Source organism: Miscanthus floridulus, chromosome 17 (assembly GCF_019320115.1).
Source record: "Miscanthus floridulus cultivar M001 chromosome 17, ASM1932011v1, whole genome shotgun sequence".
Taxonomy (NCBI): Eukaryota; Viridiplantae; Streptophyta; class Magnoliopsida; order Poales; family Poaceae; genus Miscanthus; species Miscanthus floridulus.
Window position 1 is genome coordinate 32,663,295 of NC_089596.1, and position 54,093 is coordinate 32,717,387.

General features: G+C 43.4%; 3 protein-coding genes, 1 long non-coding RNA gene and 2 pseudogenes across 6 annotated transcripts; 4 read left to right on the forward strand and 2 right to left on the reverse strand.

Annotated features, from left to right (window-relative positions):
• Window positions 1-8,586: 8,586 nt before the first annotated feature.
• LOC136515507 (uncharacterized) lies at window positions 8,587-9,219 on the forward strand. Its single transcript, XM_066509075.1, has one exon. It carries the CDS (start codon window positions 8,587-8,589, stop codon window positions 9,217-9,219), a length of 633 nt encoding a protein of 210 aa, XP_066365172.1.
• A 3,705-nt stretch (window positions 9,220-12,924) lies between these two features.
• On the reverse strand, window positions 12,925-19,293 carry LOC136516782 (probable cellulose synthase A catalytic subunit 1 [UDP-forming]). Its single transcript, XM_066510266.1, has 14 exons — window positions 18,997-19,293; window positions 18,151-18,346; window positions 17,749-17,921; window positions 17,514-17,598; window positions 17,233-17,422; window positions 16,633-16,899; window positions 16,189-16,534; window positions 15,964-16,101; window positions 15,749-15,874; window positions 15,447-15,659; window positions 15,109-15,367; window positions 14,779-14,975; window positions 14,308-14,658; window positions 12,925-13,933 (listed from the first exon to the last, which is right to left on the reverse strand). Exons 1-14 carry the CDS (start codon window positions 19,081-19,083, stop codon window positions 13,346-13,348), a joined length of 3,216 nt encoding a protein of 1,071 aa, XP_066366363.1. The 5' UTR covers window positions 19,084-19,293; the 3' UTR covers window positions 12,925-13,345.
• Window positions 19,294-24,547: 5,254 nt separating this feature from the next.
• On the forward strand, window positions 24,548-27,057 carry LOC136515508 (uncharacterized; annotated as a pseudogene).
• Window positions 27,058-30,207: 3,150 nt separating this feature from the next.
• LOC136518973 (wall-associated receptor kinase 2-like) lies at window positions 30,208-35,471 on the forward strand. Its single transcript, XM_066512647.1, has 5 exons — window positions 30,208-30,504; window positions 30,608-31,860; window positions 31,989-32,136; window positions 32,238-33,610; window positions 35,114-35,471. Exons 2-4 carry the CDS (start codon window positions 30,933-30,935, stop codon window positions 32,359-32,361), a joined length of 1,200 nt encoding a protein of 399 aa, XP_066368744.1. The 5' UTR covers window positions 30,208-30,504; window positions 30,608-30,932; the 3' UTR covers window positions 32,362-33,610; window positions 35,114-35,471.
• Window positions 35,472-40,357: 4,886 nt separating this feature from the next.
• LOC136518974 (uncharacterized) lies at window positions 40,358-42,893 on the reverse strand. Of its 3 annotated transcripts, none has more exons than XR_010774662.1 (6): window positions 42,312-42,893; window positions 42,034-42,092; window positions 41,868-41,907; window positions 40,899-41,061; window positions 40,612-40,800; window positions 40,358-40,500 (listed from the first exon to the last, which is right to left on the reverse strand). It is a non-coding gene; the product is annotated as an uncharacterized lncRNA (long non-coding RNA). The 3 variants fall into 3 exon arrangements; XR_010774660.1 differs by having other exon boundaries at window positions 42,034-42,187; XR_010774661.1 differs by lacking the exon at window positions 41,868-41,907 and having other exon boundaries at window positions 42,034-42,187.
• A 3,075-nt stretch (window positions 42,894-45,968) lies between these two features.
• LOC136518008 (wall-associated receptor kinase 2-like) lies at window positions 45,969-49,433 on the forward strand (annotated as a pseudogene).
• Window positions 49,434-54,093: the final 4,660 nt, after the last annotated feature.

Consider the following 54,093-nt stretch of genomic DNA (forward strand, 5'->3'; position numbering starts at 1 on the left):
CTGATATGCGCGTATCAAGACCCTAGACGTGCTACCCAAGATCAGCACCTTGATCCGAACAGCATGGAGTAGCTTGATAGCACACCGATGAGACGTAGCAAGATCCGACCACCAAGCGAGCATCGAGGAGTCCCCGGCGTCGCTGGCGATGATCGAGCATCGAGGAGCGAGGAGTCTCTGGCGTCGCTGGTGATGACCGAGCACCGAGTTCCCGGTGAAGCTGGCGAGGTCCGAGCACCGACGTAGCTGGCGACGTCCGTGCACCGGCGTAGCTGGCAAGGTCCGAGCAACGGCGTAGCTGGCGACGTCCGTGCGGTGAAGTGTGCCCACTTAGTCCTCAAGCACGAAGAAACCGAGCGCCGAGGAGTCCTCGATGTAGCTGGCGATGAAGCACGAGCGACGAACAGTCTAGTCAACTGGTCGGTGGTGAAGTGAGCATTGAGTAGAAGCAACCGGCGAACAGTCCGATCAACTGGTCAGCGACGAAGTCCATGAACCTAGCGGTCCAACCCATTGATCGGTGGAGAAGTCCGAGCACCAGGTGATCCGATCACCTGGACGATGACCCTACAATACAAACATGTAGAACGGGTAGTACATGATGTAAAGATATATGAACTCTGGAGAAAAAATAGCGTATGTAGCTTAGCGATAAGTTGGAGCGAAGATGTATTTAATATAAACCGCCTGAACAGTTAGTGTGTAGCTGAGTCTCCAGCCCTAGCTAGCCCGTTAACCATAACGCGGAGCGCAGAGCCCGTGCACGTGTAGGAGGAACAGGCGTGACCAAGGAGCCGCTGCCGACCACCCATAACGCAGAGCGCGGAGCCCGTAGCACGTGTAGGGAGGAGCCGGAGACAGGGCCGTCTCTGGAGGCGTCCGAGCATCAACGCGACTGTTCGGGGGTTCGAAAAATCGTTTGGAGAGCAAATATGGAGAAAACAGTTCGGAGAAACATTGCGACGATATATGGAGACTGGAGAATATTTAGAAAAATATTAAAGCGTGACTTAGCTTTAGACAGAAAGTCTGGTCGGTGGCGTATGGCGCTATCTGGTCGGCGAGAGGATGGACGTCTTCAACCTAGTCGGCGAATCTACCCCTCAGGGCATGTTGGTAAGCGACGGCAGCGTTGGTGAACCCAAAGGGTAGAGCCGCAACTCATGGAGTTTTCCAAGCAACCTCCGATAGATCTGGATCGGAGGGTGGTCGGTGCTGAACCAAAGTATTCAGGGCCGATTCGGTGATAGAGAGGCAATCGGCGAGCTTCAGACCGACCTGATCGATGGATTCGATCAGATCGTCGTTGTTGATCTGCCTCCTCTGGTAGCGAGGAAGCGGGCGACGAGTTGTTGATGCAGGAGGCCTCGGAAGCGGTTCCAAGATTGGATCTGCAGTCGCAGGTGCGGGGATGATCGGAGCAGAATCGATCTGCACTGGCTCAAGGAGCTCTCCGACTCCGTCAGCGTTGATGGTCCATGAGATCGATCCGACCGTAAAGATCTGGCCGGGCTGCGGGAGGGACGAAGAGCCTGTGGAAAAAGTCATCTTGTTCGACAAGGAAACAGCACGCACACCCCTACCTGGCGCGCCAACTGTCGACAGAATATCGTCGGCAGTCCTCCGAGGGGTATCCCACGAAGGTAGATTGATCGGTAGGGGAGCGTGAGATCAAGAACAAGAAGGCAACAGAGACACACGAGTTAGACAAGTTCAGGCCGTCAATATGACGTAATACCCTACTCCTGTGGTCTGTTGGTTTGTATTAGCTATCGTATGATATTGTGTGTCCGCATATGTATGTATCTTGATGTCGCCTGTCCGCTGGGGGACCCCTGCCTCTCCTTATATAATCTGGAGGGGCATGGTTACAAGAAAAGTATCATATTTGGTACTATACAATAGTTTGCGATGCACGCCGAGCAACGTCGTGCATGCCCTGATCTTATGGGTTGGGCCACCTCTGATGGTGCGACCCATGTCTTGTCTCGAGGATACCGGATGCCATACCCCCACAGTCAGTGTGGATGAAGAATTCTCCTTGAAGCAAGTAATGGCGCCAGTGCTCCACTGCAAGGAGGATCGCCAGGTATTCTTTCTCATATGCAGAAAGGCCACGGTTACGAGGACAGAGTGCCTTACTGATAAACGCGATAGGGTGGCCATTCTGACGTAGCATGGTGCCAATGCCCACACCGCTTGCATCAGTGTCAATATGGAGGGGCTGAGAGAAATCAGGCAACACCAAGATCGGGGCTGAACTGAGTGCCTGCTGTAGAGCAGAGAATGCAGACTGTTGGGAAGGAGTCCAGACAAACGGAACATCTTTCTTCAGCAGCTGAGTTAGTGGATGAGCGATGATGCCAAAATTACGCACAAACTTGTGATAGTACCCGGCTAAGCCCAGAAATCCACGAAGTTAACGAGCGGTAATGGGAACTGGCTAGTCTTGAATTGCTTGCACTTTGGTTGGGTTGGTTGAAACGCCATCCGCACTCAGGACATGCCCCAAATAGGCGATTGAACGTTGGGCAAATGAACATTTGGACAGTTTGAGCTTCCACTGGTCTCTGTGCAGCCACAACAAGACTTGCTTCAAATGATCAAGGTGTTCTTCCAAAGAACTACTATACACCAAGATGTCATCGAAGAATACAATCATGAACTTGCGCAGACCTGGAGTCAGAGTACAATTCATAGCGCCTTGGAACGATCCTGGAGCGCCAGTCAGCCCAAACGCCATAACACGGAATTCGTAATGGCCGGTACGAGTCTGGAAAGCTATCTTGTGCTCATCCCCATGTTGCAGCAGTATTTGGTGAAACCCAGCCCGCAAATCCAGCTTGGAGAACCAGCTGGCCTGATGCAATTCATCTTGGAGCTGGTCAATAACAGGGACTGGATATTTAGACTTCACTGTAAGAGAGTTCAGCTTCCGGAAATCGACACAAAATCGATAAGAGTTGTCCTTCTTCTTGACTAGCAGCACAGGTGAGGAGAAAAGGCTTGTACTCGGTTGGATGAGGCCCTGAGTTAACATATCCTCGACCTGACGCTCAATTTCATCTTTTAGTGAGGGCGGGTAATGGTATGGACGGATGTAAAATGGCTGCGCCCCCGGCAAGAGAGGAATAGCATGGTTACACGCTCGTGACAGTGGAAGTGAGTCTGGCTGCTGAAAGAGATCACTGAATTGCTCCAACAATGTTTGCACTTCAACTGGTAAGCTATCAGGGACAGAATCAGGTGGTGGGTGATCCACCGTACAGACTTGCAAGAGGAGGTCTGCTGGTGAGTCAGCCAATTCTCCTTGCAGCACAATAGAACGACCCTCATAAGGTATACTGAGCCACTTATGCTTCCAATGAACATGCATTGGGCTGAAATATTCCAGCCAGTCCATACCAACGATCATATCAAATGCAGCTAGAGGAAGAACACGAAAATCAGAGGTAAAGGTACACCGACCAATTAACCATGGTACACCGAGCAATGTTGAAGGACTGTCCAAAGTGCCGCCACCAGCAACACGGACAGTACAAGGGTTGGCCTGAACAGCGACATTCTGTAGGCGAGCAGCAACTGAGGCGCTGAGGAAGGAAGAAGAGCTCCCAGAATCCAATAATATAGTCAGGGAGTGGCCGTGAACACTGCCGGAGAACTGGACTGTGCGAGGTGCCGGTGTTCCAGTAACTGCACTCAGAGATATGGCCAAGAAAACTTGCTGGTCTGATGTGTTGTTTCAGTTGGCTTAGCACTGTCAGCATCATCAGGCAATAAATCCCAGAGCTCTTGGACGAGATGAAGCTGAACCTGAGGGCTGCATTTGTGGTCTTTGTTCCACTTCTCCCCGCACCTATAGCAGAGGCCCATGGCCCTCCGATAAGCCTTGACTGCGGACAGCTTGGTGTCGAGGGAAGCCGCGCCCGGCGTCTCCGTCGTCGCAGGCACAGCTTGCTGCTTCTCAACGCGCGGAGGTGGAGGAGGCAGAGATCACGCCGTCTTTGGCGTGAATTTGCCTGAAGTGGCCCAATCAGCATTGTAAGGTGCGCGAACTGGCGGAGAAATGCCCACCTCTTCCTGCACCAAAGCCATGGAAATCGCATCATCCAAACTTTGGGGGCGAGAAACTAGAATAATAGCTTTGAGCTCGGCACGAAGGCCATCAACGAAGCGCATGGTGTAAAAGAGTGGGTCAGTGGATGAAGAGTAAGCTTTAAGCTGATCGACGAGCTTGGTGAAACGCTCGACATACTCGGTGACAGTGCTGGTTTGTTTGATTTGGAACAACTGACGGATGAGAGCTTCGTGCTGGTCACGGTCAAAGCGATCATGGAGAGCTTGACAGAATGCTGTCCAAGTGGCTGCGGCTGGGGTGTTGTCGATGGATTCGTACCAGCACGCGGCATTGCCTTCTAGGTTCAAGGAGGCATCAACAGAGTTCATATTGAAGTACTTTTCACAGTTGGAACGCCAAAGGCGCGGGTTCTCACCATTGAATTTGTCGAAGGGAAGCTTAGGTAGGCGACCGGGGTTTTGGTTGTGCTGGTGGAAATTGGGTGATGGGGATTGGAACATTGGCCGGTGGATTGGTGGTCTTGGAGGTATGGTGATTGGTGGTGGTGGTGGTGGTGGGCGATATGGAAGGGGAGGGGTTTGGCGAGGCATGGCGAACGACACAGGGTGAAACTGTGAGGAAGGAGCGGCAGACGACACAGGATGAAACTGTAAGGATGGAGCCGGAGGAGGGTCGGGAAGCTTACCCGTGACCGGGACATTGGTCCAAGTCAGGACTGACCCAAACCCAACATCCCGGTGAGGAGGTACAACGCCGTGCCCACTGGGCAATTCGACGGGCGCGCCGGCAAGAGCACGAGCGGGCGTCCTGGAGGAAGAAGTGCCGACGCTGGGCCACTGCGGCTGGGCGTTGAACACCTTGCGTTCAGGAGCCTGGGATAGCTTCTTCACCTCGATCTTCAGATCATCCACGAGGGCCTCGATCTCCGGGCGCCAGGTACCGAGATTCATGGTGACGACCTCGAGAGCTGTGACGCGGGAGGCGAGGTCGGAGCAGGTGGACTCGAGGGCGTCGAAGCGCTTGTTGACGGCGCGGGCGCGGGCGCGGTCGAGATCGGCGAACCGTCCCTTCCACTGCTCGTCGTGTGCGTCGAATCGGCGATTGAAGTCGTCCTTGGACTTCTGGATCTCGTCGAGGATGACCTTGAGTTGTGGATCCATGGCGCCCAGGGTGCGGCGGAGGCGGGTGAAGTGCTCGTGGTGGATCTCGTGGGGTTCCAGCTGGATGAAGACGAACGCGCCGCCGATGCCGGATCAAGGCGGAGCGAACAGTGGAGGTGAGCAGGATCGAAGGAGGCAAAATCCGATATCAATTGTGAGCAATGGGGAATTCCTTGCTCGGGAAGAAGAAGGCCAGGAATATTCGACTGGAATTTAGATATACTGAATTGTAATATGTGTAAACTTAGCAGATAAGTGCTTAGAAATAGAACTATGGCATATTACGTTCCAGTCTGTCTCTCATACCCATCCTCTGCCTTCCATTCTGGGCCGGTCAGCCTGACGTTGGGCCCGTGCTCGTGGACGGGCCTGGCCTGCTTGCTTGTGGAAGCTTCATGAGAGACTGGAGTCTTAGAGGACGTGCTGACAGACAGGGACCTCACCTGAAGGCTCAAGTTTCCGTCGCATTGGAACAACAAGATACGTCCGGCCCGTTAGCAGGAAAGAAAACAGCAGGACCAGCCGACCAGGGCGTGTATACGAAGGGGAAAAAAAGCATAGGGAAAGAGAGCACGCAAGGATGAGGATCTGTATATATCCAGGCGAGATGAATGCTCACTGCACAGGCTACTACTATAATAATGTGCTCCTAGAATAAGACCAGACGATATTTATAATCTAGAATAAGACCAAAGGAACCGCGCTTCCAGGGACGGACCCACAGGGTATGCAGGGTGGGTCACCGCATACCCTGGGGTCCGCCAGTCATAGAGATAGGTAGAAATTTTCAATGTAAAAAAATAAAAAAAAAGGAAAGTAGGAAACGATCGGCGCTTTGGCTTCCGTCCTGGACTCTCGGTTCCGCGATCTCGGCGATCCGCGGGATTTCCTGGACGCGAGTCCGCGCCTGGCTTCCCTGTGCCCATCGTCCATCGACCCTGGCAGCTTTCTCATCTTCGGTTTGGATCCAACGATTCCGTCACGACGTAGACGCAGCGGGCGATCACGGCGGCGCGCTGCAGAAGCGCGGGCGAGCGCGAGTTGCAGCGGCGCAGGCGAGCACTCGCGGCAGCCGACGAGCTTTCGCGGCGGCGCGGGCGAGCGGCGAGCGCTGTGGCGGCCGGCGAGCGTGCATAGCGGCAGCGGACGAGCACGGTGGCGGCCGGCGAGCACGCGGCCAGTGCAGCGGCGACGCGGGCGAGCGCACGCCGTTGCCCGCGAGGTAGCACTCCGCGACGATCTGCTCCTGCCTGGCTCCTTCAGGGCGACGCCGCGACAGGAAAGGAGAAGCCGCGAGCCCGCGACGATCCGGCGAGGTGGCGACGGCGATCTGCTCGGCTCCTCAGGGCGACGCGCGAGGTCTAGAACTCCAGCAAGTTCATCAGCACCAGTTGGTAAGTTCCAAAGTCCAAACATGAGTCAATAACTCAATATCGCATGTGACTATACTATTTGAGTTTCGCACGTTTGGTAATTATAAACTATTTTCAGAAGAATTGTTGAATGATGAAGAGAAATGGCGACATTCGATCCTTTTTTTGCAAAGCAACAAAGAAGCCGGCTGCAGCTGCTTTGAACCCTACCCCACCTCCGGTTGAAACTGTTGTGGAAGAGCAGAATCGAGAAGATAGAGCAGAAGTTGAAGAAATTGCAGATCCTTCGCCCCCGCTAGCGTCATCGCCACCGCCACCGCCCGCATCAAAGCCACCGGTGTATGACATCAATCTTCTACCATATGATCCAGGTGAAAGGCTGCCCATAAAAGATTATCATGTTAATGATCAAGATGCAATCCGTAGAGCATATATTACTAAAGGTCCTTACAAACCTTATATACATGATTTTCCATATCAAAACATTAGAGACACACCTCGTCGATTCAGTTTGCAGTGGTTGTATAATTATGAGTGGCTTGAATATAGTATCAAGAAGGATTCTGTATTTTGCTTTATATGCTACTTGTTCAAGAAGGGCAGTGGGTCAGATGCATTTGTTGTTGATGGATGGGATAATTGGAATATAGGAAACGCCGCACTCATCAAACATAGTGGTTCTACGGCACACAAAGCAGCTCAGGAGAGGTATATTGGTTTATAAATCCCAAGGTAGCAATTGATTATCACATTGACAAGTGGATTGATGAGGAGCTTCGTCTTTACAAGAAAAGATTGACATATTCACTTAGATGTATCAAGTTTCTTTTGCTTCAAGGATTGGCATTCCGTGGAAATGATGAAAGTGAAGAGTCTAGCAACAAAGGCAACTTCATTGAACTTTTGAAGTTTCTTGTAGGAAATAGTGATGAAGTGAACAAGTATGTCTTGAACAATGCACTAGGTAATTGCACTTTGACTAGCCCAAAGATACAAAAGCAAATTATTCATTGTTGTGCCATAGAAACTAGAAAGAAAATAATTGAGGAACTTGGTGATGAGCCCTTTGCAATTTTAGCCGATGAGTCTAGTGACATATCACATAAAGAACAACTAGCTCTTTGCTTGTGTTTTGTTGACAAACTTGGAAGGCCATGTAGCACTTCATTGGAGTTGTTCATGTAGATGATACTACGTCTTTGTCACTTAAGGAAGCAATCAAAGGTTTACTTGATAGTAATGGATTGAGTATGACTCGAATTAGAGGTCAAGGTTATGACGGGGCTAGCAATATGAAAGGTGATATTAAAGGGCTGAAAACATTAATCATGAAAGAATCACCTTCTGCTTATTATATTCATTGCTTTGCACATCAACTCCAACTAGTTCTTGTAGCTGTTGCCAAGAGAAATACTGATTGCAAGACCTTTTTTGATCAAGTATCTATGTTGTTGAACATTGTTGGGGTTTCTTGCAAGCGTCATGGTATGCTTCGAAATGCTAGGCTAGAGAATGTCAAGAAATCACTACAGTGTGGTGAGCTTGAATCAGGGAGCGGTTTAAATCAAGAGATGGGTTTGCCTAGGCCTGGTGACACTCGGGGGGGGGGGGGGGGGGGGCTCGCATTACAAAACTATATGTAGCATCATCACTATGTATTCCCCAATCCATGATGTGCTCATTGAGCTTGGTGCTGATATTGCATATAAGGATGATTGGACAAAGATTCATTTTGTGCTTGGAGCATTTGAAACATTTGAGTTTGTTTTCTTTGTGCACTTAATGTATGTTATTCTTGGATACACAAATGAGTTATCCGAGTGTTTGCAGAGAAGGGATCAAGATATTCTTAATGCAATCTCACTTGTTAATGTGGCAAAGAGCAGAATGCAACAGTTGAGGTCTGATGGTTGGGATAAATTTCATAAGATGGTCACTTCTTTTTTGTATTACACATGGTGTCGAAGTTCCTGCTATGGATGATGCTTATGTGCCTTATGGAAAATCAGCAAGGTATGCCCGTGCCCGAAACCAAAAAAATGATGACCATTTTAGAAGAGAAGTGTACATTGGTGTCATTGATCAAATTAGTCAAGAGCTTGATAATCAGTTTGATGAGATCAACATGGAGCTACTCTCTTGTATGTCAGCATTTAGTCCTTCCAAGTCCTTTGCTTCATTTGATGCACAGAAGCTGCGTAGATTGGCTGAATTTTATCCTAATGACTTCTCCAACAACAATTTGGTACAGCTAGAATTGCAACTTGATAATTATATTGATGACATGAAACGAACTGAATGCTTCCAAGGTCTAGACAACATTGTTGATCTCTCAGTTAAGCTTGTTGATACAAATAGGCACAAAGTGTATGATATGGTGTACTCGCTTCTCAAATTGGTATTGCTTTTACTGGTGGCAACTGCGAGCGTTGAAAGGGTATTTTCTGCATTGGTTATAGTGAAAACAAAATCAAGGAATAAGCTAGGTGATATTGTTCTGGATGATTGTCTACAAACATTTATTAAGCGGGATATTTTCTTTCAAGTTGATGAAGATGATATAATTGAGACATTCATGTCATTGAGAAAGCGACGGATAAACAAGTAATATTGTAAGTCTCTTATATGGCTATATTTTAAAGTATTTTGTATTTCATTTGAACAATTTATATGGTTTTAGAATATGGTTTTACCGAATGAGAATATGGTTTTACCAAATTATATATGGTTTACCGAATTACATAAAAAAAATTTGCTGCGCATACCCAGAGATAAAAACCTAGGTCCGTCACTGCACGCTTCGATCGCCGTGCTCATTTGGTTCACGAGCGTCTCCGACTCAGTCGGTAAACCCTCTAAGGGCATGTTTGGAATGCGGGATTTTTTCCCCGTTCCTGCGTTTTTCCTGTGAAATTGAACTGATTCCTGTGAAATTCCTGTGTGATTCCTGTGAAATTCCTGCGTTCCAAACAGGCCCTAAATGCAGGGGCTAAAATTCAGCATCGGGTGTCACGTGACGTCACCTCGAGTGTTTAGATAATAATAATAAAACAAATTATATGAGTCCTCACTAATCTGTGAGATGAATTTATTAAGCATAATTAATCCATCATTAGCACATGTTTATTGTAGCACCACATTGTTAAATCATGAACTAATTAGGCTTAAAAATTCGTCTCGCAAATTAGTCACAGTCTGTGCATTTAGTTTCGTAATTAGTCTATATTTAATATTCCGTACATGTGTCAAATATCCGATGTGATAGGAATATAAGCTTAGGAGAGAGAAACGAACATAGATCGAGATGACGACGACACTTAGACAGCTGACACCGCATACGCACCAGGACCTGTACTGCACCACAAAAAAGTGACAAAACCTGACATGAACAATGGTTATGAACTTATGCCACACCGATCGACTATGAACTTGCAAAGGGAAATGCCACAGTCGTTTGAGTATGATTCAGATACAACCTGGGTGTTCAACCATCGCATCTTGACCTGTTGTCTGTTAATTAATAGTAGAATATACATAACTATCTTATTTCTCTTTCTGCCATATAATGCTCCTCACTTGCGAATGGCTAAATTAGAACATCGGCTAATCTAGCATACGGACGTCCGGCGCACCACGCGTGTTCGGACGCCCACTCTCAAGTGTTCAACCCCCCGCGTCCGCTTTCGCACCCGCCCCACGCGCACGCCCCCAACGCGTGCCCTGGCCCAGTCCGCTAGCCCTTCAGCAAGCTGTGCACCCACATCTCGCCCCGCAGCCCGTCGCGTCCGCCTTCGCACCGCCCCACGCATGCGACGAGCACGCCCCAGCGCCCCCATGACTGCAGCACCCTCGTCCGCCGACCCCAGCGCCTCAGTCCGCTAGGCCCCCGGCGAGCCACGCGCCCCCGTCCGCCGGCTCAAACACCCCCCCCCCCCGACCGAACAATATTAAACGCTCAAATAAAACACTTACAACAACATGGAACAACTGCTGCAACATAAGACAAAAGCATCTGAAACATTTGTAACATATTATTGCAACATTTGTGTGAAGCATATGAAACAATGCTCGAATAAAACACTTGAAATAATATGGAACAACTGCTACAACATAAGACTGAAGCAACTAAAACTTTTGGAACATATATATTGCAACATTTGTGTGAAGCATATGAAACATCCAGATCAGAATGATTGCAACATACGTCTAGAAACAGGTGAAATATTTTGAACAAATGCTTGCAACATGCCTTTGAAACACTTGCAACATATGCAATATGTTCAGCATCCCCCGATATACTTTTGCAACATACATATGATTCAACTACAACATACATCTGAAATATCTAAAAACAACTGAAACATACAATTGCAGCACAGGGGGGAGAGAGAGTCTGGCGCGGGGAGCACCATGGCCGCCGGATCTAAGGGCGTTGGGAGCTCCTTGTGGGGGAGGAAGCTGTCGTCGGGGGAGGGGTGCGCCGGGGTGGGGGAGGAGAATGACGTGGTGCGTGAAGGAGCCACCGGTGTGGGGGAGGAGGATGCCGCGGTGGGGAAGGGCGCCGCCGCCGGCCAGGGAGGGAGCCGACGACACATGCAATGGAGAGGAGCGGGCCGCTGCTGGTCATGGAGGGAGCGAGCAACGCACACGATGGAGAAGAGCGGGCGCACACGATGGAGAGGAGCGGTGTCGGCTGGGAGGAAGAAAAATGTGTCCGTTCTCAACGATGGAGAATAGTTTTAGATGGACCATGAGAGGGAGCAGGCCGCGCAGCTCCACAGGCCCACGGGAGGTGTGCCGGATCCAATCATTGGCCCCGTTCGCTGGTCTGAAACTGGCTGAAAAACACTGTTCTGGCTGAATTGTTGTGAGAGAAAAACACCGTTCCGACTGAAAAAACAAGCCGAACAAGTCGAATATGGGGTAAGCCAAACAGGGTCATTATCCTTAGAACATTATTGTACACCCCGTCGCCCGAATTCAATAATATTATGAGGTAGCGCAACATACGCATACCATAGTCGCACTACTATCACACAGTGAGTGAAGCTGTATCATATACGTATAGAAGTATCCCTAAAGCACTCCCGTGTGTATAAAATCGTGGGCAAAGGTTATTTCAGCCTAAATGGGTAATGTCTTTGTCACCATCACATCGACAGATTCCCCAATGGATGGGATTTTAAAAATATCTCTCGTGCATCTTTTTTCCTTTTTTTCAAAAGGAAAAAATATCCTGTACAACACCGGGTGTGGCTTTCAGTTAGATTTCTGAAGGAAAAAATGACGTCTCAATTCCTCATCGAGTGTGGTTTTCAGTGAAATTTTTAAAGGAAAAAGGAGGCTTTCCTCATCTCGGTCTGCGGCCACAGACCATTCCGACATGTCAGATGACTTGCATCACACGCACATATGTATGCGCGTGCGTGACTCGTGCATTCTTTTTCGAGAGGGAAATAAAGATCCTGTTGAACACCGGGTGAGTGAGGCCTTGTTTAGTTCCACCCCAAATTTCTAAAAAGTGCTACAGTATCTGTCACATCGAATGTTTATGGCCCGTGCATGGAGCATTAAATGTAGACGAAAAAAAAACTAATTGCACAGTTTGGTGGGAAATTGCGAAACGAACGTTTTGAGCCTAATTAGTCCATGTTTGAACACTAATTGCTAAATAAAAACAAAGGTGCTATAGTAGCCCCAAATTCCAACTTCCTGGAACTAAACAAGGGCTGAAGTTGCAGTACTAGCATGATCCTGAAAATCGTACCTGGGCTAGGTAGCTCACCCAGGCCGTCGACAACACCTATTACCATCACATCTCTCCAACTACACAACCAGTCTGAGCATCTTTGCTAGCCCATACGACCCTTTTTTTACAAAAAAGAATCCGCTACAAACTCTGGCCAACAAAAACAGACAGGGTACCTGGTTCTATATTCAGAATCGATAATTTTCCCCCCATATGATAGTTTCATTACAATAATATCTAGAAATCCTCAAAGCTAGAGGCATAAATTTAGATTTCTAATCAGATATAAAATGAACTAACCAGATGGTATATACGTCTATCATCTTGAATATCACAACAAAAACAAACAGTTTGAGAATTGATTGCAACACCAGCAGTTATTAGTGGAGCTGGAACAGTAGTACCATCAGAGAAAAACGCGCAGCAGTTCCAATAACTGGACTGCCATCTGATTCCCCAATTCATGAGACCACAGCGCATCAATCCCTCCATGTTTTTCAAGCATTACAGATAACAGCTGGTAATCAGACAACAATATCCCAAGGCCATCAGAAACAATAGAGATGATACAACTGCTGCTTTATATAGTTGTGCTAAGAGATTACAGTGTTCTGACTGTTTGCTCACAATACAAAGAATGTATGTATCAGTCTGCGTATAAATAACAGCATTGACATATAGTTCGTGTGAACAGTTCACTCAAACAAATGATAATTTACTTCTAAAACAATAAACACCACGTATAAAAAAATTGCAAAAATCACAATTTACGCTGCTGACCGGCGCTACAGGCAAGGTAGAAAGGCTCCATGATTTTAAGTCCGCAGCAGCACCGGTACCGAAGAAGCTAATAAACAGAGGCATAACTTAGATGCAAATCCATCCTCATCTACAACAAAAAATTTCCCATCTAGCCGCCTCAGGTATTTACACGAGGGGGCACAGATCTTGATTGAGCCTCTTCAAATAATAGTCACGGTCTTGATCAGCAGTTCACACCGCATTGCCCCAAGGCGGCAGCTTTCTGTGTCGGGGAGATGAAAGGATCGATCTTCACCCACAGCAAGGAGAAGATAGACGCAAGGAGGATGGACCAGACGATGACGATTGTTGGTGTGCGGTTCTGCCTGCCCATGAGACCCTTGAGGAAGGGGTAGAGATGGAGGATCACCCAGATCGAGAAGAACAGCTTTCCAAAGAGCGGACCCCAGGATTGGTAGCCGCTGTTAATGGCATACGAAATTCCTGCCACCATTCCGACCAGGTTAATGACAAGAACAGTGGTCGGAGGAATGAGCAAAGTGGTCCACTTGAACACATATAGCTCAGCAAAGTCACCATCCTCATCAGATGCCTTTGAGGTAACTGTAAAGTTGGTATCAATCCCAGCCAACACTTTCAGCAGACCCTGGAACACCGCGAAGAGATGGGCAGAGGTGCCACCAATAACCCAAAACTGCTCATTTCTCCACCAATCTTCAATGCCAACGCCACTCCATCTGAGCTCCAGTATACCAGTGGCAAAAATGGAGGCGAAAAGAAGAATGAAGAACATCCCAGCATAATTACTAATCTGCACATCACAAAATGATATGAACATTAGAAAGATGGCCAAATGATAATCAATTGAAAGGTCTGCGGAATCTAGGGAAAAAACAGCTCTGCTGATCTAGAACACATGACAGCACAAAATGACTATTTGCTTGCATCCATTAACATCACAAAGTGAAATAATTCAAAACAATAGACTCTGTATAGAGTAAGAAAAAAGACAAGGGAAAACAAACACTAGTTATGGCTACTTGTGCACTGGTACTATTTGTTAGTTCAATGCGATAACAGTTATACGGAGTAGAGCAGTGATATGACAAATGATAAATTATGAGAAAAGAATTCTACCTAAAAACATTGAACAACAGAAGGAAGGGAGGATATCTTGTCACTAACCTCAGGAATGATAAATTTGTTGGTAAGGAGACAGATAGCAGGAAGCACACAATAGGCAATAAGTGGAATGGATGTGATTGGATAAACAATGGTGTTGATGTAAGCCAGCCTCTCCAAAAGCTTCAATCTCCCATTGTAGCCATACCAGATAGGACAATGTCTGCTAAGCAGAATTTCCACTGACCCAAGAGCCCAACGGAGAACCTGATTAAGACGATCGGAAAGATTGATTGGTGCAGAACCCTTGAAACAAGGTCGTGGTGGCATGCAGTAGATTGATTGCCATCCTCTTGCATGCATTTTAAACCCAGTCAGAATATCCTCCGTAACTGAACCATAGATCCAGCCAATCTGAAACAACATAAAAAAGGACAATCATAATCTGAGTCCTCGAATGGGAAAAGGAGATCCCATGCCACGATGGTAGGTTAATATGAATCAAAGAGAGGAAAATATGCTTGTCACACTAACCTCTTTTCCCCATTCAGTTTTGTCCTCATACCCACAGCTGATGACATGGATAGCTTCCTTTAGTAGAGAAGCTGGGTTTGTTGAAGGTGGTATGCCACCTTGAGTCATAAAGGTGGATGCAATGAAAATTGGAGACTGACCAAAGCGTTTCTCCAATTTCCTCTGGGACATAAGCACTGACCTTTCATCCTCATAACCTAATGGGATTCCAAAAGTAAGATAAGCAGGAGCCAGCCAACTTGAGAAGCTAAGGATTGTTTTGCTATTTATGTCCAGAAATCAGACTAAGAATAAATGTAAGATAAAAAATGCATAACAGCAAGAACACACCTTCAATACCCTCTTCGATGTCTTCCATGTTGAAGATGGGAGCTGAAGATTCTGTTCTCTTCATAATACGGCTTTGACTATCCATATAACTCTTGTTCTTTTTCTTCCTTCTACCACAGCAGCTCTTAACAACAATGTTAGGTTCCAGATCAGCTTCAGTCAAAACAGGATCATATCCATACAAAGCCTGCCTATTGAAACAGCATCCTGTTCCCACATAGACTGGACCCTGAATGCCATCTAGACCTTTCATGTTGATCTGCAAAACAAATAACATGTGAGCCATGAAAGTTTTGTTGTAATGATTACAAAAGGAACCATCAGTCCACAATACTTACATCAAAGAAAACTATGTTCCGATTAGCATATCGATCATGCAAGTCAATGCCATCGAATCTTTGTGGAAATTGTACATAACAAGTTTTCCTTCCTAGAGCTGGATCCATCATGAAGCACATTGCTTCTCTAAGAGCTTTGCTGCTGTTGAAGTAATGGTCACAATCCACATTGAGAAGATAGGCACCATTTGTCAGCACAGCAGATACACGAATCTGCCCACCAGTGAAAGGGGTATGATTAGCATGGAACAGATGAATGAAGTGCCTGGGGTAGAAGTGAATTCATGGAGAGAAAAGCATACCAGTGCATTCATTGCACCAGCCTTCTTGTGATGCTGAAAGCCTGGTCTCTTTTCACGAGAGACATAGACAAGACGCGGTAATTCATTTCCATCAGTGTCAAGACCACCACTGTGCCCCAAGAACACCTGATTTCACATAAAAAAAAAGATATAAGAACCAGATTACATCCATGTTTCTAACGAAGCTTCAGTTGAAGCAATGGGCAGTTGAGCACCTGAATCATGCCAGGATGGTCCCTAGGATTATTCCCAGGCCAAGCAGTTCCATCAGCCATGGTCCACCCCTCTTCAGGCACTTTCTGTGCTTTGGCAACAAGGGCATTGATTCTTACTTTGAATTCTTCATACTCTCTCTGAAAAAAAGCATATCCAGAGTTAAAATAAAAGAAGAAGGTAGAGCAACAGTGATGTAACCATGAGAATATGAGATAGCAGTTTACCTTCATTGCTCGTCTTTCCTTAACAAACGAAGGTTGAATTTTGTCCTTCAGGTAATCTATTTTTTGAGCAAAGTAAAATTCTGGAGCTCTTGGTTCAATATTGTGCTTCTTACAAAAGGGAACCCACTTTCTAGCAAATTCTGCGGTTTCTGAGAGAGACTCAAAAGTCAGCATAGCTGAACCATCATCAGAAACATAGCATGACACTTTGTCAACAGGGTAATCAACAGCAAGAATGGACAAAACAGTGTTGGCTGTGATCAGTGGAGGTTCCTTCAATGGATCCACTGTACTGACGAAGACATCAATGGGAGCCAGCTGTGACGGCTCTCCCTCTCTATCATACCTGAAACATTAGAAATAGGTATATCAACACACAAAATGTCAACACAAGTAAATAAAAAAAAAAAAACTCAAAGAAACGTGTGCAATGTTGTAGCTTACCTCAATGCAAGCCTGTCAAGGTATGTCTCACGGTTGATCGGATACCATTTTGGGAACTGATCTAGAAGCCAGGACAAGGCAAACCAGACCTCACAGATAACAGATACTAGCCACAATCCATAAGCATTATTCACTGGATGACTGACACGATATTGGAAGAAGAAGCACAGGATGATAAGACGGAGAATGATCACTATCCGGTAAAGGTTGACCTGGTTTGAGGGAATTGGCACAATACGGCTCAAAGGTAGCCGTGCATCATCAACCCTGCGACAGAAAAAATTACAGAGAACTCAATTTCTTTGAAGCAAAATCTACAATAACTGAATGTGTGCACTATTAGTAAGGGTTAGCTAAGGAAGGATAAATGGATCTTCATCTACTCAGAAGTGCAAAATTATCTTAGTCATTGATTAACATGAATGGGCAGTTTAATGCCCTTGTGAGTCCTCTGCAGTGTATGCTCGTATAACATACCCCCCACTAGTTCATCCCAAAGCAACACAAGTTCCCAGATACAACATGAACATATATCATGCAAACCTAAATCCAATGCACTGTAAGGAGGTATAATATCATAGGCAAGGGAAGGTGGTATACATTTGCATATCTTCTCCATTTGAGCCAGTCCCCTCCATGTCTCCTCCTCTAGCCTCTGGATATTTATTAGTCACTTGCATCATATTTTTGTCCTGTTTAACCCTCCAGCTCTCAACTCTTTCCTTCCAGTCAACACTATTAAGCCCATAGGAATTCAAGTCCTTCGAGGGGTCCACAATCCTCACAGGAACTGAAATCATAGTAAAGAAATATTAATGATCCCCAGCTAATATGCAGACAAATTCTCCAAACATAGCAATTTATGATGTTTGATACAATACCTGGAACGCTTGGATCAACATAGCTTGATGTTGGACTGCGGATAGAATGACGGTCAGGGGAAGCATCAGGGATCTCTCCAGATATCTGAAGATAAGTATCAGTATGTTAGTTGGTAAGAGCACATATTCATATAGAAATAAGTATAATAACAAAAGTGCAGCAGTGGGCAGTAGCGAACAATGCACCACAGTATCACTCAGATCAATAAATGAACATGAATGACATATATTATACCTGTTGTCCACTTGTCAGGCGTGGAATCCGATGATGTGGCTCATGGCGAGCAGATGAAGACAGATCAGCATCATCTCTTTGCAGTTGCCACTCTGGGCCTTTCCCATTGTTGAATTCATTGTCCAGGTCATCAACATCTTCCTCCTCCTCATCACCATGAACTCGAGGGCTACCTGAATTTCATCAAAGAGGAAGTAAGAAGAATTCGTTAACTACTGTTATAGAGAATAAAATGGATTAGAAGGCTCAATCTAGGCTGTCAAATGTCATTATCATAAGGCACATCCACTATGCTTCAAGCCTGCAACCATTTATTCACGTAAAGTAAGCATGTGATGTGGACTCCCTCATGCTAACATCATACAAGTTACACACACTGAAAGAAGTTGCCAGGAAACCAACCTTTCTGTCTCTTGTATCTAGTCTTGCACTGAGGGCAGCACTGGTTCCCCTCCTTGCGCTCGTACTCATAGCAAGGGCGGCAGACAGGGAAGGCACACTCATTGCAGGCAACAAAGACATCACCAGTGGCTGAAACGCCAACAGTGTCGCCACAAATCTGGCAGACCTGCCCATTCGCGCTCTTCGCGGGCTTAGCCTGCATCCGCGAGATAACAACAAAGTCAGCACACATCAAAACAGAACTACAACAATTGGAAGTCACGTCAGTCACCCATGCACTTCACTGGTGACCAACAGACTGAAAAAAATCAGTCTGCGATCAAGTGTCTACTAGTCTTCAAGTCGAGGCTAAGATCAAAATGCCAGAAAGGTAATTTAGAATTTACATAAGATGAACTAAATCAAGGGTGTAATAGTCACAAACAAAGGCACGCTACAGCAGGGCAACGAAGGATCTAATTCACCGTCGGTGCCATGGTAAGGAACTGTTGAGGCACGGGTGGGATCTAAACAATCCGAGGCTGCATTTCACTGGATCTCCGAAACGTCAAAACATGTCCACTACGGCACTACCTATTGGTGATTTGGCAACTCACGAACAATTCAGAAATCGCCAGGAGGACATGACTGATCTGGTCACTTACACGGCGCGACGGAAGCATCGCTGAAATGTGCCGGCGAAATCTACGAGCAGAGACACGCACAATTGAGGGGCGAACCCCGAGCGTTACACTAGGACTGACACCTCGGCCCAGATCCACCGACAGGCGCGCGCGCGCACGGCATGAGCCACCGCTAGGACCAGAATCTGAAGCAGGCAGCGAGGGCGGCATTGGGTGGACGTACCGGGGCGGGCGCGTCGCCGTCGTGTCGGATCATGACGAACTCGTTGCGGTTGCGCGAGCCCGCCACCATCCCCTTGTTGGCCGCCATCTCCGCTCCCCTTCACGCTCCTCCCACCGACACCGCTTAACACACACGCCACCGACACCGATCGGCCCGTGCGGGCCTCTAGATCCGAGCGGCGGCGGCCACCACCATGCCCCCAGATCCCTCCCGCTCCCTCGCTGGCTCGCTGCAATGCCGCGCAGTGGTGCTGCTGCCGCTTCCGCTTCCTCTCCACACCTTCCTTCCTTCCCCCCTTCTATTATTACATACTCCCCCGCTCTCACTCGGTTAGTTTAGCTGAGTTGGTGGGAGTCGCCTTCCACCGGCTACCGCCGGTGGCCCGTCGACTCGTCGAGCGGAGGAGCACGCCGGGCCGTTGGGACGCGAGACGGAGGAGGCATGAGCCGTCGGATGCAGAGGGGCGGGAGCGTGCACGTCCACGTCGCGTCGCTGTCCACAGGCTGTCCCCCGCCGCGCACGCTGCGAGTGGGCGCCCCGGTGACCGGCTGCAGCGGGTCGATCTGTCGGCGCCTCGTCGGCGGACCGAATTGCCCTCCTACCTGCCGCTGATTATTGCATTTTTTTTTGTTTCTGTGGCAAAAAAAAAAGGGAGGAAATGCCATGTGCACCATGCGTGTTCCGCGTGAGTTGGCATCGGCCTGATCATGCGCTTGTGATTGGTAGATGCATGCAGAGATCACGGTTGAAATCTCAGGATTACAGTGTGTGTGTATGTTTTGTCACTCATCATTGATGCTAAGTGCACTTCTACATATCTACATAGGAGAATAATGAATGGAACTGAATTGGTGGTACATGCTAGAAAATTACCTCTCGAAAATGACTTGTCCTTGTTTCTAGTTTGATGAAGAGCATCACAGGGTTTTTTTTTTTTTTTTTGCCTTCCTCGAACTGATTAGATCTCTTGGGCAAACTGGAAATGCTTGGACTACTGAGGCTCTATTTGATCTCATGTTCTAAAGTTTAGCCACTAAATTTTAGACTATTTTAGCTCTTGAGACTCCAAATATAAGGTTTAAGGTGCTATCTAAATTTTAGCCAACCTCACAACACTTTAGACCATGAGTTAAAAGTAATCTAAAATTTTAGCCATAACTAAACTTTAGACCATATAGAATCCAAACAGAGCCTACGTACTCCTAATATACAACACTTTCTTCAACCTTTTGATTTCATCCACCGACACCAAAAAAAAGATTAATAAAAGAGACAATCCATACACAATTTCTTTTATTTATGTGCATGCACGAACTTTTTATTCCTTTGGTAGTGGTTGCAGGTCCTGTCTTGTTAACATTTCATAATCACACTACCTTCTTTTTAAAAACAAAAGGCAGGAGGTTTCGTGTTATGAACAATATATATATATATATATATATATATATATATATATATATATATATATATATATATATATATATATATATATATATATATGTACGCTTTGCACTCCATGCAACGAAACTCTCTCTTTCAGTCTTTCGTATCTGCATCTTCGTCTGGCACAGCAAATATTCATGACAAACAGGTCGTTTTAATTGGATATATACTGCGCCGTGCTTCCTTTAAACGTCAATGTCTTCTTTATTTGATTCTGATTCAGAAAAGAAATCCAACATTTCAATGTGAAAATGCATGTGCTTTGGACGAATTGGAGGATCAACTGCGAGGGATTTGAGAATCTGTTTTGTTTCTGCAAATCCTTATAAATTTCAGTAGTAAATAAACATGTTTTACTGTAAACAAAGCAAGCCTACTTAGCATTTACTATGCTGCTTAATTTATTTGTGTCAAAACAAAGGGGCAATACATTTCAGTATAGTGAATAAACATGTTTTACTGCAAACAAGCAAGCTTACTTAACATTTAGGAGTATGTTGCTTAATTTGTGTCAAAACAAATAAAGGAGTATGTTGCTTAATTTGTGAAGCCAGAAGGGACGACGGACGCGACGGGGCTCTGTCCTCCTCCCTTCATTCCGTGTGCAGAGAGCAGCGGGGCGCAGTGCTGTCACTCGAGAGCAATGGAGCACACTTGTATAAAAATTTGCTGGCTCGTGCTTTGCATTAAACTTGTCCGGTAATCCGTTCCTGTCCCAATAATGGCGGTTGGGGTGGCGCTTTCCTGGCCGTCGGTGACCTCCTTTTTTATTGTTGCATGCCCTCCAGCTTCTCTCTCTCTCTCTCTCTCTCTCTCTGATTGGGGTTTTGACAACACTGCTCTGTGTTTTGTTTGTCGTGTGATAGTCAGTCCTGTCTGTGTGATTGTTACTTGTTCGTTATGGCAGCAGCCAGCAGGCATGTGAAAAGAAAACAGGTCGATGCTACGGATGATCGGACGTTCACCGAATTACCCGTTGGTAAGGTTCTCCGCTGAAGTGCGTGTGGACCGTGGAGTGTGGCGTGTCATATATATGTGGTGCACTGGCACTGGAGCCTGAAGGTATGTTGTCACTGACGACTCCGCGCGTGTATGTAGTAGTACTACCTCCGAGACTCCTCTCGTCCTGTGAAAGTCACCCCTCACCAAATTTGTGTAGCGTGTCCTGGTATCCTGCTGCCATCGGACGGCAGAGGTGAAAAATGTGCCATGCCGATTGCCAAGAAGAGTCCACGGCGATATGCTTATGGTATGCTTATTGTTTCGCATATACATATATATATGGTATGCATGCTGATACATGCCATGCATGCATGAACACCATGAGTTGGGTTTTTATATTAATAATGGTATAAGTGAGTAACATAGAGTTTGTAGAATATTTTTTGTAATGACATATATAAATAATTTAGATTTGGAGGTTGCTTTAGATTATTTTAATAAAAAAATAGATGTGGGTTACTTCGATATAAATCTAGGGTTTACTTTAAATTGTCCTTCATAACGGTGTATGTAGATAATTTAGATGAAGATTAAGGGGTTACTTTGATTTTTTACACAATGACAATGGTGGCTACTTTGGATCTAAATTTTAGGAGATTAGTACTTTACTATGGTAGAGGTGTGTCTAATGTTTCAGAAAATAGAACAAAGGTTATATCTATTGTTATAGTCTACTGAACAGATGGCCAATTGGATTATGTTTTTTAAAAATTTGAAAATATTTTTTTTTCTGATGTGTCTCCTTCTAGTTAGAAAATAGAACAAATCTGATGACTATTCTTGTCAAGTGTCAACAATGACGGGAGTTTATCAAACAGAAGGCGGCATATTTTTCTGTTTCTTTCTAAACATTTTTAGAATTTATCTTTTTCCTATCGTGTCTTATGAAAATTTACATAAGCGCTCCATTAGGTCTCTCCAATAAGTAATAGTACGAGCATCTCTAAAAGCTCCTTAAAAATCACTTACTAAACCAATAATTATGCGAAGTAAAGAAAATGAATAGGGATCTCTATTTTTCCCTTTCATCTATAGTTTTCAAATTCCAATAGTTAGCTTTCTAAAACCTGAAAATGGGAGGGGGGAACCAGACAATAGGAGAGAGGGGAGGGGGCACCCAGCTCGAGAGTAAGTGCAAAAGACACACATATCTTGGAATTGAGGGGGTATCAATTGCTTATTTTTAGAGAGTTGATTTAAACAATGTTGGGTCCGTTTATGCCGAAACAAAAGTGAATATAATTAGGAGTTGTTTTAAAGAGGTTTTGGAGATGCTATATTCTAAAAGAAACTAGTGGTCAAAGGTATGTATCAAGGACCATGTAAACTTAAATGTGACAGGCACCTTTTTTTTTACAATCGAGAGTAAAATATAAAACACATGTCACTCAACCCACTGTCCGTTTGATCGATACAAATGCGCTAGCCATCGTGAGCTTCTTTGAGATCAAAGTTATAGGAGCAGGGATTTTTGGATATGAGAACTTTGAAAACACGATATGATGGCGACAAGGAAGCCACGCAGAGGAGGCAAACACGGGGCAATGGCACGGCGAATGATCACCAGATGAGAAGTGAGGAGGTCACTTTGTGGTGTTAGTGAGGGGGTGGCAATGGTGGCTCCAATGATAAAGAAATTGCCAGAGATGGGACTAGCTAGGTAAGACTGTCATGAACTTTTTGGATGAGCCTCATGAGTGTAAAAAGAAACTTTTCAGAGTTTGGGAAAATTCCGATTAAGAGATGGTAACCATACCAATTTCTAGCAAGATACCTACTTAGGAAACCAATAACCGAAAATCCAATACCCAACATTATTCAACATTGTTCACAGTAAACAAGCAAAGGTTACATATATTTTAAATTCGGTTCCACTTAATGTTGAGTTCAGAAGGACATTTGTGGGAAACAATCTACTAGATTAGAATCAATTTGTAGCAAGGGTGGCTAATATTAATCTTTTTTCTAGAATCGGCTAATATTAATCTGCAACAGTATAACAATCATTTTGTTTCGAAACTACATAAAATGGGGTTTCGTGGTTAACTTGATGTACAACTACCAGATCAGTAATGGCTTAAAAGTTTCACAGGTAGTTTGGTGGCTTGAGATAGGTCCTACTATTTTTTAGCAAACCTAAAACTATCCAACATCTTTTCTTTGAATGCTCATACAACATGTTTTTATGGAGAGAAGTCCATATGGTGTAAAGAATTAATCCACCTTGTAATAAAACTTATTTCATCAATGGTATTCTTGGAAAGATAACGAATCACTCCCTTTTATTGATTGTTGATGCGTCCATTTTATGGTCAATATGGATAACAAAGAATAAGGTTGTTTTTAACAATTGTTGATCCAAATCTCTTTTTCAGATTCTATTGTAGGCTATTGGTTTCGGTATTGGACCCAATTACTATAGTTACGCCGCATGGATAACTTTAGTCTTGAGTTGGTTCTCCTACAACTAAAAAAACAAAGTGTGGACATCGTTTTGGTGCGACAATTGCATTGGTTCGTCCGTCTGCCACCCCATGCGATCGATCCCACCTCCGTGCGACAATCACGACAGTTGTTGATTTTCCTTGCATGAGACCCGCGTGCGGTGGCAATCATGGCAGTTTCCTTCCATGCAAAAGGAAGTGCTCCATCGCACAACCATCACGCCTGTTGTGATATAACTTTCTTGCATGCAAAAGGAAACTACTACCAATCAATCAAATCAAATCAAATAAGAAACTATTCTCATCAAGAGGTTATGATTTTCCTTCATGCAAAACAACCGAACATGATTATCTACCACGTTGCAGTGGCGGTCGATCCCTGCGGTGGCGGTCGCGCCGCCGACTGACGGGAGGTGGCCGTTCGCTGGCCTCAGCTAGCAAGAGGACAATCTCGCCCTCGCCCGCGTCGTCCATGAGCTAGCAAGAGGCCAATCTCGCGGGGTCAATTGCGCCCAGACCGGGCACTTTGCTGATCGCTGCTGATTCCTCCTGCTTTTTGCAGGAACGGGCATACATGATGCTGTCGGTGGTGAGTACGTGATCTCGAGGCCTTCGCGTGCCCCCTGTAGGACATCGAGGAGCTCGACGTTGCCGACAGGCTGATGGCGCTCGTTGAAATCGGTGATTTGTGAGTGTACAAACCAGTGTCAAAATTCAGTCAACATTGATAATCTTTTTTCCTATTTTTGTATGGTGCTTAATCTGCCGATGTACCATGACGAGCCATTGAGCAGGATGATGCTGGGATGATGATGAGGAAGAAGATGATGTGGTTCATACACCGTTGATATTTTCTATCTAATCTTTGCATGACTCGATTGTCACGTGTAATTTTGTACCTTCGGATAGTTTTATAAAAAAATACTAAGATTATTGCTGGTAATAATACAAACAGGGACTGTTTAAGATAGTGAAATATCTTACCACATCATTTCTCTGAGCTCTAGAATTAATAAGGTGGTAGTATGTACTACTAAATCATAATCTTGAGCTGGTAGCCATAATTGGCTTCTTGCTAGAAAGAGATAGAATGTTAATCGAATTTACATAATCTTGTGATGATGTTCCCATCTCTGTGAACAAGCAGGCATGACAGTTTGGAAGAAACTAGCAGTGATTTGATATTTATCTTCTGTTGGTGAAGTGAAAGCAGCAGCAACTGTTGGATTGTTCAGATAAGCAAGGGAAATGGTTGTTTTTGTCTCCCTGTTTTCTTTAGCTCAATAGACTTAATTTATGACTATGGCGCTGGTTATTTATGCATTTCATTAGACATCAATGATTCATTCGTGATTTGTTGCCTGTAGATGTAAAATAACAATCATACTAATATCCATTGCTTTAATATTTGTCTGATCTTTTCATGTTTAAATGGTGTAAGTTTTGTTCCTTTTTTCTTTGAGATGGATTTTTTCTTTTACTAATAACCCGCAGATGATAAAGTAGTTGAGGGCAGAATCAAGGATGATAGCGCTGTTGAAGGCAGAGCCACTGATGACAAAGCTGTTGAGACAGAGCAAAGAATGATGGGGACATTAAGGACAGAATAAAGGATGATAAGACCGTTGAATATCAAGTCACTAATGATAAACCTATTCAGAGCAAAGTAACTAATGGTAATGCCATTGAGGACAGAGAGATTGAAGGTAAAGCCACTGAAGAGGCAAAAGAGATCGATATTTGGATGAAACTCTGAAATGTGATCAGATTTAGGGCACTGACTATGGAATTGCTAATACTGAAGAAAACCTAGCTGATAATGGCAACTAAGTTTCGTATGAAAATAATGAGGCTGCTCTTGAGGTTTCTCTCTACTCTGTGGTGCTAGAGCATGGTTGTTTATCACATAAGTTTCATACGCTAGCTCCCCATTTATCTAGGATTTACATTCACGCATCAAAATTTTGGTCCTCAGATAGGAAAGCTTCAGTTGCAAAAAATTCAGTTTCTGGGCTTCTGCTTGTTTCAAAATCTCGTGGCAATGATGTTTCAAGGTAAATTATGACTACGCTCTACCGCTTGTTTCCCTTATTGTTGTTAGCATCAATTCTTTTAGATCAAAATTTAAGAAGTAAGAACCTAATTTTGATGTAGGCTGACATTTTGGCTATCGAACACATTTGTCCTGAGAGATCGTTGTACAAACATTTGGTACTTCACGGCACTCAAGTCCATTTAAGGTTTTTAGCACAAATGGTGCAAAGAAGCATGAGAGGAGTTTCGTTACAACACGATAGAAAAGTAACTACAATGGCAAGTATACCCAATATCATGAAGCTGCTAGATGATTGGCGCGAAACTAGCACATTGTAGATGCATTGGATAAGATGTGGTGGCATATAAAGGTTAACCCTATTACTGTCTTGGCATTTTCCAAAAAGCTGAGTATGACTCCTGTAAAACAGTGATGAGTAAAAACTACTGCAAACTAATTCATTTTTTAGTTTTCTGAAGGATTTTCATTTCACATGCAAAGACACCCCACATGCAAACCCTTGTAGAAGATTTGTCAAGTCCAAAGATTGGAAAGTTGTTAGGGCTTTCTGGGTGATCAGCAACATAGGAGTTTTTCTATTGATCTCTGAGAAACTGCATTTGATGATGCATTCAACAGAAGTTGTCCTCTTCGTGCTGGTCGACATTAGTGGATGTTTACCAGTGTTGGCAAAATTGGTATGCTTTCAGATGTGGTAATGGTATCTTTTTATGTGAAGTCATGAAATTTTTTATGTTTCTATCAGGTGATGGAGCATTGCGTAGCTCATTTAGATATTGCTATGTTTAATGCTATCCTTTGTGAATCAGAGAATGAGATACCCATAGATATTATATCTGACCCAATTGTGGACTCAATAGTTCTGCCGATTCTAGCCGGCGACTTAAGCTTTGGATCAGGCACACAGCTTAAGAACTTTGTATGTGCTTAAATTATGAAATGCTTGTAATTGCATGATGAACAAACAAACAACCTAGAATAGGGACTATGCATGACACCTCCCTTGCACTATTGATTGTTAACATATGATATATACTTATGTAGGTTGGAAATTGGTCCAGATGGTTGTCTGATACGTTTATAGTTACCTGTCCAAATCTAATTATCTTGTTCTGAAAGATATTACCTTTGTCTTTTTTCATGCATGCTAGGACCCTTAAACTGATGGTTTATAGTCAAGTTAGAAGGTAAAATATTAATGATTTCTTGAACTTTGTAATGGTCTATACAACATGAAGACTTATGTAATATTGGTGTTCCGTACATCATACTTATAGGTAATAGTACAACACATGTTCATACATATGTTACTGTAACATTGTTTTTTCCCGTTGCAATGCACGAGTATTTACCTATATTTACATATATACTCGAACCTATGTACAGGATGGTATGGAGATGCGGCGGAACTTATTCGTTGATTTATTTGCGCACGAAAGAAATGAATATTGGAGATTTCTTCCTGTCGATATAACACATTATCTTAGCCGCATCACGGAAAGATCTACTGTCTGTTCGTTTGGTCGAAAACGATCGTAAATTTTCAGCCAGAACAATATTTTTCTCTCACACTAAACCAGCCAGCAGTAATAATCCACGATCGTATACAATCGTTTCAGCCCCAGCCGAACAGACTGCTATATAGTAGAGTCTGTGAGTCTGCGACGTCGCGCTCTCCGTGACTGTGTTAAATTCATAAACTTTGCTTTTTGGATTAAATATCACTTTAATGTTGGTATTTAATTTTTACAGTATTATTATCTTATCGTGCGATCCATGTGTTTTTAGTATAAAATGTTAGCTATCCCGTAGCAACGCATGGACACGCTACCTAGTTTATTATAAAAACTGTTTGCCTACGGATGTCCTCTTCAACTGGATGAAACCGGAACCTTCTTTCCATCATTAAAGAAAAGACTGTCATGAACATTTTGCTAGCTGCTTCTCACGAGGAAAGAGGAAATGGAGGTTAAAGATGCCTGTCTCCATGAACGTAGGATCCCAATTGTACTGAACCTAGTTAAAACAAAAAGAGCATCTCCCGTGTTGAAAACGCCATTGTAACTTACTATTACCAAATAACTTATTAGTACTCCCAAATAACTCGGTCAAAGATCCGAATTGCATTGAACCGAGTTAAAGATCCCAAAAAAAAAATGCAACGTAGGATTCATGAATAGGATCCCAATTGTATTGAACCAAATAATACAGGCAAGGCAACTCCACAGGTCGGAATGTCATATTTCCAGCCCAAAGCGGTAGTCATATAAGTGTTTGTGTAGTTGTCATAAAAAACAGCTCTTTTACCCTTTCTTGCCCAGATAAGTTTAGGCACGAGGTTAGTATGTGACAGTGTCAAATCTCGTGGATGCTTCGCTGGATTTGGAACAGCATCAACCAGCATTATTTAATGTGCCATCGCTTTGCTGGTCACATGTGCCACTACCAGATTTTTGTTGGAAAATGGAACGTGGCTCTGTTCGCTTGTCTTATAATCCGTACTTTTCAGCTTATTTTTTCAGCAGGAGCAGTGTTTTTCTCTCACAACAAATCAGTCGGAACAATGTTTCGGCTTGTTTTTTCAGCGAAGCGAACGGAGCCATTGAGAGAGAGAGAGAGAGAGAGAGAGAGAGAGAGAGAGAGAGAGAATCAGTGAGGCAGTGACCCAAGAGGCGAAGACCAAAGAGGTCAAGAGCTGTCTCTTTGTAGTTGTAGATGTTGAACAGAGGGACTCTTAGAGGGTGATTTTTGTAATATAAACCTTTTTTGGCTATAGGAGATGAATAGGGAAACTATTGGAGATGCTAAGGGTAGTTACTAGGAAAAAATAATTTAACCTCACTCAACTAATGCGTTAGTCCGATTTTCCTCCCTCAACTCTTGAAACAGTCCAACTTACCTCATTGAGCAGTTTTTGAAAGTGGTTTCGACTAACATGATGCCACGTTAGCAATGAGAGAGGTAAAACGGGCTTTCGTGACATTTTAAGGTGGTCAATTAGAATTTATAAAAAATTATAGAAATATTTTTTCAAAAAATTATCAAACACTTTTATGGAATGAATATGCATTTTAAAAATACTAAAATCTGATTTAGTGTTAGAAAATCCATAGAAAATTTGTTGTAACTTAGAAAAAACGAAACCAGTTTCATATTTCTTCAATTCTTCTAAAATAATGCTCTATGTTTTTTTGAGCTAGGCAATATAGAGCTTGATTTTATGAAATATATGAAGTCCAGGATCCTAAGCCCATCCAAACTATTTTCATGCTCAATAATATACTCAGTGTGTTTGTAGACCTACGACAAGGATGATGAATAAGGAAGCGTTGTCACCCAAGTCGTAGATGTCGTTTAGAAGTCTAAGACGTCACACATCGACAGCCGCTGATGGTACAATGAGTCTACACACATCATCATCATCATGATGTCCCCTAATAAGACAGTGTTGCTACAAAGTGAAACTACATGATACATGTTGTTAATGTAGAATCAGGGCTTCAATTATATTTTTATTTGGAATTTCCCATGCAAGTTTTAATGGTCCAGCAAGACATTGCTGCTGAGGAAACTTATTTACTGTTTGCACAACGGGTTTTGCACGGTAATTCACGCTGCGGTCTACAAGGATTGGTATTGATCTGCAACCTATGTTTCATATATGGCCTGGTTTTAAATTTTAGGATACCATGCAAAATTCAAATAATTCTAAACAAGGAACAAAAAGTAAAGCATGACTTTAGAAAAAAGAGAGTCTAGATTCATATTTTTATGGGTTAAAACTTTTTTATGTAGATTTTCTAATATTGTTAAACCTGATTTTAGTATGAGTTAAATGCACCAGAGGTCCATTAACTTATGCAGTGTTTTCAGATAGGTCCATCAACTTTAAAAGTCGATTTCCAGGTTTACAAATTTTTTAAGTGGTTCACCGTAGGTCCATACCTCTTTGTTTGACCTTAAAATTGAACTTTTGGGTCCATAAACTTTTTAAGTGATTTACCACATGTTCATATCTCTCTGTTTGGCTCCTAGATCTGAGGTGACATGTGGAATCAACAATCAACATGCACATAAATTTCCTATATACAGAAGAAGAAGAAGAAGAAGAAGCAAAAATATGCAGAAGAAAGAAAACGGCCCAGTCCATTCGCTAAAATCTATCACGGGCCTGAAAGAGGCCGCCCAGAGGATTTTGCTCGTGGGCCGTGGCGCCGTGGCGGCGGCCGGAGGCGCCTGCGTGGCTGCGTCCCGGGTCCCGGGCTCCCGGCGATGCCATGCCACGGCCAGGTCGGACACCCTCCGCCATCCGCCTTCCCCTTGGAGCGGAGGACAGAAATGTCCTGGCCTCCTGGGTTTGCTGGCTGCTCGGCTGGCCAAGAACTTCCTTGATGGGCGAGGGCGTCCTGCTGTCCGAGTCCCGAAATGCTCGATGCCGGCGGCGAGGTCCCGCCAAGGCGCCAACGCCCAGGTGGAAGGAGCGCGCGCGCGGAGCCACCCACTTTGCTGCCACACCTCAGAAGTGAAGTTCAGCAATTTGTCCGCTGCACTGCATCTCGTGGGGTACTCTCTTTCAAATATTTGATCGATGATGATGATGCCCGTTACCCGTTTGTCGTTATGCCTCCGAGGGTTCTCTAATAAGTCCGATTTTCGTCTTTGCCAGGGTATTTCGTGGTGGTCAACTAAGTTGCTATTATTTACTCTTCAACCTTGCCGCCTTACATTTCATCAATTTCCAGTCCGAAGGTGACTTACTGACATAGATGTACCGTCGTGTGTTACGAGTTGCGGTCATTAGACAATGGCAGAACAAGGTTGAAACTTTGCACTCACCATTGGACTAGATTCTTCATCCTTTCAACCTAGTCCAGAATTACCTAAGCTCTGGGGTCAAAGTGCTTTATTTTACTGCATCCACAGGATTGCACGAGCATGTCCTTCCTTCATATTTAGGATTCGGAGATGTCTCCAGTTTTGCATGTTCAACCATGGCTCTCTGCTTCACTCCTCAAAATCATATGATGCTTGTGGCAGCCATAGCAGTGTTGCACCTGCTACAGCTCGTGGCTGTCACACCAGTGCTCCACGCAGCCACCAACATAGCATTGCCTGGTTGCATTAGCAAGTGCGGCGAGGTCAGTGTACCTTACCCGTTTGGTATTGGCGCTGGTTGCTACCGTGAGGGGTTTCAGCTCACCTGCAATGAGACCTACAACGTCCCTAAGCTCTTTGTGGGCAATACCAGAGCTGAGGTGCTCAACATATCTCTGCATGATGGGAAGCTGTACATTAATAATGGTGTCGTCAGTGTGACAGGGAGCAATAGGTACAGTATGACATGGGAGATCCCTCTTCACAACACCATCTTCACGGTGTCCTCGGTTTGGAACAACTTCGTCGTCATGGGGTGTGGGTTTGACTTTCTTGTCAGTCTGCCAGATGCAGAAAGCCCAGTTGCTAGGTGTTCTTCGTTGTGCCTCAGTGAGCATCCTGCAGTAGCCACTGATGGTTTGTGCTCTGGGGTTGGCTGCTGTGAGGCATCCATGCCAGGAGCAGGCAGTTTATATTCCATCGAACTTGCCTCTTTCCAGGCAAGAAACCACATGATCATGGAAGAGCAACCATTCAATGCTACTGTGGTCTTAGTCGAGAAACAATGGTGGGACAAGAACGACCACTTTGTGTTGTTACAGAAGGCAGTCTCAGATGGCTCCGCTCAGTCAATGCAGATAAAGACTGCTGTCAAGTGGAGTTTCAGCAACCTGTCTTGTGGAGATGCTCAGAGTTCTAGTGATTATGGTTGCCGCAGCTACAATAGTTACTGCCATGATCACTGGACTGGTGAATCATCTGGGTCCTTTTGCCGTTGCAGCTATGGATATGAGGGCAACCCTTACATAGTAAATGGATGCCAAGGTATGCAACTTGTCATTTGCAGGTTAAGTTCCAGTTTCATTTGTCACCAAAAAAGAAGGGTTCAAATTTCACCATTCCAACTCTTCTGACCGCAGTGTGCTTCACATCTGTGGTTTGTATTGCAACAGATATTGATGAGCGTGCACACCCAGATATATACCAATGCTTTGGTCAGTGTATTAACACGGAAGGATCCTATGATTGCGTTTGTCCAATTGGCACCTCTGGCAACCCCCAGAAACCACATGGATGCATCCAAGACAGAAAAATTTTCAGGTAACAAGATCTTCCAATAAACTGTAGCTTCAACTGTTATAATGTCACCTTTTGATCGAAACATTGCTCAAAGTGTATATGAAAATCCATATATTTTCCAGGATTAGCTGTTGCTGCAGGAGTTCTCAGTTGTGGAGGCCTTGTGCTTCTTATTTTCTCTGCAATTCTCTTGAGGCGAAAGATAAGAGCCCGAAAAGCAAAGCATTTGAGAACTTTTTTCTTTAGGAAAAACCGTGGATTGTTGTTGCAACAATTAGTAGACAAGGACATTGGTGAAAGAATGATCTTCAGCTTGAAAGACCTTGAAAAGGCAACAAATACATTCGATGAGGATCGGAAGATCGGCAAAGGAGGCCATGGTACTGTATATAAAGGCATTTTGTCTGACCAACGTGTTGTTGCCATTAAGAAGTCAAGACAAGCAATCCAGAGTGAAACTGACAATTTCATAAATGAGGTCGCCATTCTTTCTCAAGTAAACCACAGGAATGTGGTAAAGCTCTTTGGATGCTGCCTGGAGACAGAAGTTCCATTGTTAGTCTAAGAGTTCATCTCAAATGGAACGCTTTATGAGCATCTTCATGTCAATTCTTCACAATCATTACCGTGGAGGGAGCGAGTGAGAATTGCCATTGAAGTTGCGAGATCTCTTGCCTATCTGCACTCTGCTGCTTCGGTATCAATAATTCATAGAGATATCAAGGCATCCAACATTCTGCTTGATGATAATCTAACAGCGAAGGTGTCAGATTTTGGAGCTTCTCGAGGCATCCCAATTGATGAGACTAGAATAACCACTGCCATTCAAGGAACTTTTGGATATATGGATCCAGAGTGCTACAAAACGAGACAGGTCACTGAGAAGAGCGATGTGTACAGCTTTGGTGTCATACTTGTGGAGCTTTTAACAAGGAAGAAACCGCATATTTATGTGTCAGCGGCAGGCGACAGTCTAGTGGAACAGTTTTTATTGCTATGGAAGCAAGACAAGCTCTCTGAGATACTAGACCCACAAGTTGCCAAGGAAGGGGAGGAAGAAGCCAGAGAAGTGGCAGAGGTCGCAGCTATGTGCGTAAGCTCAAGCAGAGAAGATAGTGTTAGATTGATCTCCCAATCAATAAGCCCAACAGCCTATTGGGCCTTGGTCACGCGCCCTGATCGGGGGCGCCCAACCCTACATGGTTGGTGGGCCCCCGTCGCACTGCGCTATATATAAAGAGGTGGGGGCCGGCGGCTCGAGGTACGAGGTTCACCGTGAGCCGCAAACCCCACCGACAAACCCTAGACCGATCTAAGAGGGCGCGCAGCCAGCGACGGGAAGCTCCACTAACTTCGTCGTCGTCACTGCTACGCCGTCCGTCTGCACTGCATCGACGTCCGTGCCACCTCTACTCCACCCGTCGCTGCCCGTGTGCTACCTCCATCACCGAAGCTGAGATGGCCAGCTCAACCGCGACTCCCTCCGAGGGCTCAGGTTCAACACCAGCACCCCTACCCTATCTCCCTCTCGGTGTAGTGTTCTAGGTTTAGATGTGCATATGCTATTACGAATCCAAGTGTTTCCCTGCTAGATCTACTGCTAGAGATCCTAATTGATATTAACAACGGCATCGGAGCCAGCCTATCTAGTACGTGGATCTAGATCAGAAAAAATCCAAAGAAATTGGTCCGATTTTGAATCGGATCAAGAAAGAGAAAACCTAACTCTAACAGAAAGGGGACGGTCATTAGGGGCTTCGACCGACATAGGGTTCGGTTGAACCCTAACCTCAATCCCTTCGGATCTGAGAAAAGTTGAAGGTTCGGATCAAGAACACCTAACCCTAACTCTAGAGAGCTCGGGAAAAGGAAAGAAAGAACCGATTTCAAATCGGGGGAAAAAGAAAACAGTGGCCATCCCAAACCCTAACCCTAACCCTAATCGGCAAATCGGGCCAAATCCGAACAAACGAATCGAAGAAAGGGAAGGGGGTGGCCTACCTCGCCGTTGCGCGGCACCACAGTCACGCCGGCGCGCGGGGAAAAGAAAGGCCGACTGGGGCTCCGCTCGCCGGGATCCGGTCACAGGGGCACCGCGGCCAGGCCGCTCGACGGCGTGAGCGCGCACGCCGGCGAGGGGGCCGGCGATGGCGCCGGGACCTCGCTGCTTGCTCTCGCCGTGGTCGCTCGCTCGGTGATTGACTGAGGAGAGAAGAGGAGAGCAGTGAGGCGAAGAGAGAGAGTGTGCGAATGAAAATGGCCGCTAGGGTTGGCTGACCGCGACCGGGGGGCGGGTTTTGTTCACCCGAAGTCGCCGCGCAGCCGTTCGATCGGCGCGAGCGGCTGAGATTAAATGGGCCAGCGCCGTAGCCCAGGCGGGATAGGGCGCGAGGCTGAATTCCCGGCCCAGGCCCAGGTTGCGGCCTGGGCGCGGGGGAGCGCGCGCCACGCGGCTGGGCCGCGGGCAGCTAGGCCGATTGCGCTGCTCTGGGCCGAAATGGCCGAACACAGTGAAATGTTTTCATTTTTATTTTCCAGAAACTTTTGATTCATATTTGATAAATTCGAACTGAATTTTGATGTTGAAATCTGTACAATTTTGATCTAACGTCAATTTTGTTCAGAGAATAGTAAAGTGCAGTAAAAGTTTCTGGAAAATAGAATTAAAAGATTTATTAAAGTTTCCGCTGCGTACTTAAAAATTGTTGCTTTCATTATTAAATTCGAACCAACTGGAGAATTTAATTTTGAAGCATAGATAATTTTTACAATTATTATAATGTTGTTATTATTCTAACCAACGTTGATTAATAGCAATATTATAATATTGATGTTATTATGGTTTTTTGTTATGCATTATTTCTATTTCTGTCCAACGGTGATATAGATTTAATGTATAAAATAATTGTATGTTTTAATTTTGACCAACGTTAAACTAAGGCATGCAATTATTGTTGTTATTATTTGTGTTCTCACACTATTTGAATTGTGTTTTCAGGAGGATACAACTTGATGAGTTGTATCAAAGAGATCCCCACTCTAAAAGGTGATAACTATATTGAGTGGAAGAAACAGATAGACCTGGCTTTCATCCTCGCCGAGGTGGACTGAGTTGTCACCACACCGTGCCCTAGAGAACCTGTGGCACCGGTGAGGGAGGCAGATGAGACTAATGCTGCATGGCAGAACAGAGAGCAGGACTTTGCTCCCGTAAAGATGTCTTTTGACCTCGAAAACAGAAAGTGGGTCACAGCCAATAAGAAATGCTTGGCTGTGATAAAGAATACAATTGAGCCTGCAATAGTGGGCTCAATTCCAGACTATGACACGGTCACAGAGTACCTAGAAAGAATAAAGAGTTAGTTCACTGGCTCTTCAAAGACATATGCAACCCAGCTGATCAAGCAGCTGGTAACAGAAAGGTACTCTGGTGGCGGCAGTGACATTAGAGAGCACATACTGAGAATGCGCAATCTGGCATCTAAGCTCAAACCAATGGATTTGGCACTAAAGGATGAGTTTCTTATTCATTTGATTTTTGCTTCTTTGCCCAAAGAATTTGACACCTTTGTTGTTAATTACAACATACAACCTGAAAATGGGATTTAGAAAAGCTCATAGCCATGTGTGTGCAGGAGGAGGAAAGAATAAAAGTTTCACAAGGTGGTACTGTCAACTACCTAAAAGATAAGAAAAAGAACTATAATAACAGTTCTTCCTCCAAGTCATCTAGAAAGGGTCCCATGTAACAGTCTCAGAACAAGCAATTCCCAGTGGATAAAGATCAGTGTCTCTACTGTAAGAAGACGGGACATTATAAGAAGAATTGTCCTGATTTTCTAAAGATGATAATGAAAAATAAAGGTGAGAACATTATTACGTTCGTAAATGAATCCTTGTATGTAAAGTTTTCAAAATCTACTTGGTGGATTGATTTAGGTGCAACTATTCATGTTGCTAATTCATTACAGGGATTCCGTTCGATGAGAACTTTGCAAAGAAGCGAAAGTTTCATTAAAGTCGCAAATGGAGAACAAGCAGATGTTGAGGCCGTTGGCGATCTTCTGCTAGAGCTTGCTGATGGCTTCATACTTTTTCTTAGAGATGTTCTTTATGTACCTTCTTTGCAAAGAAACTTGATTAGTGTATCAAAGTTGGACCATGATGGTTATGATTGTCATTTTGGAAATGGCAAATGTCAGATATTGTTTAATAATAGATGTATTGGTCTTGCCTTCCGACAAGACGAGCTTTATTTGTTATCACTTCGTGAAAATGTGAATTCCGTATGTGATGTGAATGAGAATGTATCCTCATCGAACAATGCAAACAGAAAACGAAAGAGAGCTCACGATGCGTTGTCGAAATTATGACACTATCGTTTAGGCCATATTTCGTGGGGGAGAATAGAAAGACTAGTTAAGAATGATATTCTTCCTCCATTAGAGCTCTCAGATTTAGAACAATGTAGAGATTGCATAAAAGGAAAGTATGTAAAGAAAATTAAGAAAGATGCCAAACGAAGCGTAGGAATTCTACAGATTATTCACACAGACATATGTGGTCCTTTTCCTGTGAAAAGTGTGGATGGTTATGATTCATTCATAACATTCACAGATGATTACTCTCGTTTTGGCTATATTTATCCAATTAAAGAAAGAACAGAAGCGTTGGATAAATTCAAAATATTTAAAGCAGAAGTTGAAAATCAGCATGATTTAAAGATTAAGATAGTCAGGTCTGACCGTGGGGGAGAGTACTACGGTCAGCATACCCCATATGGACAAGTTCTTGGACCTTTTGTAAGGTTCTTACAGGAGAATTGTATAGTCGCCTAGTATTCAACACCGGGCGAACCTCAGCAAAATGGAGTAGCTGAAAGACGTAACCGTACCCTGATGGATATGGTGCGTAGTATGATAAGTTACTCCATTTTACCGATGAGTCTGTGGATGGAGGCGTTAAAAACCGCCATTCATATTCTCAATAGAGTACCAAGTAAGTCGGTGCCCAAAACACCGTATGAGTTGTGGACAGAAAGAGTACCCTCACTTAACCACTTGCGTGTGTGGGAGAGCCCTGCTGAGGCTAAAGTTTTTAACCCAAATATTGGGAAGCTAGATCCCAAAACAGTGAGTTGCCATTTCATTGGCTACCCAGAAAAGTCAAAAGGTTTTCGTTTCTACTATCCTAATAGACATACAAAGTTTGTGGAAACGAGACACGCTGTCTTCCTAGAGGATGAAATGATTAGGGGGAGCATGGTAGCTCGAGAAATTAACCTTGAAGAGAAGCGGGTGTATGCACCCACTCCGATCATTCATGAGCCATTTTTCTCACTACCTGCTGTTGCTGCACCGACAATACAAGACACTGTGGTGCCAGTACCTATTGTTATCCCACCTGTGGCAACAATGAATGATGATGAGGAACCTGTGCCTCAGGATCCTATAGAACCTATTGCCACACATGAGGGGGAGCAACAACAACCTCAAACAGAAAATGTGCCAAATGAGGAGGTCCCTAAAAGGTCTCAAAGAGTTAGAAAATCAGCGATTCCTGCTGATTATGAAGTGTACAACACTGAAGAATTTCAAATGGAGGATGATCCCACCTCATTTGAAGAAGCCATAAAAAGTGATCATTCATCAAAGTGGCTTGAGGCCATGGAAGATGAAATGAGATCAATGAATGCGAATAAAGTTTGGGATTTGGAGATAATTCCTAAAGGAGCCAAAATAGTAGGCTGTAAATGGGTCTACAAAACAAAACTTGACTCTCAAGGGAATATAGAGAGATATAAAGCCCGACTTGTGGCAAAAGGTTTTACACAAAGAGAATGGATTGATTACAATGAGACCTTTTCTCCAGTCTCATGTAAGGATTCCTTCAGAATCATAATGGCATTAGTGGCACATTACGATGTAGAATTACATCAGATGGATGTAAAGACGGCATTTCTCAACGGAGACTTAGAAGAAAATGTTTACATGGCACAACCGAAAGGTTTTGTCATGGAAGGAAAAGAACATTTGGGATGCCGCCTAAAGAAATCCATTTATGGATTAAAACAAGCTTCAAGACAGTGGTACTTGAAGTTTGATCAGACAATAAAGAATTTTGGGTTTAAAGATAATGTTGAGGACAATTGTGTCTACGCAAAGTTTAAGAATGGGAAGTTTATCTTCCTTGTCCTGTATGTGGATGATATCTTACTTGCTAGTAGTGATGTCAGTCTACTACTGGAAACAAAGAAGTTTTTGTCCTCAAAATTTGATATGAAAGATCTTGGTGAAGCTTCGTTCGTTCTAGGGATCGAGATTCACCGAGATAGAAGTAAAGGGGTATTAGGACTGTCACAAAAGACATACATAGAAAAAGTCTTAAAGAAATTCAGTATGCACAAATGTAGTCCCTCACCTGCTCCTATAGTCAAGGGCGACAGATATGGGGATTTTCAATGCCTCAGGAACCAATATGAGATCGATCAAATGAAAGTGGTTCCATATGCTTCAGCTGTCGGAAGCTTGCAATATGCTCAAGTGTGTACGCGCCCTGACTTGGCATTTGTTACCGGGTTACTTGGCAGATTCTAGAGCAATCCTGGAATAGAACACTGGAAATTGGTAAAGAAAGTTTTGCGTTATTTGCAAGGAACGAAAGGCCTCATGATGACGTATAGAAGATCTGATTCACTCCATATAGTGGGATATTCAGATTCTGATTATGCGGGAGATAATAGAAAATCCACGTCTGGATATGTGTTCACTCTTACAGGGGGAGCTATTTCATGGAAAAGCTCAAAGCAAACCGTCACTACATCGTCCACAATATATGTCGAGTTTGTAGCGTGTTATGAGGCAACGGGGCAGGTGAACTAGCTAAAGAAGTTCATACCCGGTTTGAAGGTGGTTGACGACATCAATAGACAACTGAAGTTATACTGTGATAATAATCCAACAGTATAGTATGCTCACAACAATAGGTCAAGTGGTGCTGCCAAACACATTGACATAAAGTATTATGTTGTGAAGGATAAAGTCCGGGATCAAATGATAAGTCTTGAGCATATAAGTACCGAAAAGATGCTCGCGGATCCGCTTACAAAAGGCTTACCACCCAACGTGTTCAGAGAATATGTAGCCGGCATGGGTTTAAGGGAAAGCCTATGATTCCTGGACTATAAAGGGCCCAAAAGTTAAAGTAACTATTTCAGATCAGAGACGTGCATTGTAGCTGTTAAATCTATCGGCGATTGACCGTGACGATGAAACATGCTCTATGCATCATCTGTGAAGAAATGAGTAAGGATAAAAGGATTGAAGTTTAAAGTTTAAAGATAAAAGTAATAGTGAGATCAAGGGGGAGAATGTTAGATTGATCTCCCAACCAATAAGCCCAACGGCCTATTGGGCCTTGGTCATGCGCCCTGATCAGGGGCGCCCAACCCTACATGGTTGGTGGGCCCCCGTCGCACTGCGCTATATATAAAGAGGTGGGGGCCGGCGGCTCGAGGTACGAGGTTCACCGTGAGCCGCAAACCCCACCGATAAACCATAGACCGATCTAAGAGAGCGCGCAGCCAGCGACGGGAAGCTCCACTGACTTCGCCGTCGACACTGCTACGCCGTCCGTCTGCACTGCATCGACGTCCGTGCCACCTCTACTCCACCCGTCGCTGCCCGTGTGCTGCCTCCATCACCGAAGCTGAGATGGCCAGCTCAACCGCGACTCCCTCCGAGGGCTCAGGTTCAACACCAGCACCCCTACCCTATCTCCCTCTCGGTGTAGTGTTCTAGGTTTAGATGTGCATGTGCTATTACGGATCCAAGTGTTTCCCTGCTAGATCTACTGCTAGAGATCCTAATTGATATTAACAGATAGGCCCACAATGAAGCAAGTCGAGATGAGACTTGAGGTACTGCAAAGCGCGGCAACCAACATTGAAAGCACTCCAAGAACTGTGGGACACGTAGTGAACATTCCTTCATCTGGACAAAGAAGTTGCAGTAATGACGGGAACAACATCAGCAGGAGGTTTAGTATGGAAAGTGAGATGTTGCTGTCCATGGATCTCCCACGGTAACTTCCATTTGTAACATACTAGTATCAGGGCGCGCGCCTTCGCGCGCCCGTGCAGCAATACGTGAAATTATAAGTATGCTCATCAAAACTCTATTTTAATGTGGCCTTCTTGTAACTGACCTGTTTCGAGACGGTAATTCAGGTGAGGAGGAAGATCTAGAAAAAAGTTTCAGTATATTAGTGTTTTATTTATGAACCATGAAAAGTCTGCGTTGAAACTGAAACCCCGTTCTCCTGGCTCTGTCGTTTGTTGTTGATGTGGAAAACGCTTTGGAGGTCCTCCTCCCAATAGCTTCTAGGCTGAAAAATCAAAAAACGTAAACGAAAGCTACGTTAGGGCTCGATTTGATTATTCAGTAAGCTAACTAAAAGGATAATGAAAATGAGCTCGTCAAGCATCAGTTAGTTTACCTGCAAGTTTGTGCTGGTTGTTCCGTCTTCAAAAGCATACTGCCCATTGGTAGCCTCGGACAGAGGCAGGTCCAGCGGGTTGAGGCCTCTCGAAGCCGTTTGGAACGAATGACTGGAACACATCTCCTTGGTTGCTGAACAGAAACCCTGGGCTACAGTTCTGCAGTGAGAAGACCGAGCTTGGAATATCTGAATTTTGACAGCGCCATGTGTGAGTAATCTACTAATTTGGTTGACTGGTCTATCACAGGACAGGGCATGCTCAAAAGGGGAAAGTCTAAACTTACATCTTTTTGTAGGAGGGTAACAATGATGCACATATCACCACAAGATCGAGAAGCAACCATTCATTACAATCGTCAGAAGTCTTGTGTCAGCCTGATTCACAATTTTGTGGAACAAATGGCAGCTATCTTTCTGAAGTTGAGGATTCAGAACCAGACCATGAACCTATTATTTAAAAAGAACGTTATGAACAACAATAGCAAACTGTGAACAGGATATTCATCTCAATGGATTTCCTCAAAAAATCCATACAATGGAGACTGATATTGTTGAGTTTGTAACATAAAACCTTTAAAAGCTAGCATGTGAATAAGTATTTAAAAGTAAGTCAGTAAGATAGGAAGAAATATAGCTATTCAATGAGACCCACTTGAGCAGTACCAGAGGATGAAGAGGCAACAGCTTTTAGCACTTTGTAAAATCTATTTTTGTGTCATCTCTAATGTTCCGCCAGTAGATTAAAAAGTATCTTTTTCCCTCTGAAAATCTAGCAGCAAATACCAAATTCAGTGCAGAAGCAATTTTTGAGTGTCACTGAATCATAATGCAGAACTAAAATTAGCTGTTGCTTCCCAAATTAGGACCTGATTTTGCTTTAGCCCCAAATTAGAAAAAGGTAACGATACAGCCATCAACAAAGGACAACAGTAACTGTTTAACCTGCATATAGTAATCTTTATTACCAAAGTTAACCAAAGTATTAGGCAGATCTCAATCATTAACCAACGCATCTCACGTTATCATACACAAGGAAAAGTAAACCCTCTCGTTTAATCAGGAAACGGTGATATGTGAATGCTGTTGAAATTTAAATTAACAAACTAAAAACCTCGGTTATCATTTTTTTACTAAACTTTACAGAACATGAAACTTGTAGAGCATACCAGAGGGTGGCCTGCTCCTAACCTTACATAATCCTACCAAATTCATTATTTATTATAACAGGGAAAAGTTTTAGAAAGCAACCATACCTAGAGATAGGCTGTTTTTTTTTCGTCACACCACAAATACCTGGAATAAGTTAGTAAAGCACATTTACGTTGACAACAATAGAATCCAAAAAATATATTCATCAATTGACATCTAGCGGGTCTTGAGAAGCACTTAATTTTTTTGGTATAAATCCTAAATACTCACCAATAGAAGAACATGTCCACCAAGGCCAACCGATTGCTTAAACACTCGGAGGTACCCTCCTGGACCGTAATAGTGGAAGATCAGAAATTTAGCATTAGGGGACTCAGAAGATCCGATGAGACAAAGCTGAACCAGTCACGGTAATACATGGCCACTGCAGGCAATTTTTTAAGGAAATCAACATCTATTAACTCCAACAGATAGAATAGATAGAGGATTAATAGAACCCTAACAACACAGCCATTGACAGAGGCATGAAAAGAGCGGCGGCCAATCACCTGTGCAAGCGGAAGATGTAGGAAGAGGCTTTCTCGGGGAGGATCCACGACACAGAGCAGCAGGAGAGCGCAACCGCCAGATCAACCCACCGAGCTTCGCCGCCGCCGCGGCCAACAAGAAGGGCGAAACCCTAGGTCGGGTTGCCGCTACCCTGGGGCCGCGTGGCCGTCGCTAAACCCGGCGCGAGAGGGAAGGGCCATGGATGAGGAGGAGGACGAGAGGAGGAGGGTGGCCGTCGTCGTGCCGAGGGCCAGCCACCACCGAGGCTACCTGGATGCGCCGTCGCCCGTCCGTCAGGAGGGAGAGAGCGAAGACGAGAGAGACGGAAGGGGAGGAGAAGTTTCCCAAACAAAAAGCTGAAGCTGAGTATATATTTGTTCTCCTGAATTCAGACAAGAAGCTGAAGCAGCTACAAAGAAGCCAACGAAGAGCGAAAAAAAGTAAAGAGAATCACGAGGAAGTGCTTCGGGTAAAAGCCGATTCAGTAAATCGTGGGCGTATACTTCGAGATCTGACGGCGGTAAAAATTTTGGGCGACGTGGACGGGGCTCCTGTCGGAGGAGCAGGGCGGGCTTGTTTGGGTAAATATATGGATGACATTTTTAGTCTACGCGTCATACCACGCTTTACATGTCTTCAGTAGAGCTTCCTTTAAGTATAGAGCTGTATGTAAGCTATATTTTTGCTCAACTAATTTTGATTTTGGAGGCCAGAAGCAGAATGTTATATCCGTCTTCTTACTGGGATCGAATGACTCTTTGAAAATTACTCCGTATGCAATAATACTTCTAGTGAGCCTTTACCTCAACTCAGTCACGTCTTTCCTTGGACTGGTAACTGGTTGCTGTATAAGTGTTATACAAAAATGCGTTTTAGTTCCTGGTCTACTGGCACTGCTGCTTGGAGTAAGTATGAGAGGGATGAGAAATTTTAATTTGCAATTTTGAAATTGCGCTGGTATTTGAATACGCTGAGATCGTCCATTTGGAGTCAAGCAAGTTTTGAACTTTCAAGAGGTGTCCGAATTGAATTGGGTGTCTTTGAAGAGATCCAGATTCTCCTATAAAATTTTCAGATCTAGATTCTCTCTAGAGATGTTTCTCTGCTGAAATAAAATCACTTGGCAAGAATCAATGAAACCATTAGGCTATTGATTCAGATTCTCCTTGAAATGAACTAAAATCACTGTGAAACATGTATTTAAGTGATTCTTATTCCTAGTTCAAAACAGAGAAACGTTTTTTGTGTGTTCCATGGAGAATTGCTTCATTAAATAGACTATTTGGTAGGGATTCTGGAGATTCACTTGAGAATCCAAAACGTTTCTAGCATCTAAATGCACCCTAAATCTTGTCCCACCACCCCTCCTTAGCTAATTTCTTTTGAGTGAAGTCCATTTGACCCTCTTAAACCAGTGACTAAACCTCCTCCTCCCTCCCCCCATCTCAACTTAACAATAAGAAATATTACATGCCCCAACTTTCAAAATCGGACAAATCCTCCCTACAACAGTTGAAAGGTTTTCGGGCACATCATTGTTTTTATTAATTAAAAGCAAATCAGGTAAATACTACATAAGAATCTAAACCATAGAAAATATCAACATCCAAGGAATTCTAATAGATATATGAGGACAAGAGACATCTAAATAAAATATTGGAGCCCGTGAAATTATCTATGGAAGCTTCCAAAAATTGGATTGAACTCTAGTAAAATCAGAACATATCCAAAAAAAAGTAGAAAATCCTCTAAACACTATAATCAATGTCTAAAAACATTTTGGAAACTTTTCCCAACAAAAATATGAGATGCGTCTTGCATGATGTAACCAACACAAATACAACTAGAATTACTTTTTGTTGCATTTATGATGGTTGCATCTCATGTTTTTGCTGTTAAAAGATTTTTAAAATATGTTAATACATCAATTAGAATGACAAAATATTTTTTATATTTTTTCCATTTTCCTAGAGCTACATCCAATTTTTGAAAGCTTCCAAAGATAATTTCACGAGCAACAAACTCATTTAGGCCTCGTTTGGCAACAGTAAGAGCAGAAACCAATGGAGAATCAAAGCACAAGTGGACTAGGTCGATCACTCTTGATCCCCTCCCACCCCAGGTTGGTTAATTAGTTAATTCCTAAGCGCTTTGGAATGGGCTTGGATCAGATAGATAATAGATTGGCACGGTTTGCCTCTTTCCAACACATACCTTTGCATTCTTTGTCTCAAATCAAATTGCAAACATGATAAAAAAAAATCAAATTGCAAACATAGCATCCATCAACAGAAAAAAAATTATTTGTATATAGTATGTAATGTGGGTGCAAATTCACTTATATCCCCATGCAAACTCTCTGCATCACGCCGACGAAAAAAATGGTCGGCAGCTTGCTCGGTGCCCACTGCTGAGCACCCCCACGCGTAGCAACCCCTGGAATATATGGTATATGGACCTTTTCCTATAGGAAAAAGTCCATTTTAGCTCACTGAACTATTCTCAAAGTCTAGTTTTCCTCCCTGAAATTCAAAACCGGGCAAGCTACCTCCCTCAACTTTTAAAACCATTTTACCTCCCTGGCCCACTTATAGATGGTTTTCAAAGACGGTTTTATCTTTTTTTTTATCTCGGCTGTATTTTTGAAAAATCATAGTAAATCACAGAAAGATAATAAAATAGAAAAATTCAATTTTCTTAGACTCCACATGATTTCTTAGACTCCACATGAGTGGATCTACACAGTGAATATATACAGCCTGTTCGTTTCGTCGTAAACGATCGTGGATTATTTACTGCTGGCTGGTTTGGTGTGAGAGAAAAATACTGTTCCAGCTTATAATCCACGATCGTATACGATCGTATAAGCCCAACCGAACAGGCTAATAATATGGTATGCTTTTGAACAATTTTTTGTTGTAGCTTTAGATCTATGCTTTTCTATAATTAATTCAAATCTGCAGTTTCTATGGTCCAATCGTGGTGAATTTTTATGCTGGGCTAATTATTATATGATTGAATTGTAGTAAAAATTCAATGCTCTTTGGATCATGTATAACTGAGTTATAGATTTATTTAGTTTTATGCTTGTTAAATAGTTTAAAAATAGTTAAAAGTGTGTAAAAATATAAACGAGTATGAAATTTTTACTACAGTTAAAGCATACAACAATTAGACCAACATAAAAATTTCACCACAATTGGACCATAGAAACTGCAGCTATGAATTAATTACAGAAAATCATAGATCTAATGCTACAACAAAAACTTTGTACTAAAGCATACCATATTATATGTTTACTGTGTAGATCTACTCATGTGGAATCCAATAAAATTAGATTTTCCATTTTATGATTTTTTGTGATTTACTATGATTTTTCAAATATTCAACCAAAATAAATAAAAAGAAAAAGACAAAACCGTCTTTGAAAACCACCTATAACCGGGTAAGGGAGGTAAAATGAACGGTTTTAAAAGTTGAGGGAGGTGGCTTACCCAGTTTTAGAGTTCAGGGAGGAAAACTAAACTTCGAGGATAGTTCATGAAGATAAAATGGACTTTTTCCTTTCCTATATATATATATAGAAGAAGAAAAAATAAATAAGCAGAAGAAAGAAAACGGCCCAGTCAACCGTGTGCGCTCCCCATTCACTAAAATCTATCACGGGCCTTAAAGAAGCGGCCCAGAGGATCTTGCTCGTGGCGCCGTGGCGGCGGCCGGAGGCGCCAGCGTGCCTGCGGCCCGGCGATGCCATGCCACGGCCAGGTCGGGCAGCCTCCGCCTTCCCCTTGGGGCGGAGGACAGAAATGTCCTAGGTTTGCTGGCTGCTCGGCTGGCCAAGAACTTCCTTGATGGGCGACCTGTCCGAGTCCCGAAATGCTCGATGCCGCCGGCGAGGCCCCGCCACGTCCAGGTGGAAGGCGTGCGCGCGGAGCCACTGACTTAGCTGCCACACCTCAGAAGTGAAGTTCAGCGATTTGTCCGCCGCACTTCATCTCGCTGTTGTCCTGGGGGTACTCTCTTTCAAATTTTTGATTGATGATGTCGCCCGTTATCCGTTTGTCGTTATGCCTCCGAGGGCTCTCTAATAAGTTGTTTTTCACAGGGTATTTCTCGTGGTCAACTAAGTTGCTATTGTTTACTCTTCAACCTTGCCGCCTTGCATTTCATCAATTTTCAGTCCGAAGGTGACTTGTCTGACATAGACATACCGTCGTGTGTTAGGAGGTGCGGTCATTTGACAATGGCAGAACAAGGTTGAAACTTTGCACTCACAAATTGATTAGATTCTTCATCCTTTCAGCCTAGTCAAGAATTACCTAAGTTCTGGGGTCAAAGTACTACCTTATTTTACTGCATCCACAGGATTGCACGAGCATGTCCTTCATATTTAGGATTCGGAGATGTCTCCGGTTTTACAAGTTCAACCATGGCCCTCTGCTTCACTCCTCAAAATCATATGATGCTTGTGGCAGCCATAGCAGCACTGCACCTGCTAAATCTCCTGGCAGTCACACCAGTGCTCCACGCAGCCACCAACGTAGCACTGCCTGGTTGCCTTAGCAAGTGCGGCGAGGTCAGTGTACCTTACCCATTTGGTGTTGGTGCCGGTTGCTACTACGAGGGGTTTATGCTCACCTGTGACGAGACCTACAACCCCCCTAAGCTCTTCTTGGGCAATACTAGTGCTGTGCTCAACATTTCTCTGCATGATGGGAGGCTGGACATTGATAATGGTATCGCCAGTCTGACACGGAGAAATCTGTACAGTATGAACTGGGGGGTACCCCTTGACAACAGCATCTTCACACTGTCCTCTTTCTGGAACAACTTCTTCGTCATGGGGTGTGGGTTCAAGTTTCAAGTCATGCTGCCAGATTCAGAAAACATGATCGTTATGTGTAATTCATCATGCCTGAATGGGCATCCTGCGGTAGCCACCGATGGCACGTGCTCTGGTGTTGGCTGCTGCGAGGCATCCTTGCCGGGATCAAGCAACATGTATTCGATCAAGCTTGACCCTTTGGATGCAGAAAATGGCACAATGGAGCAGCCATTCAACGCTACCTTTGTCATTGCAGATAAAGAATGGTGGAACACAAACAATGGTATGTTGTTGCAGACGGCAGTCTTAGATGGCCTAGTCACACCATGGGGCATACCTGGCTCCGCTCCTCCGCTGCAGATCAAGGCTAGTGGCAAGTGGAATTTTAGAAACTTGTCTTGTGCAGATGCTCAGAGATCAAGTGATTATGGGTGCCTTAGCTCCAATAGTTACTGCCATGATCACTGGAATGGTGAATCATCAGGGTACATATGCCGCTGCAAACGCGGCTACGAGGGCAACCCTTACATAACAAATGGATGCCACGGTATGCAACTTGTCATTCACAGATTAAGTTCTAGTTTCACTTCATCACTGAAAAATGAGAGAAGAAAATAAAGTGTTCCAGTTTTGCTGTGCCAATTCTTCTCACAGCATCATGCTTCACATTTGTGGTTTGAATTGCAGCTGATACTCATGAGTGCACAATCGGAGATAAGTACCCATGCTTTGGCGATTGCATTAACATGGATGGATCCTATAATTGCGTCTGTCCACATGGCACATCTGGGAACCCCAAGAAACCACATGGATGCATCAAAGATACAGAAAAATTTTCAGGTAACAAGATCTTCCAATAACCTGTAGCTTCAATGGCTACAGTGTTATATTTTGACAGAAGCACTACTTGAAACATATTTGAACGATTGAATCCATATATTTTCCAGGATTAGCTGTTGCTACAGGAATTTGGTGTGGCGGAGGCCTTGTTCTTCTCATTTTCGCTGCTATTTTCTTGAGGAAAAAGCTAAGAGCCCGAAAAGCCAAGAAGTTGAGAAATTTTTATTTCAGGAAAAACCGTGGGTTGTTGTTGCAACAATTAGTAGACAAGGACATTGCTGAAAGGATGATCTTCAGCTTGGAAGAGCTAGAAAAGGCAACAAATACATTCCATGAGGATCGGAAGATCGGCAAAGGAGGTCATGGTACCGTCTACAAAGGCATTTTGTCTGACCAACGTGTTGTAGCCATTAAAATGTCAAGACGAGCAATACAGAGTGAAATTGACAATTTCATAAATGAGGTCACCATTCTTTCTCAAGTAAACCACAGAAATGTGGTAAAACTCTTCGGATGCTGCCTGGAGACAGAAGTTCCATTGTTAGTGTATGAGTTCATTTCAAATGCAACCCTTTATGAGCATCTTCATGTCAATTCTCCACAATCATTGCCATGGAGGGAACGACTGAGAATTGCCCTTGAAGTTGCGCGATCTCTTGCCTATCTACACTCTGCTGCTTCGATGTCAATAGTTCACAGAGATATCAAGGCTACCAATATTCTGCTTGATGATAATCTAACAGCGAAGGTGTCAGACTTTGGAGCTTCTCGAGGCATCCCTATTGATGAGACTAGAATAACCACAGCCATTCAAGGAACTTTCGGATATCTGGATCCAGAATGCTATAACACGAGACGGCTCACTGAGAAGAGTGATGTGTACAGCTTTGGTGTCATGCTTGTGGAGCTTTTAACAAGGGAGAAACCGCATATTTATGTGTCAGCGACTGGTGACAGTCTAGTGGAAAAGTTCCTGATACTACATAGGCAAGACAAGCTCACTGAGATACTAGACCCACAAGTGGCCAAGGAAGGGGAGGAAGAAGCCGGAGTAGTGGCAGAGATCACAGCAATGTGTGTAAGCTCAAGCGGGGAAGATAGGCCCACGATGAAGCAAGTCGAGATGAGACTTGAGGTGCTGCAAAGCTCAGCAACCAGCATTAAAACACTCCAAGAACTGAGGAGCACGTAGTGAACATTCCTTTAGCTAGGCAACTGAGTTGCAGTACTGATGGGAATGACATCAGCAGGCGGTTTAGTATGGAAAGGGAGATCTTGATGTCCATGGATTTCCCACGTTGACTTGGGTCACTTTGTACTCCCTTTATAATGTTTATAGATGTAATTATCAGTGTTCTATCACCTTAGATAGTTAATGCCTGTTTTCATGTTAACACTAAGCTCTCCATGCCTTCCATTTAAGCTTCTTCTGAGTCAGGGATATATGCCAGCTATATTTTTGCTCAACCAATTTGGAGGCTAGAAGCATAGGAATACAATATCTGTCTCCTTATTGGTAATGTGATACTCTACTTTGGTCCTTTCATTGAACGGTGGTTGCGCCTGCCGTCGTGCAGCCAGCCCGCCCTGGTTCCATTTTGTCTTGGACAAACTAGGATGTCACAAAGGTTTTTTTTCCCAGAGGGGACCAAGCATGTGTAGAATAGGTTTGTATGGTGTGCGGGAGTTGTGCTTGGTAGGGGTGCTCTGAGTCTGTTAGTTTCATCTGTGTTTAAGCGTGCAGTCGATATGAGTGTTGCTAGAAAAGTTATGTGCATAAGTTACATTGTTTGTAAAATTTACTATATAAAAAGTATTGCTAGAAAAATGATGTCGAGAAATTGTTGGCATAAATTTGTTCGCTAACAGTTATAAACAAAAATTTGGTTGCGGAGGTCATGTACAAATAATTGTTGTGATAAGTTATCTATAGAATTAAATAAAAAATATATTAATAATGTTATGAGAAGAAGTTGTGATCGTAAGTTTTTTTTGTCTCGCAGAATGTTATACACAGAACACTAGTATAGAACGGCGAGCACCTGTCGTGCCTCTCTCTCCTATGGTGCAACTGCATTGCAGAGAGGAAATCAATAGCCACATGTTCAAAGAAGTGAGATGTCAAAGAACATAACCATGCTCGCCAGCTTTCCGTCCGCGCTAATTATTCCGTCCGATGATTATGTGCTAAATATTTTCGTTCGCTCCGTGCCAATTATTTCTGTCCGACAATTATTTGCGCTAATTATTTCCATAGACGAAAAATAATAAAAAAACATTAACAAAATAGTGCCGATCCAAGGGATCGAGCCCAAGACCCCATGGTACAAGATGATGTTGTTCTACCACTTTAGCCCTGCAATATTTGTGGTAAATAGGAAATACTTCCGATATTAAACTATATCAAAATAGAAAAATATATCACACACAATCTCATAAGTACTATATAAATACTCAAAGATAACCATGAAAATTAGACTTATACTATGTGCACATCCAAAAATATATCGTAGAACATCGCATGTATGCCATATGAACATCACAAAAATACAACATAGAACATCACATGTATACTATGTGAACATCAGAAAAATACATATAGAACATCACATATATATTATGTGAACATCACAAAAATAAACACAGAACATCATAAAAATGCATCTACAACATTATAAAATACATCATAAAACATCACATGTATATAATGTGAACATTACATGTATATTACGTGAACAACACATGTATATTATATGAACATCATAAAATATATCATAGAACATCATATATACATCACAGAACATCACACTATACTAAAAATATAGAAAAGGAAAAAGAAAGAAAATATAAAAAATAAATAAAATAAAACAAACAAAATAATTAATTATAGTAAGCAAAAAATAAATAAAATAAATGAAAATATAAAAAATGAAAACAATAATGAAAAATAACATGAAACAAAAAAAATATGGAAATAAAAAATAATAAGAAAAGGAAAGGAAAGAAAATAAAAGAAAGATAAAATATAAATATAAATATGAAAAGAATAATAAAAACACATAAAAAACAAAAAATAAATGAAGCACAAGAAAGAAAAATAAAAATAAAATAAAAAGAAAAAAAGAAAAAAAGATAAAAAAATTAAAAACATTAATCAAAGAAAAAACATAAGGAAAGAAACACAAAATAAATAAAGAGAAAAAAAGAAGAATAAGACATAGAAACAAAAAAATAAATGAAAAAGAAGAAAAGAAACGAAACAAGTAGAAAAACAAAAAAAATAAATGAAAAAAAAAGAAGAAAGGAAACAAGAAAAGAAAATACAAAAAAACCCCTGAAAACAGCGACACCAACTACGATACGAAAACGCATGGTTGTGGGCTGGCCGCGGTGTGGGCCGTCCTCACATGCAGCAACTGCGGCTCCCACCCGCACGCGCGCTCTCGTCTGCAGAAGGATCTATCGCGCGGGGAGCTCGTGCGGGAAACATCGGCGGCAGGTTCGGGTCCGAACGTTCGGACCGAAAGAATTCTCGCCCACGCGGCAGATCGCCCTCGTGGGTTTGCTGTTCGTCATCAGGGGTTGGACGGTGAGGCAACTAGCGTCAGATCCTGGCAACGACGAGGAGTTGGCAGCTTGCCTTTGGCCGGTGCGTTCAACGAGTCAACAACACGTCTTGGGCGTGTTTTTTATGGGCTCCTTAAACTTTGATGAAGATTCTTCGTCGATCCGGAATTTGGCCATGAGCTTCTTCCCGTGTCTTCTTCATTGCGGGAGTTGGAGAAGGACCGACTTGCGACGGTGAAGGCTGCAGGGTGCTCTCCAGAGGATTTGGCTGTAATTTTTCTTTTCTTGTGGGGTGCCCTTTATGGGAGCTGGATGTACTCGTTCTTTTCCTATATTAATAAAGCCTATGCCTTGGCTGTGTCGCTAGAGCCTGTGCCTCCATGGCCCGAGCATGCTGTGGCCGCGCGGGCCGCACCGAAGTGATCCACACATATCGTGGCCGCGATGAGACCTGCGTCGTTGTGCCCGCATGTGGCCCGTGTATTGTAGTATATCAGGCCTATGCCGATAGGCCCACGTGTGGCCCATGCCGCCTCCAGAGAGAGAAGATAGAGCGAGAGAGAGCAACGAGATAGAGAATAGTGGTTCTCAGTTCTCACGCTCAGGAAAATCCATCGCACTGTGTCTCTTTTTTTTTTGCCATGCAAATAGTGTTCCGAAAATTTTTCTATCGCTGGTTCACTTTAACATGCGCCCGTAAATAAAAATAAAAATAACATTTATAACGGTAGTAGATTAAGTTCACAACCAGTATAAATGTGAATATTTTTACTCGTGGTAATCTTACGATAACCATCAACAAAACTTAATCTCCACTTACTGTTCATAGCCATGGGCCTATACTTAGATTTGTAATGGTGTTTGTTATTAATCTCCACTTACGGTTCATAGCCATGGGCCTATACTTAGATTTGTAATGGTGTTTGTTCTTTTTTTGACCCTTTAGTGAAAAAAATCATAGCATCAATATAAAACATTTCTATCCTAGTAACATTTATGAGTATAATTTTGTAACTTTTCAAAAAATAAAGAAGCGCGGAGGTTTATTTGATGGAATTCGTTGATTTTTTTGTTCAAGCGGGCGAGGGTCAGAGTTAGTTTTACGTTCTTAAACTGGAGGTCTCATTGGTGTGGTGCGTGAGACAAGAGTGATTCCATCAGCTAGAGTAGCCAGATGATTAGGGCTGGATAAACGAGCCAGCTCGCTCGGCTCGTTCAGGCTCGTTAAGATCAAGCCAGAAGACCAGCTCGTTTACGAGCTCGAGCTGACTCATTTAGCTCGTTAACCAGGTATAAAAAAACATATAAATTATGTTTTTTTCATATCGAGCTACGAGTTTTTCGTCTAGCCCTACGAATGATTGACAGGGATGTAAAAAGAACGGCTCGTTGGAGATGGGTTAGCAGAGTATGAGTAGGGTAGTGGTGTTTAATTGAGTGCGAAATGTTTACATTTTAGATGAAAATAATCGGCAAAGTCAGAATATGTTTTCTGATTTGTTTTTGGGTGGGGGTTCACAACATATGAACATATGTTGGTTGTTGGGTCATTTTCCTTTTATTGCCAAATACCGTAACTTGTATCGTTTCATTGATAATAAACAAGTTCCGGGGGCAGATATTGGAGTACACAACTCCGGCCTGTCCCTGTATAAATATCTACAAAGGGAGTTTCAGACTTCGAGCAATAATCTTGATAGGGCCACTAATGAGCCCGTGATACGCGTGCAACCAGAACTTGATAGAAGCGACTATTTTTCCAGTTTTACATCTCTAAACATAGGCACTCCCTACATTTTTCAAATATACGATGATGTTTAGGACTACATCCGACTCTAGGAGTAGGTCAAATAAAAAGGAACATATGGGGCGCTCTAGCAGTTCAAAGTTTTATTTCCTCTGTTTGTGTCATTTCAACATAACACAAAGGTTGTTCGGCTGTTCCCAACCTTGCTGCTTTTTCTTGCTACTACTAGTTACAACAACAACAATAAAGCCTTTAAGTCCCAAATAAATTAGGATAGGCTTCTTGCTACTACTGGTTGCTATACACAAATCAGGTTACCCATGGATTGATGTATTACAACTTGCCTCAAGTACTCGAAGGAGATACCAGATGTTTATTTTCTATATCTAACAAGTATTACTTGCTTGTGGACTTTTTAAAAATTAGTATTCAGCATAGCAGCCCATTCTCAAAATAAAAGCTTTATACTCAACAATCATCTGGAAGAAACTTGCATAATGGTCTTATATACAAAATAAAATGGCTTCCTCCGTGAAAAGGCGAACTCAGGGTGCAGCAAATTTGTATGCAATTTAATTTTTAGGTCACAAGGCCATTGACATCACCCTGTTCGCTTGATCGTTTCTGTGGCTTATAAGCCGACAGATGATGTTTTGTTGTGGGAGAAAAACACTATATCATGACTGATAAACATGGCTGATACGATCAAGCGAACAAGGTGACCATGATCAGTATACAGTAGTACAGTACCTCGAAATGAAACATAGTAACGAACAAAAACATCGTGCACATATCATGTTCA

Excerpts from the sequence above, each read along its gene's own strand:
- LOC136515507 (XM_066509075.1), top strand. The coding sequence starts at position 8,587 with ATGGATGATGCTTATGTGCCTTATGGAAAATCAGCAAGGTATGCCCGT.
- LOC136516782 (XM_066510266.1), bottom strand. The coding sequence starts at position 19,083 with ATGGCGGCCAACAAGGGGATGGTGGCGGGCTCGCGCAACCGCAACGAG. Across the intron at positions 16,535-16,632 it reads CTTGACAGGCTTGCATTGAG|GTATGATAGAGAGGGAGAGC; the intron begins GTAAGCTACAAC and ends CTAATGTTTCAG. Across the intron at positions 14,659-14,778 it reads AAACTGAATGGGGAAAAGAG|ATTGGCTGGATCTATGGTTC; the intron begins GTTAGTGTGACA and ends ATGTTGTTTCAG.
- LOC136518973 (XM_066512647.1), top strand. The coding sequence starts at position 30,933 with ATGGCTCTCTGCTTCACTCCTCAAAATCATATGATGCTTGTGGCAGCC. Across the intron at positions 31,861-31,988 it reads CATAGTAAATGGATGCCAAG|ATATTGATGAGCGTGCACAC; the intron begins GTATGCAACTTG and ends GTATTGCAACAG. Across the intron at positions 32,137-32,237 it reads CAAGACAGAAAAATTTTCAG|GATTAGCTGTTGCTGCAGGA; the intron begins GTAACAAGATCT and ends TATATTTTCCAG.